At 45.6% G+C, this 60,948-nt stretch overlaps 1 protein-coding gene and 2 long non-coding RNA genes across 10 annotated transcripts; 2 read left to right on the forward strand and 1 right to left on the reverse strand.

Moving 5' to 3' along the window:
- Positions 1-12,093: 12,093 nt before the first annotated feature.
- On the reverse strand, positions 12,094-25,618 carry LOC308483055. 2 transcript variants are annotated; one of them, XR_013989568.1, is made up of 4 exons: positions 25,526-25,618; positions 22,169-22,220; positions 20,444-20,538; positions 12,094-13,338 (listed from the first exon to the last, which is right to left on the reverse strand). It is a non-coding gene; the product is annotated as an uncharacterized lncRNA (long non-coding RNA). The 2 variants fall into 2 exon arrangements; XR_013989569.1 differs by having other exon boundaries at positions 20,350-20,538.
- Positions 13,312-18,819, forward strand: LOC308483052. Its single transcript, XR_013989564.1, has 2 exons — positions 13,312-13,435; positions 18,474-18,819. It is a non-coding gene; the product is annotated as an uncharacterized lncRNA (long non-coding RNA).
- Positions 25,619-30,618: 5,000 nt separating the features above from the next.
- IRX5 (iroquois homeobox 5) lies at positions 30,619-59,752 on the forward strand. Of its 7 annotated transcripts, none has more exons than XR_013989557.1 (5): positions 30,619-31,784; positions 33,634-34,039; positions 34,368-35,144; positions 41,482-41,596; positions 44,233-44,697. XR_013989557.1 is itself a non-coding variant. In XM_081016594.1 (5 exons), the coding sequence occupies exons 1-4, from the start codon at positions 31,536-31,538 to the stop codon at positions 41,532-41,534; spliced, it is 1,485 nt and encodes a 494-aa protein (XP_080872720.1). In that variant the 5' UTR covers positions 30,619-31,535; the 3' UTR covers position 41,535; positions 44,233-44,697. The 7 variants fall into 7 exon arrangements, 6 of the variants coding, with proteins under 6 accessions (XP_080872720.1, XP_080872721.1, XP_080872723.1 ...); XM_081016594.1 differs by having other exon boundaries at positions 41,482-41,535; XM_081016595.1 differs by lacking the exons at positions 41,482-41,596; positions 44,233-44,697 and adding an exon at positions 59,222-59,752 and having other exon boundaries at positions 30,620-31,784.
- The last annotated feature ends 1,196 nt before the right edge of the window (positions 59,753-60,948 follow it).

A 60,948-nucleotide genomic window follows, 5' to 3' on the forward strand; every position in this document is an offset into this window, starting at 1 on the left:
TGGGAATATACAGTCCAACAACCTCTGGAGGATGGCAGGTTCTCCATTCCTGAGTTAGCTCAGTATTGTCTACACTGACTGACAGTGGCTTACAAGGAATTAAGGCAGTGCAGGGGACTCTTCCAGACCCACTTGGAAATGCTGGCAACAAAACATGGGACCCTCCGTTTGCAGAGCATGTGCTCTACCACTGAGCTAAAGGCCTTCTCTGGAATAAGATTGGTTTCCAAACGAGAAGCCATGCTGATTCATTATGTTCTGTAGGACCCAGAATCCAATGGCACCAGAGTTCATGGTGGCTAGAGGTTTTGTAGGCTTTGAACAGGGTGAAACTATGGCCCTCCAGATGTTGCTGGACTACACCTACCATCATCCCAGTCCCTTAGCCATGCTGATCAGAGTTGGGAGCCAACAACATCTGGAGAGCAACAGGTTAGCCACCTATGACCTTGAGTCTTCTTCATTATGTGGATGTAAGGTAAAGGTAAAGGTACGCCTGACCATTAGGTCCAGTCACGGACAACTCTGGGGTTGTGGCGCTCATCTCGCTCTATAGGCAGAGGAGCCGGCGTTTTTCTGCAGACAGCTTCTGGGTCATGTGGCCAGCATGACTAAACCGTTTCTGGTGAACCAGAGCTATGCACAGAAACGCTGTTTACCTTCCTGCCGGAGAGGTACCTATTTATCTCCTTGCACTTTGACATGCTTTCGAACTGCTAGGTTGGCAGGAGCAGGGGTGAAGATGTCTAAAGGAATCAATGTAAAACAGCAATAAACTATGTTAACATGGTATCTTCCAGATGTTGTGGACTACAGCTCCCATCAGGCCCAGTCAGCATAGCCATGGTCTGGGATGATGTGGAGTTGTAACACAAAACATCTGAATAGTATTAAGCTGGAGAAGAGTGCCTTTGAGCACACCTTCTAAAAACAGAAGGGCACCTTTGAACCAAGTATGTTTCTGGATGCACAGACTTATTCAATCAATATTTAGAGAAAAACTCTTTTCAGAGCTAGAGTGGAGCATCTCCTCTTAGTTACAAATCTTTTCAGCTTTCATTTCCCCTCATTGGCATTTCAGAAAAGAGCACTGACGGCTTTGATGAGTTCTTATCTAAATACTTTGTGTTGAAAAATAAAAATCAGACATGGAAGTGGATTCCATTGGATATTCTCCCCCTCTTCCCTTTACTCTCAAAAGTTGAATCAACTGGAAGAGGGTAATATAATACCCTTTGACAAGCTGAACAGTCGTAACAGATGGTTGTTTAAAGTCTCTACATGGCCTGTTAGGAATGAAAACGAGACACGGCTCTGAAATTGGGCTTTCAAACCCAGCTCAACCATCGCAGTGTGCTTTAACCAAGTCATTTTATCCCATTAATTTCATGAATGAATCCCTTCGGGTCTTTCTAACCATCACCAACTACAGCTCATTAAGAGCCCCCCCCCCCATCCAACTGTTCATGTTGTTTCACCAAAACTCCTTACGCTTAAAATGCAATTAAACTTTTTAGAAAAGAAACAAGACCTCTTCTTCTTCCATGGCTTCATCCATTTGCCCACACCCTTCTCCTTGGAAAATAAAAGAAACGAACTTTTTAAAAGGCTCGTTTGGGAAAACGTTTCAAGCGCTCCTGGTGCGACATTTGCCCAACTGTTCTCACGGCATGCAATTAGAAGTCTAAATACTCAGGGTAATGGGCATCTATTGGGATTTCAGCTCGCAGATCTTTTCCAAACAATAATGTGGAAAGACTCGCTGTCCAATGAGGTGTCTTATTGAAATATCCCAGACCGTTTCACATGCCAGAACTGTCAACTCCCCGATTTACACTTACACTGTTTTGCTTTCATTACAAAAATAGAAATTTGTGTCCTTAGTGCTGTAACATTACTAATGCTAAATATTTAATTCCCTGGGGTGCTAATTATGGTCGAGCAGTGGCAACACTGATTCTACTTTTTAATAACAACTGTAAAAGCAATTTGAGCATTTTTTTTTCAATTAATTAAATACATAGTCTACCAGTAACCTCTTGTCATTTTGCCCTCCAGGACCTGCGCTAATTTGTGTGGAATAAAAATGTTTTGAAAAATTAACGGATATGCTAGTCTGCCTCCCTGTTATTCTATTAAATTAAAAGGGCTGTCGAATCAACATGATCACCTAATAGTTACAGGCGCTGTACACTCAGCTATAGCTGGGAAAGCGGAGAAGTTCGACAAGTCGCGTTCAGACACCGCAAATGTTTACGAGAACCTAATTAGCAGAGAAGAGAGGCAAAGGGGGAGCATGCTCAAAGCAAGCACCAGCCCGAGGTGACATGCTAAAATGCTCTCAAAGACAGCATCTTGCAGATTAGAAGTCCACATTCAATAAAGACTTTGTGGCAGAGTGCAACAGCAGTAATCATTTGCCACCTGTGCTTTAGATGTTCTGCTTACTCTGAATCGGAGGTACCTAATGGTGAACAGCTAAAGGGGGGCCATTTATAAGGCACATCCAAATTATGGTTTTGGAAGCAAATGGAAGTGGACCGTCCTCTATCAATTCACCATCCACGCAAGCTCAAACCAATGGCATCCCACTCTGGTTGCTTCCCTGTCCATTCACACAATATGTCATGGCAGTTGAGGGACTGGTGTGGGCCAGTCTGCAAAGAAGGAGTAACCTATAAGGACATAAGAAGAGCCTCCTGGATCAGGCCATTAGCCTATCTAGTCCAGTGGCCAACTAGATGTCGATGGGAAATTACAGTTAAATATAAGCAACTTGCATAGCAGTACAGTGGTACCTCGCAAGACGAATGCCTCGCAAGACGAAAAACGCGCAAGACGAAAGAGTTTTCCGTTTTTTGAGTCGTTCCGCAAGACGAATTTCCCTATGGGCTTGCTTCGCAAGACGAAACGTCTTGCGAGTTCTTGCGAGTTTGTTTCCTTTTTCTTAAAGCCGCTAAGCCGTTAATAGCCGCTAAGCCGCTAATAGCCGTGCTTCGCAAGATGAAAAAACCGCAAGATGAAGAGACTCGCGGAACGGATTAATTTCGTCTTGCGAGGCACCACTGTAGTCAGTGCATGAAGGGGTTGCGGTCATAGATCTGTATTCCTAGACTTAGCTACGTCACACCCCTCACCTGGAAGGAAGTTAAGTTTTTTTCTTTGTTCATTCTCTTTCACCATGTCATCTCAATGAGATAGGACACACCAGATCTTGATCACTACAAGCTCAGACCATTTGCTTAGATCCATTTTACTATATTTTGTATTTCTACCTGTGTGCTTCTAGCTGCTGAAAGGAATAACACATGAATCTGACCTTTGGAAGTTGTGTAAGTAAAGCATTTAAACTTACTAGAGACCCAGCAAAATCAGAAAGCTGTTTCTTGGTTCTGCAGGAACTCTCAGCAGCTTTTGATACCATCAACTACGGTATCCTCCTTGATCATCTAGGAGGGTTAGGAGTTGGGAGCACAGGTACTTTTTTCTGGAGGTACTCAAGGGTACACAGTACTGGCACTGGGGGCACTGGTTATGCAGTGGTTCCACTCCTTTCTCATGGGCCATATCTGGAAAGGAGTGTTGGGGGATGTGTGTTCAGACCCCTGGGTGCTCAGTTGTGGGGTGCATGGGGCTCCATCCTCTCCCCATACTTTTTAACATATAAATGAAGCCACTGGGAGAGATCATCAGGTGAGTTGGGCTGGGTGCTCACCAATATGCAGATGATACCCAGCTCTAGCTCTCATTTAAATCAGAACCAGTGAAGGCGGTGAATGTCCTGTGTGAGTGTCTGAAGGTGGTTGGAGAATGGATGGTAGTCAACAGACTAGGGTTGAATCCCAACAAGACAGGGGGCAGACAGGTAGGGGAGGGACTCCCTGGTCCTGAATGAGGTAACTGTGCCCCTAAAGAATCAGGTGCACAGCCTTGGGGTCATTTTGGACTCACAGCTGTCCGTGGAGGTGCAGGTTAATTCTGCCTCTGTCGGTGGAGGTAGAACACAGGCATCATGGCTAGTAGGCACTGATAGCCTTATCCTCTGTGAATTTGTCCAATCCTCTTTTAAACCCATCCAAGTTGGTGACCGTTCCTGCTTCTTGTGGGAGCAAGTCCCACAATTTAACTCTGCACTGTGTGAAGTGCTTTCTTTTATCTGTCCTGAACCTTCCAAAATTCAATGTTTGGGTGTATGTTTTCATTGTTGGCCTCTTTGTTTTTGAACTTTAAGACACAATGCTTTCTAAATTAGTTCCCAGGCAAAGTGGGTAATTAAAGGATTGCATCACATTTATTGACGCTAGAACACAGTGGATGTGAGCAGAATACTTTTTTGACAGCCGGAACTGAAAAAGACTGAATATGGTTAAAACTGTTCTCAGAGAGCAAGCGTTCATTCCAGGTTCTGCCCTGTTATATAGCAGAACTCTATAAACATAGGAGGATCAGAGGCTGTCTGAAATGTTAAGGACATTCCTGCATGGCAATCTTGACTAAAGCTGGAATTACCATCCTGCAGTCTCCATTCATAGATGACTTCAGACTGGTCTTGTTTCTTGTTCAAAGTGCTAATTTTGACTTATAAAGCTTTGTTTGGCTCAGGACCCCAATACTTTGAGGACTGTCTTTCCCCGTATGAACCTACTTACACCCTAAGATCGGCAAAGCATTAAACATCTTTTGAACATTTTCATTATGTCCCACTGCTGACATCTAGCCCCAGAGAAAATCCACCCCGGCCTCTGGAACTATGACAATCTTTCAGCTACCCAAAAAGACTGCAAGAGAGTTTAATTAACTGTGTAGGCCAGAGCTTTGCTGCATCTTTCTTACTGAGTACGCCTGAGGGCACTTGCTAATGTTTGGGATGAATCAGCAAGAGAGCCTGCATTTTAGCTGAAGTGGGAACAAAACATGCAAGGATTAGCAGCCTATTTATATATTGCATTTATTGCATTTCAATCCCTCCTCTTTCTCCAAGGAGCTCAAGGTGGCGCACACAGTTCTTCCCCCTCATTTCATCCCTACAACTACTTGCTGAGCAGAGCCAACCCACCTCAAGTGGCAGAAGTATAAGAGGCAGTGCCCTGCCCACCCCACCAGAATGCCCCATCTCTCACTGGCAAGAGGGAGGCGTTCCAATGAATGGCAGTGCCTTGCGGAACACCCCAGCTCTCATCAAGTTTGGCGAGAGGGGAGGCATTCCACCAGCAGTGGAAATGATGGGGATGAGGTGCAGCAGTGGGGGGCAGGGAGAGGCAGCACACTCCCATTTTGCCTCGGGTGTTGAAATGGGACGGGCTGCCTCTGCCTGTTAGGTTAGTTACTGCCTCTCAGGTTAGGCTGAGAGATAGTGACTGGTCACTCAGTGAGGATTTGAACCCTGGTCTCTCCCAGGTATATTCAGTTGATGTGTGAGAATAAACCCTTCTCATTCTGTGCAGAGTTGTCTCATTGAAATGAATGGGCATGACTAACTTAGGTCCATTCGTTACAATTGGTTGACTTTGAGTAGAACATGGATGCAGACCACTGGGTCTCAGTATCGCCTACTTCACAGGGTTGCTGTTGCTGCCAATAAGAGCATTAGTTCCATTCCTTAGCCCAAGGTCCCAGGGTGAGTTACAGTATTAAAATCAGTTTAAAACTGTTGGGAATTCAGTGGCATCCAGTGGTCGCCCAGCCCTGGTGAAGGTCATGGGTTACTTCTTCTCATACTCTGAGGTCTATGAAAGCCTATTATTTAAGTTCTGTGCGCATGGCACTTTTGGAAACTGTGTGCATCGGTATTTTCTCAGTTTTGCATCACTATGGCATCAGTGCTTTTGTAGGTTCCTAACATATACTGTAATGTTTTTCTGTTCAGTGAGAGCAGAATTATCTTTAAATTTATTTGAATTGCAGACACCTTGGGACAGGGAGCTGCCTTCTTCTTATGCTTACACTGCAGTGTGTCGTGTACATAAATGGAGCTGTATCAATTAAAACAGTGTATTGTGCATTAAAAAAAAATGTTGTGGGGATAAAACAAGGACCTGGGGGAGCACCATGCATCATGCTTTGAGATCTTTGGGAGAAATGTATCAATGTAAAATAATTAATATGAATGACAATATGAAGGAGGACACATTCCAGACAGGCAAGATCACTCAGTGATGGGTGTTCCTTGTGGGGGCTGGATCGAGAGAGCCAGGGTGGGAGACACATTTGACCCACCCGCAAGCCTGAGGTTCCCCACCCCTGCCCTACTCTGAAAGGGAGGGATGATGCTGGATACTTAAAGGACTCACAGCATTAGGTCATGACACAAACATTTGCATCAAAGTTGTGGGTGCAAATTTAATATGCATAGATGCTTTCAGGAAATTAAGGTGGTAGGTGGCCCAGCCGCCCCATAATCAAAATAAAGACATTTTTAAAGCTGGGAAAAGTGGGGAAGGTTCACTGCAAAAGACTCCCCTGCTGTAACGTCAACAGTTTCCAGCTACATTATATCCACCTCTAGGAAGGTTGGTTAGGCAGATTGTTTCTCGGGAGCCTGGCAAGGCCTATTTTCTGAACTGTGAGCAACCTGTTTCCTTAACAGCTGGTTATTATTGGAACTTTCTAACTTTAATAATGTGGTGCCTGAATTTGCTTGCTTTTCTCTTCCCTCCTCATCCCTTTTCCCTTTTGTGTCATGTTCTTTTTATATTGCACACCTGAGGGCATGGGTGGTGCCCTTTCTACTGGCTTGCAAGCCACTCTGGCTGATCAACTGAATATAACCATTGGACATGCTGGCAAGGGCTGATGGGAACAGGAGTCCAACACTATCTGGAGGCCCAAAGGTCCCCACCCGTCTTAAGACTTAACAAAGAAGAACGGCCACATCAACATTCACAAGTGCATTACACTTTGTTCACTCCAACCTGAATTAGAAGAGTGCTGAAGTTGAATTTATAGTTCCTGGTTTTAAAAAGGTACTTTGTGGGTCCTGTCAAAACATACACAGTGTGTGTGTGTGTGTGTGTGTGTAGCAAAAATAGACAGTAAAGCAAGCAAGTCAAAAATGTTTGAGATCTAGAAATATTCACACAGAATACAGCAATCATTGTAGAGCCAGGAAGTCTGGGAGAAACCAACCTATTATTTGGAGTATTTATATATATATAAAATGGATTCTGTCTGCTCCAAGATTACATTTTGTTTTCTATCTTGAGTTGCTAAATAAACAGCATTGCAAACCTAGACGCTAATGCCGGGTCATTATGTGCACTCAGAGGTACGATTTTGAGTCTCTGACCTAATGCAGCCCTTTCCTATGCTATATATGAAACACACAAGTCTAGTGTTACGCAGGTTTAATTAGGGATAACTACATGGTACGTCCATTGAACCACACATGGAAGATTAAGCAGCAGCAGGAGCAAACCATTTCAAAGTTGTTTTCTGGAAGGGGATTTAAAATAGACCGTGTGTGGCAATTGAAGACTCTAGACTTCAGGCAAAGCTCAAATCTTAGGTTGATGGAAAGAGATGATCAGTCATGAATCCCAAGGCAGCATCTGCTATTAACTCCCGGCATTGCAGGATTCAGATTTGGAGCAAGGAAGTGCTAACACTTACCAGTACCTTCTTCCCATGGCTACCAATTAAGAAGTGGCTAAGGATAACTCATTGAATTTCACCATTTTTCATGGGGCAAAGCTGATTTACTGCTGTGCTGAAACTGGTCCTCCAATTTCTCAAAAATTTCCTTCCCACCCATGTTGCTACCTGCCCCACACAAGATTTAGGGATAGGCAAATGGGTCAATTTAAGCTTCTCTAAGTTTCTCCACATTTAGTTTTTTATCCACATTTTCAGTTTTTTAAAAGTCCCCATTAAAAACGTCAGATTTTAGTGCAAGTTCCCCCTAATTCATACATTTGTGTACACAATTTTGCCCAATATACATTTTTTGCAAAGCAATTTTCTCGACTATAATGCATTTTTGCACTTTATTTTCACCGATATGTGCCATTTTATGCATACTTTACCTTAGTATAGGAATTTTTGTACGCGACACGTGGCTGGAGAACTGCATTGCAAATTCCAGAGAAGTGCACATTTTTAAGAACGTCTGAGTTCTGGTTCACTTACTGTCTCATATCACTTTGGGACATTTTAGTTCAGATAAAAGGTATGACAGACAGATGTTTATAAAATTATGCAGGGGTGCCAACCTGAATAAAATATTGGGGGGAGGGGCAGGTAGGTAAATCCCGCCCCATTATAATCGATCACAAGAAGTGGCACACACACCATTTGAATGGCAATTCCCATCAACTTTGGCAGGACAGCCCCCTCAAATATTGGGGGGGGGGGGGGCTGAAGGGTCCTCGGCCCCTAGGAGTTGGCTCCTATGGCAGGGAGAAAGCGGACAGAGAAAAGGTATTCACCCTCTCTCATAACACCAGAACTCAGAAAGATCCTATGAAGCTGAGTGTTAGAAGACCTAGGACAGAAAATGTCCTTCTTTATGCAGCAAATAAAACAGTGGACCTCACCCCCACAGGAGGCCATCAACCAAGGTGGTTTTAAGAGAGGATTAGACAAATTCATGGAGGAGAGGGCTATTGATAGGTACTAGCCATGATGTCTATGCTCTGCCTCCACAGTTGGAAGGCAGCAATGCTTCTGAATATGGGTTGCTGGAAACCACAGGAGGTGAGAGTGCTCTTGTGGTCAAATCCTGCTTGAGAGTTTCCCACAGGGATGTGGTTGGCCACTATAAGAACAGGATGCTGTACTAGATGGGCCACTGATGTTATTTAAAAAAGGTAAAGGACCCCTGACAGTTAAGTCCAGTCACGAACGACTCTGGGGTTGTGGCGCTAATCTCACTTTACTGGCCAAGGGAGCCGACGTTTGTCCACAGACAGTTTTTCCGGGTCATGTGGCCAGCATGACTAAACTGCTTCTGGCAAACCAGAGCAGCACACAGAAACACCATTTACCTTCCCGCCAGAATGGTACCTATTTATCTACTTGCACTTTGATGTGCTTTTGAACTGCTAGGTTGGCAGGAGCTGGGACCGAGCAACGGGAGCTCACCCCGTCACGGGGATTCAAAGAGCTGACCTTCTGATTGGCAAGCTCAAGGGTTCTCGTAAAACACAGGATTTCCGTTACAACATCTGACTGGTGCTTTTAGAAGAAAGGAGATCAAGTTCAAAGGGGAGAAAGTCATCTGTAGAAAGTGGGGATATCTCCAGATATCATAACTTCTTTGTGCACATCCATCAGGATTTTAAGAGTTTGTTCTGCTCCTTCTTACTTTACAGGTTTTTTCAACTGCAAACACCCTAGTGCCTATGGTGCAGTGCAAAATGGATCTAACAGAGCTCCTTTCAAATACTGAGATCAGTACAAACCATAATTCTTCCTTAAGCTGTATCCCCATTTATTCCCTTGGGACTTTCCCATCTTGAATGCTTGGGCTTATGGCAGATGAGTCTGGGAGGGAACAACACAAATCCGTCGGGTGCATCTCCAGCAGTCCCACAACACCTACGCACAACCATTTAATGCTCAAGGGTTGAACCTGGGTGAATGGGTGCCCGTAGCCTTTTAGAGCTCCACACACTGAAGAGGAAAGCCTGGCAGCAATTTCTCAGGAATAATTTACTTCCCCTTTTCTACCACACAAGGTAACTAAGGGAAGTGGCATATGGTCCTTCTAAAGGACACCAAGATAAAATATGACAGGTCAAAGCAGCGATCAGATCAAATGAAGGCAAACGGAACCACACTGGAAATGAAATGTGTGCACTCAGAAAATAAAGCAGAGGAGAGGGGGAAATGCTTCCACTATTTTTGAATTATGTACGAAGTCTGTGGCACCAGCTGTTGTCACCAGCCCATAGATATAGGAGCCTTTCCTACATGACAAATAAAAAAAGAATTCATTTTGGAAGGAGAGAGAGAAGAAACTAGAGGCAGCTTATATTATTAAGGAATCTTTTTCTTTCTAATAACTGCTGGGCAGGAAGGGGAATATAACCATCAAAGGTTGATTTTTGAAAAATAAAATGCCAATGTTATGGAAGCAAAACTGGATTGGACACGTGATGAAAAAGGGGGGGACATCTTAAATGAGCAGCTGACAGATTATTTTTATGGACCAGTGTTTAATAAGCACCTGAGCGTACAATACAAAGCAGAAATCAATGGCACTTGATGCAGTATCTTTAGCAACGGAGGAAGCTGCCTTATGCTACATCAGGCCATCTTGACTGACATTGTCTGCATGGGCTGTCAGTGGCCCCAACAGGGATTCAGACAAAGGACATGTCCAACCTGACCGGAAGATGCAGGTGACTGAAACTGAGACTTCCTGCAAACTGAGGAAGGTTGCCTTGGTAAACCACCATGTGCCAGCCTCCAGCTTCCACCTGTATAATGGAGATAGCAATAATGACCTTCACAGGGTGGTGGTTGTTGTTGTTGTTGGGCAGGGATGGAGGATTCGTAGCCCTCCAGATGTTGGTGGATTGTACTGTTTCCATCACATTTGGCCATGCTGACTGAGGATGAGGGAGGACTGGAGTCCAGCACCATCCGCATGGCATATGCAGGGTTCTGATGGGCAGGGCAGGAGTAGTGGGGACAAAGTACTACAGCTACCTACCAGCACCTGCTGAGACTAGTTTATTGTTTTATTGTTTTATTAATTGCATTGCTCTCCAGCCTTTTTCTCCAAGGAGTAAAAGGTGACGTGCATGGTTCTCCCCCTTCCTCATTTTAATCCCCACAACCACCCTGTGAGGTAGGTTAGGCTGAGAGGCAGTAACTGCCCCAAGCTTCATGGCCAAGTAGGGATTCAAACTTGGTCTCCCAAGTCCTAGTCCAACACTTTAACCACAAAACAGGGCGGCAGGAGGAGAAAACGGCAACTTGGAGAAGCTGTTTTTTTTTTTTGACTTCTACACTTCCCTCTCTTTCCTGGACACACAGACTAAATTTTGCCCAAATATTCACCCTGAAGAACAGATCTTAATGAGTCCCTAGCATTTCAGGTTTTGTGCGGCGAATGCAATTTTGGTTGAAACTTCCATATGCAGAGCGTTGCTCTAAGACAGAGAACCGACTTCCGAGACTGTTCTTGCTATCTTAGAAATGCATTGCGCATACCAGCCTTTGGGGTCCAGAGTCTCCGTTTATTCCCTCTATTGTTTAACAGCCAGTGACTTGTTTATAACGCTGCATATTTTTCGACAGCTAGCCATAAAGAATGAAAAGCGTCATTGCTGTAAGCAAGGGAAAGAAAAAGGAGGGGGATAGCCTTCCCCCTTTGCCTACCCCTGAAGAGCTCATTTTCACATTACTCAGGCTTCATTATGCTGAATCAATATTCGTTTAGTCACTGAGGTTATTGACATATTTTAAAATAAAAGCATACCCTTCAGCTACTGAACTCATTACAGGTAATTTGTCTTGTCAGGGACCAGGGAATATTATCCCTCGTCTTTCAGAAGCCAACAGTCCATGGAAATACATCCCCATGGTTACAACTGTAAATAATTTTAAGGTAAAAATATTGAAAAATCAATGGCTGTTTCCTGCAATCTGTCACAAACAAATCAATCATCATCCGCGTAGCCGGCAAAGTAAAGATTTGAAAAGGAGATGAGAGAGCCGCGGTAATTCTGGGCCGAAATCTTCTCATTTCAAAAATCACTTCACATAATGGTGTCATCATTTAAACACTTAGCAGGCGCTTCTGCCTCTGCCGTCAACATCACTCACCGCTCCTAGTTGTACAGGAAGTCCGTCCCGCGTAAAACAAGCCTCCCGTCTTAAAAATGCTAACGGAGTTAAGTAAATTTTAGCCAATCGAAGAGTCGGCTCTTGGCTTCGTCCGCAAGCTCAGAACAAATCAATGGCTGTTCTTCCTCATAAAGATTCTCTATAAATTCACCTCTGAAGATGGATTGTGCTCTAAAGTGTAATCAAGGCGGCACTTTAGATGTAGACGCAGATAGGGAAAACAGCGGCTTCTGTGTTCTGCTTTCATTTGGAAGTTCCCCAAACAAACCTGGGCAGAAAAATCTAAGCCATTTTTCCTCCTCTCTAACGAGATCCAGTGTGGTGCTGTAATAGCTAGAGTGCTAGACTACGACCTGAGAGACCAGGGTTCGATTCCCCACTCGGCCATGAAGATTCATTGGGTCAAGGTCTCTGGGCCTAACCTACCTCCCGTGGTTGTTGTGGGGCACAAGATGGGGAGGAAGAGAATCATGCACACCACCTTAAGCTCCTCAGGGGAATGATGAGGTATCATTATAACTAATACATTAAAGACAGAATCAAAACCATAATTAAAGCCTTATATGGAGAGATCAGGCTTCTGCCCCCCTTAATTCTCACAGTGGCCTCCCAGATCCCTGTGGGGAAACTTTCATTATATCAGATATAATAAAGAATTTATTATTCTGGATACAGTGAAGAAGTTATTTTACTCTTGAGCTTCCAAATGCTGTTCTGTCACCTATAGGACATTTCTAGAAACAGCAAAACAACACAACACTAAGCTAGCTTATTTAATGAGAAAAGCTGATAATCATTCTTCATCTAGTGCTTTTCTCCTATGCCACCGTTCCCCAACCTGACATCCACCAGATGATTTGGACTACAATTCCCAACATCCTAATTATTATTATTTTTAATGCTTTATTGGTTTTAAAAACATAAAAAAACAAATACCAAACCAGACAATATATAGCAATCAACAAAAGCCAACATCCCTAATTATTATGTTGGCCAGGGCTGATGGGAGTTGTAGTCCAAAATGTAAGGACACCAACAGGTTGCAAAAGGAAAGTTGTCCTAAGCGTTATTCCATGGCAAAGGAGATAGATCAATCAATAGCTACATGGATCATTTTAGATTTATTTTTTTTAATGCTTTTGAGGTTTTTTAATATGTTTTTTCTTTTTGTTTAATCACTTTTGTGTTTACCGCTCTGGGCTACTTTGGGAGGAAGGGCAGGTTAAAAATATATAAATAAAGAAAAAGGAACTTCCAGTTTCAGAGGCAGTATATCTCAGTATTAGATGCTACAGACATCAACCAGACAGGACAATTCCCTTAATGTCCTGATTGCGGGCTTCCTAATGGTGGCAGTTGGGCTACTGTCGGAAGCAAGATGCTTTCACATTCTCTTCACTATAGCAACCAAGGAGTTTCCTAGATGGGGTGGCCAAGGATTCAGCTTTCTTTAAAAAAATGATGGTGGTGCCATGCCTCCATCCACTTCCGTTCATTTGGTGAGCAACTTCCATGTGTGCCTTAGGAAAGCCGTGCAAACTACACCTGAAAAACAGAAGAAGGAAAGAAAAGAAAGCTACATTTATAGGCCAAATGAGTGGACACAAGCAGACATTTTACAAAATGGTGGAAAGGGCAAAAGGTAGGGATGGGTGAATCTGTCAATCTCACTTCCTTTCCGATTCTCCTGTTTCTAATCTTAAATTCAGTTTGCCACATTCAACAACTATTTATTTATTTTTATTTTTAAGGCCCTCTTGAACTCTCTCACATTTTAACACAAATTTCGCCTGATTTGCACCTTTGCATCAGGAGACCTGAAAAAAAGAGGCAAAACAAAGGTGTGGGATATTACCAAAGCCACTTTATTCCCCTGCAACATTAAGAGTTTATGAACTGAATCGGGGGGGGGGGGGGAGAGAGAGATATCTGCAGGAAATATTCAAAACCTTCTATCAGGCTCCCAAGCCTGCCATGAACCAGCTAACCTGCCCTCTTTCCCCCTGCCACACCCATTAGCACAGTGGCTAATCATACGTTTGGAGAGGATTTTTTTTTTTTTTGCTCACAAAACATACCAGGCTGTTAATCAAAGGCATCCTAGAGCCAAGGGCAGGGAAGCTATGGTCCTCCAGATGCTGTTGAACTCCAACTCCCATCAGGCCCAGCACACATGGCCACTGCTCAGGGATGAAGGGAGCTGTGGTTCAGCAACATCTGGAGGGTCAAAGGTTCTCCGCTTTTGCTAGAGAGGGTTCATACTCATAGAAAAGCAAGATAATCAATACTGAATATGAAGACGGCACAAAATTCGCATGTGGCACAGGGCAGTCATTCCCAAAACTGTGAGAACAATGAGAAACAAATTCATTGTGGGGTTATTGTGCTTATTATTTACTGCATCTATACCTGACCTTTCCTGAAAGGATAGGGGTGTCCCATCCTGTCCCCCCATCCCCTGCAACTACCACGTTTATCCTCAGAACCATCTGAGGTAGGTCAGGCTGATGAAAATGTGAATGGAGCACAGCATTATGGAGTGGATCAAAAGAGACATGGGATAAAAATACGTGAGAACAAATAACTATCATTTTTTCCATCAGCACCCAGATGTGATAGTGGTTGGAATGTCAAGAGCAGGGAGAACTGGGTTCAAATCTCCACTCAGCCATGACGCAATCTCGGGACAGTCCCTGCTTCTCCACTTAACCTACCTTACAAGTTTGTCAAAACAGAATCACACACACACCACCCTGAGGTTCTTGCAGGAAGAGCAAGACACATGAGATTAGTATTAATGTAATTTTTTATTTTTAAAAAATCCTTTCATAATAATAATAATATCAGGGACAGCTGGGCCCCAGAGACTGGCAAGATAAGAGTATTTTTCATTGAACCAGGGCACCTCTTATCATGACCGATCTTACCTTGCATGGAGAAGACAAGATAACCAACAAGAACTTTCGATTTGATAGATTGTATTTCTATGCCACTCTGTATTCAAGGGAATTCCAAAGCAGTTTACAAACAACAGCAGCAACAGAATACGATAGTTACAGCACAAATGGCTGCTCTCAGAGTTTGGAGCTCCCTTCTTAGAGAAGCTAGACTGACGCCCACCTTGTTCTCCTGCTGCCAGCAGGTGAAGAACTTTTTATTCTGACAGGCCTTTGGGAGCTAACTGCTTTTTAAAGGAAATAGCTTTAATAATGCTGTCTGTTTTTCTTGTTTTCATCATCTGTATTTTAGTAGATTTGTGGGGGGAGTTGTTTTTAATTCTATCTGAGATTAATGATTTTTTTCTCTGTGTTTTTAGCTTTTTACCTATGTTGTCTTAATTTCCATGAGCTGCCTCGAGTCCCAGTCAGGTGAAAAGGTGGGATATAAATGAATATAATTAATAAATAACACCATTAGCAAATCATCAGTAGAACAATTATAAAAGAATTACATCCCATAAAATAATGCTAACAGAACAGCAGCTGAAAAGGAAGCTCCCTATTGTTGCATTTACCCCCTTCACACTCACACACACGCCAACATAAACACTTTCCGTAATCCTTCACTCTTCTCAGTTCATTTTTTTTCAAATTCTCCTAGGCGGCGCGATGGGTGTGCAAAATTCATGCAGAGTTGCAAAGGTAAAGGAGACACCAATGGGCATTTCCCATGAAATGCCAGCTTCTCAGAATCTAACCTGTACAACGGAGCTTCTGGGTTGCAGCCAACTAAGTTTTTGCAGAGTAGGCCAATCAGAATTTACAGGCCTACATCACCCATTTCAGTGGGTCTACTTGGAGGGTAACAAGCACCGGAGACAGCCCTTAGCAAACAAGGGCGTCAATTGAAACGAAGGGAGGCAGTCTTGGGCAAGGACTTTCTGCCTGTCGGAACAAACTGGTGGAACCGTTCCAACCTCCAGGACAAAGCTTAAGCACTTATCAAAGGCCAACGAAAACACTCCCAAGCGTAGAGAAAGCTGCAGAGGACGAAAAAAGTGTTCTGAGCTGTTACACCTGCTTCTCAGGGTAACATGCCTGATACACCAATCACTCAGCAACCGGCATATTGATTTAATTCAAAGCAGGACAGCCAGTTTTTGCTTTTCACCCAGCTTAAAAAAAATTCTGTGCTGCTTTCCAAGCAAGGGAAAAACCTCTCTCTTCTCTTGTCCAACCTGCTTCTATGTAAATGTCTTAACATTATTCTCTTTCTTCCTTTTGTAATGAAAGAAAGAACAAATAATTATGAGACTCCAAAATAAGTTGTATATAATTCACATAAGGACTGCCAAAAAGAAGTGGGGGAAATTCAGACAGAAGTGGGAATAGGAGACAGAAAAATATAAAGAGGCAAATACTTAAGGTACGGTAAATAGCCAGTGTGGTACCCTCCAGATGTTGTTGGACTACAAGTCCCATCAAAACCCAAAGAGACAAAAACAATCCATTTTGTCAGGACACCCTCTACTGTAATTCAGTTTGTTTTGGGATTTTACTGATTTTGTTAGGGGATTAAAAAAACACACAGAGAGAAAATAGTAATAGTAATAATAATTGAGAGCGTGCTCACTTATGGCTTATGTGTGTGGTACGGAAGCTGTACTTCCCAGGACAGGATGGGGCTGTGCAGGGTTGTTAAGGCAGCAGAGAGCATTGTTGGCTGCCCACTCTCTACCTTAGAGCAGATTTATGCCACAAGGTGCCATAGGAAGGCACTGGACATAGTAAAAGATCCATCGCATCCTGGTCACTGTCTCTTCGAGCTCTTGCCGTCGGGACGGAGATACAGGACGATGAAGACAAGAACAAGCCGTCTTAAGAACAGCTTCTTCTCCAGAGCGATCTCGGCCCTGAATGGGAAGCCCGGACTTTGAAAGTCATCTAATCTCCCTTGCTGTATTATACTGTATTGGTTAATTAGTGTTTTTATGGAGCAGTCAAGTAATTTCGTTGTCCCCGAAAGGGGCAATGACAATAAAGATATTATTATTATTATTATTATTATTATTATTATTATTATTATTTATACCCCGCCCTCCCCAGCCAAGGCCGGGCTCAGGGCGGCTAACAAGCAATAATAAAAACAAGTTGAATGATTAAAACTTAAAAACAAAATTAAAATACAAAAGGATTATATCCTTCCCTCTAATTCCAACATTTGGGCAATGAGTGCTGTCACTCACATAGCAAAACAGCACTACTCATGTACAACAGAGAGGCAGGCTTCAGAGAAGTTTGCAAAAGTTTTTTTAAAAAATGTGGTGGGGGGACAGCCCAATGAGGGCTGAGCATGCTCAGTGCCCATGGCATGCTGACTGTGTTTGCGGAAAGATGGAAACATAGAAAGCTGCCTGTACTTAGTAGGACCTTCATTCCATCCAACTCACTATTGTCTGCCCTGACTCTCCAAGTTTCAGGAAGTGCCAGGAATTGAACCTGGGATGTTCTGCATGCAAAGCAGACTCTCTTCCACTGAGCTATAGCCCTTCCACCTCTTTCAAACATAGAAAATGGGAAATTAAACAGTGTAGCTAGACTCCACACTACAGCCTTTTGTCGCAGCTCCCACTTGTTTTGAAACAGCCACCAGGTAAGCTTCCAAAAAGGGTGGTATAACTCAAATGCTATTTCAAGAGAAGTGTCCCATGCACAAGAAACTGGCATAAAGCAAACTGGTTTAAGTTCAGCTGGTGTACTGTTACACCAGCTCCAACCTTTATTCAGCAGCAGAGACGCTGCCTTTAAAATGGTGGCCTATGCCTGGTTGCCAGGTCACATGACCAAGTGAAGGATCTTGCTTAAGCCCTACCCACCACCCACCCTGGAACTCGCTGGTACCATACCTCCAGAACACCCCTTTTACTCTGGCCTCGGCTCAGCTAGCTTTGGCTCAGTCAGCTGAGCCATGATGAGCAAGTTATGTCGGTGTATCTTTAGCTGAGCCAGGGCTGGGGACTTAATGCCACCTGAGCCTGGAATCAGGTGTCTGAATCAGAGATCCACTCCATCCTGACCTGCTCATGTCTTTGCCAGGCTTAGGCCAGCTCAGCCAGCAGCGATTCCATTCCTGAATGGAGTTTGCATCTGATGTACTTTACACTGGCTTAACCTAGGCCAACTAGGTGCAAAACGATGACTCAGCCAGGCAGATGCAGTCTGAGAGTTACCGTACTGGGTACCTCTGAGCACATATTGACCCCAAGAAGCTGAGACTGGTACCTTTGCTAATTACTACAATACTCAAACTAAAACACAGGCATCTCTGAATCTTGCAATGGAGTTCTCCAGTCAAGTAATGTGTACAAAAATGCATATATTGAGGTAAAATATGCATTAAATGTATATATGTATGAGTCAAAACAACACGCAAAATTGCATTATGTTAGGAGAAACTGCTTTACAAAGATATGGATATTAGGGGATGAAATCACAAACATAAATGTGTATATTGGAATAAATTTGCACCAAAAAGGCTGGTAAATTTTCATGAGGACATTTTTAATTAATAGCCACAAACTGTTGTAGGAATATGGATAACTAAATTTATGATTGGTCAAATGAGAAACTGTCAGAAACTGAAACTATCTGAGATTTGCCCATACCTACCCTCAGTATCAGTTCAATGGAATATGTAGCTACTTTGTCATTTGGTCATCCTGGCCGCCATTTTGTTTCCAGGCTCATTGCAACGTGGTGCTGATAAGCCGCTGTCCTCCAGATATCTTCAGCTCTGATTCACATCTTCCCTGACCTACTGGCTGTGGTTGATGGAAGCTGGAGTCCAAGAATATCTAGACAGCGTGAGATTGGGGAAGGCTATCCTTAAACAGTTTGGAATTCCCAGAAGAGCCTGCTTGTCCTTACAGATCAGCTGAAGCAGCTCTTTTGAGGATCCCACCTTCCTCAGAAATACAGCTGATGGAACAAGAGAGAAAGCCTTCTCACCAGTTACACCCAAGGAAATCTGTCTGGAACTCTCTCAAATGGCTTTGTTCTTTGCTACTGATTAAAGACTTGTATATTCCAGGAGGCGTTTGTTAGTTTTGTCTGGCTGGCTGATTTCCTTAATATTGCAATAGGCACTGTCTGTCTCAAAACTATTTTTCAATTGGCTGTTTTTGACTGTTCTTTAATTTTCTTATAATGAGATTGCTTTTATACCTTTTGGTTCGCCACCTGAGGCATCTCTGGGTTAAAAAGTGAAGCATGCATTTACACTGAAACACTAAGGTCTTTGGACCATGTTCTTCCACAAGTAGCACTTTCATCACAGGCAACATCAACAAGGGAGGCAACTTTTTGGATAGTTATGCCCCAGCTGCAGAACATCCTGCCCAGGAATTCTAGAACACCCCATTGCCAACTTCATAGTCCTTTATCCAATGCTAGGCAAAGACCACAGCCTCTTAAAATTAATTTTAAATACTTCAAACTCTCTGATTATTGACTGTTACTTTATCTGCGTTGCTTTACATTGTTTATGCTCACCTGACCTGGTTTATATTTCTTTTTTTAATCTACGTTGAAATCACTGAGAGGAAGCAGTACATGGACACCAAAATGAATAAATAAAATAAAAAGCTTTTCTGTACAAAAATATTAGGGTTAGCAGCACTTAGAGATGGGGGAGAAATATGATTCAATTCACACTTCAAGAGCAAACTACCTAGGTTTGCATTTTTTAAACAAATAGTGAACAGAAACATTGGCAATCCTGTGAAATCCACCCTTCTAATTTTACAGTGCACAAGGGCAACGTGTCCAAGAAATGAATATAAATGTGAAAATAAAATACCAAAAAAAAGCATAATGTTAAGGGAAATTGCTTTGCAAAAATGTGCATTTTAGGGAACACTGCATATTAAAAGCCATGTAGCAGGAGACATTCTCAGTAGGATGCTAACAAATTTTCACGAGGACTCTTGAAAAAAAGTTTTGCAACAGATGTGGAACTGTGGAGAGTGGAAGTAAATTGAGGAACTAAGAAAAAACAAAACTGACAGGTTCACCCATCCCTATTATTGCATGTAGGGAACCTTTGGCCCTCCAGATGTTGATGAACTACAACTCCCATCATCCATGACCATTGACTAAGCTTCCTGGAGCTGATGGGTTTTGTAGTTCAGGAACATCTAGAAGGCCGAAAGGTTTGCCACACCTGCCATATACATTCAGGAGTATGTCCCATTTAATTCAGTGGCAGTTACTTCCAAGAGACGAGTACAGGACTGCAAGGTTAATATCATGGAAGAAGAGCCCTAGCATAGACTTCCCCCAACATCTAATACTCTATGTGTAAGGAATATTTTCAGCCTGGGGAGCATTCCAATCAAACGAGCCTCCGCGTGCAGCCGCACTGTCTAGACACACGCTTGGCACCCGGGGGTGGGGGAGCCTGGGTTTTTGCAGGGCAAACAGACCACCACTTCCCATAATGCAACTTCAGCATTTGTAGGCCTCCATACCTATCTGTAATATTCTATTTAAAAGGCTGAAATGTATATATGTGTATATGTATATAATAATACACACATATATACAGTACAGTACATACTTGTGTGTGTGTATGAACCTTCAAAAAATAAAGGAAGGGAAAACCCCTCTTATTCACATCTGCGAAATTAAAACAGCACGCCAAAATGGCTAACACAAATAGATGGCAGAAGGAGATAACTGGAGGGGTTGGTCCTGGTCCAGAAGATGTGGGTTCAACTTCATAACAGCCATTAACTCCCTGGGTGGCCTTTGGAAGGAGAAGAAAAAGAAAGAAAATTACTCCCTCTTCGCCTCGGTTTCCCCATGGGTAAAATGGGAAGCTTAAGTTCAAGAGGGGTTAGCCGTGTTAGTCTGTCACAGCAAAACTTGCAAAGAGTCTTATGGCACCTAAAAGGCTAAGAAATGCAAACGCTTCGGCTGTAATAAGTCTGTCGGCCTTTAAGGTGCCACCAGACTCTTTGTTGTTTTTTTGATGGGGATATTAAATCTGTAATTAGAGAGAGTTATACTAAGTCACTGCACAGACATTTGCACACGCCAATATTTTTATTAATAACGTGAAGCCTACAGATCTAGAAGTGTGTGCCTGTGCAGGGACTATGAACTCTTCCAGGATGGAAAACAAAAATATTTCAGATCTCTAGGTTTCCGAGTCAACCATATGCAGAGGAGAGGGGAAATATCACAACCTTAAGAGATTATCCAGTCTAACTGAAAGTGTGGGGGTTACTAGAGGGCTCATGAGAACCTTCTTATTCTGCCCCCAACCCCCAGTTGGGAGTAATGGAGGTATTCAGAAAGAGCCAGAATGGTGTTGCGGTCAGTGTATTGAACTAGGACCTGGGAGAGACCAGGGATCAAGTCCCAACTCACCCATGAAGATCCCTTAGTGACCTGAGGCCAGTCACACTCTCTCCCTCACCCTAATGTCCCTTACAGAGTTGTTGTGATAATATGGAGAGGGGGAAAGTCAAGAGCCATGCACATGTGTGGACGGTGGGGGACGGGGGTATGTGTGCTCAGGCTGACATGTGCTGAGGGGGGGGGCTGGAAATCTCATCACAGTTCTGGTCTCCTCACAGGGGAGCTGGGTCATCCTCTCCCATTTTTAGGCACTTGATAATGTTCTGCCCCTGCTTGCAAAGATGCAGCTACTACTGCAGTGGAAGCATTTGGCAGGTATGAGGTGCCCCCGGTGCGAAGAGATGCATGGATTCCAAATAAAGCCGTTCCAAACTGATCCATGCAAAGGGAAGCCAAACTTATCAAGCAGGATGTTACTGTTCCTTCTGCGTTTGCGAAACTATTTGCTAAAGCGACACACAGCAGAATGCAGGGAAGTGGGGAGAAATCTCCAGATCGAGCTCATATTTTCCTTTAATCAAAAGGAGTCCAACAGACCCCCTAAAAAGCAGATTAGATTTCAGCTCCTTCGTGTGTGTGTGTGTGTATCTGTTTCCAAACACAGTCATCTCCTAGCAAAGCCTCCCTCAGCCTGGTCATGCAGGATCTATCAATGTGCAGATAAAGCAGAAAATAGAGACATCCTTACGAAATGAATCTGCAATTGACACAAAGCAGAGGTGACAACCACGGCAGAGGAAGCCACGGCTAAATGTTTCAATACCTTGAAAAATTATCTACAGTCCTCTTAAAACTGCAGTGGCTAAGCAAGAGGAATGCTACGGCAAGGACAGCTCATGAAAGGCATTTACATCTGCAATGGAGCAGCACGTTCCTGGTCGGCATTTCATTCACCAAACATAGTCCAAAGCTTGCACATTAATAATAATAAATAATAATAATAATAGTTTTATCATTTTTAGCAGAATGTCAATCACCAAGAAAAGGTTATTATTACACAGCAGCCACCTTACCTTCTGCCTCTGAGTCACGGACTGGAGTAGAAAGCTTCCTTAAACAGCTCTGCTGCAATTGAGCGAGAAACAAATTGGGTTACTCATTTGACTACACACACACACACATATGCACAGACCATACGAACATTAAATACACTCAAAACTTTGCAAGATGATATCTTACTTGCTGAGTGCAATTGTTGGGAGATTATGACAGACAGTCTTGAGAGAGGCAAAGGGAAGAGAGAGATTTGAAGCACTAAAAATTAACTTGGGGACAAATAGCTGTGCCACAGACACGCTGAAAACTGATCAAAGTGCACACCTGTGTGGATTCAGCATGTAAGAATGCCTTGGAATTCATTTTACAGAAAGCCAGTATGTTTCCAAAAGGCAAAACACCATGCACTCTTAAAAAAAAATGTAGAATCTGATTCTTGATTCTTTAGGACAAATGAAATGTAAAAAGAAAAATCTCCTTAGAAAATATTCAAACTCACACAGAGAAATAATGTCTCCTTAGTAAGATGCCTGGGAGGTTCTAGCCGATCTACTTATTTTGACCAGAATTTAAATAGCCATTTTCATAAAGTCCTGAGCTATATGAAAGACAGCACAGAACTAAAAAAACTTCAATAAGCCACATGTGATCATACATATTTAGCCAAGGAAATCAAACTGCTACTCTGGGAATTAGAGAAGCATTGGGTTTATTTTAATGTTTTGCAGAATGCCCCCGTGTGGACCTCGGCTCTCCTGGACGCTGTCTCTGATCGTGCACTAGCTGCAGCAATTTGGAATAATTAATTACAAAAGAAGCAAATGCACATATTTCAAGTGAAGAAGGGGAGTGAAGTCTGCTAATTTAAGTGACCTCTGCGAAAGAAGACGACGGGTTGGAGAAACAGGAATATTTTACGATGAAGATACACCAAAGGCTGGGTATGTTGACAACGGGACTGAATGGGGGGGGGGACCTTTTTTACTTTCCTTCTATGTGATTTACAAGAACCCCTCCTCATTAGAATCATCGGTTGAACTGACCCAAGCAGGATGATTAAGGTGTGTGTGGAGATAAACTTTAACCAAAAGTATGCTTTATGGAGATCGAGAAGCAATAAGAGCTTTTGGAATGGCATAGCAATTAATTCGGAGTCGCCATCTTGCCAAAGGATTTATAGCCGAGAGAAGGAACGGACTTGTTTTCAGACTGCATTCCTGGTGAATCTCCTCAGAGGTTTTGAGAAAGGAGGCAGATTGGTGAAGATTAATGATGCTAAGACTGTTTTGATGTATGGAAGTGATGTTACATGGAAAACGTCTGGATATGGCTACTGGATAAAAAAAATATATATCCACGCAGGATTACAAACTGTCTAACCAGCTTGTGGAGATTATCAGAGGTCACAAAGAGAAAGGAAAAATATATGAAAATAACAACAAGAGATGTGGAAAAACAAGAAGAAAGGACTGGATAGTACTGTGAACATCATAAGGTTAGATTTGTGGACATTAAAACAGCAGTAAGAAGCAAGAAGTTGATTGGATCCCTTCAGAACTTGAAATATGGGTACCCCCAACAAAATTTTAAAATTCGGCTGTGTAATTTGGAATTTATGTAATTTGGTTTGATTTGATGTGATTGGTTGGTTAATAAAAAATTATTCTTAAAAAAATAAAAAATATTTTAACGTTTTGCAGTTTTCAGATACCAAGAATTTACATTTGTATTGCTAACCACAGGAATGCAACAGTTCTGTGTCACTGTTATTTTAACACAATATCTGTGCACTGATAGTTGCATATTAATTTGCAACGCTAAACTTTTCACTAAGGAGAATACAGCAATATTACTTACAACTGTCATTCACAATTTCTGTGCTGGCATTACTCTGAACCAAGAAAAGCTGGGGACCATGTTCTGGGTTTGTAGCAATTCAATTCACTTTAATATGACTAATACTGAGGAAGCAGATATGCACCCAGATCTAACCATGCTAAAGTGATTTCACAGCATTTACTCTCAAGTATATAGTGTGTAGGATTGCAGGTGAAGACTGCAATCCAATACACACATACTTGAGAAGAAATCCCCTTTTCAATTCATGGGACTTTTTTGCAGGTAAGCCTCAAGTTGCAAAACCTCACAGAGAATACATTTGATGAGGACCAACCAAAACCTTGAAGAAGTAAAATTGTAGCCATCTGGAGAATATGAGAAGAAGGAATGAGGTCCTTCAAGAAAAGACATGTAAACAGAACCTTACACAACTCAGCCTGCAGACAACCTTATCTGTCTTGCTTTCATTGATCATTTTAGTATCATGGTTCAATCAACTGCTTTTCAATTTTGTTTGTTTGGTTTGGGTTTAGTTTTGTTCCCCCACCCCACTCCATCTCACTCCACAGTGACTGTGGAAATGGAGATAGATAAGTTACTGCCTGGGGAACTGATAAGTGGGGTATGCCCCACCTCTTCAGGTACTTTGGGGGAGCATCTCCATAAGGGCAGACACACACACACACACACACACACACCAGGATAAATGCAAAATTAACCCCTGAAGAAGTGTTAAGAAACACACAGGCACATGAGTTCTCAACTCACAACCACTCCAAATGAGACTCTTTGTTCACCAGCCTACAAAACACACCCCCTTACTGTACCTGAGAACACACTTCTATTCCATTTTAATCAATCACTAAGAACTTTCAGAAACCACCAGCCACGAAAGGAAAACCCACCACGAAATATGCTCCAGGTGCCTGGGATGGTAATTAATCCGTATTAAGATACCTCTGTTATGTGCAATAGGGTTGCTCTGCTTCTCCCCCACCCACCTCGATGCACAAATTTGCTGAGCCCTTATTCTGCTGGGGAGGGGAAGGAGAGAGCAAGGAAGCCGGGGAAGAGAGAGAGAGAGAGAGAGACTGAACGGGTATCCCAAATACCTGATCCGGGAATCTTAGAAGAGAAAATATGACGACCTCGCTTTGAACACTGGGTTAATAATGATCTGTTTTATTTAAAACGTTGAGCACCACGGTTGTATTCTTTCAGTGCCGCCGCCCTCATGCAAAAAAATAAAATAAAAAAATGAATGAATGAATGGCTTTGCAATCGTTACATCAAAAGCAAGCTAAGCCCATCCTGCAGCGTGCTGCAAAACCAGGAGGAATTTAGCAAGGAACAAGAGCTAAGGCAGGTAGAGCTATCCTACCCCAAACCTTAATCAGCGGAGAGAAGGGGGGGGGTGTATCCCGAGCCACAGCATTGCAAAGGGGGGATGCACAGCTCTGCTCCTCCCCCTAGAGGATGTCTGCCTGTCTGCCTGCCTGCCTGCCTTCCAGTCCACCCGCCCAGCCCCTGCTCACCTTTCCACTCCGGATCCCTCCTTTGCAAGCGCCAGGAAAGAACCCGAGCAGGGCGCGAGGCTGCAGCTGTCCACTGGGGCCATAGCGCCTTCGCCCAGGTTTGACTCACGTCTCTGTAGCAACGCCGAGTGGCAGGCTCTTTCCGCCAATCGGGACGACGCGTCCGGCAGAACGCCAAAGGCCAACACCAATAAGCGGAGAGAGAGAGAGCGAGAGAGCGAGAGAGAGAGAGAGCGAGAGATAGGCGGGGCTTGCTGGAAGAAAGGCGCTTGGGTAATGTAGTCCCAAACGTTACCTGTGCTCTTAGCGGAAAATGAACGCTGCTTTGGCGGGGATTTTTTTTGCCGTTTCTCTTGATTTGCCCGCCGCCAGCTCCTCTCCTCTTCACCATTTCCGTCTTCATTTCCTGATGTTTCAGTCTCGCTGCTTCTTACTACACCCCCAGGATCCCTGATTAATAGGGTGGGGGATGTCACGGCACAATAACCCAGTTTAAAAATCGGTTTCGCCTCTGCTGCGGCGCTTATCAAGACCCAGATTCCCAAGGCGGAGGAAAAGCACCGCAGACCACGGGAGTTTGCAGTGCACTAAGGCTTTACAATTCAGGGACGGAGTAATTTGCCCACCCAGGTATTGCTAGACTACAACTCCCGTCTTCCCTGATCATTGGCCATACGGGAGGGGGGCTGATGGGTGTTGGAGTCCAGCTATATCTGGAGGGTCAGAGGTGCCCCGTTGAGCTCAATAGGGTTTGCATTTGTGGAGACTACGTGTCTGGGATTTACACTGTGCATAAAACCGAACTGACGGTTGCACCCAATTCTCATTGGAGTAGGAGGCAGCAAAAATAGAGAGAGAGAGAGAGATTTTCCTTCTTTCGGCCAATTGCTTAACACAATTCTTGTGGGTAGAGTCTCCCAACCAGGTTCCTTCCAACTCCAATTTATCTGCTAATATCTCAAGCAGTGGGAATGATCGAAACTTTGCAGGTGGTCTGGCTGAAAAATAAATAGAACTCCGAATTTGACAGTTATGTATTCTCTGAGAGGAAAACTGAAAACATACAAAACCCACGAAAAGCTGCCTTATACCAGGAATATTGGTCCATCCAACCTAGAATTGTCGACACTGACTGGCAGCGACTCTTGAGAATTCCAAGCAAAGATTTTCTCCCAGCCCTGCTTAGAGAGGTCGGGAACCGAACCTGGGACGTTTTGCATATAAATCATACCGCCCCTGCCCCAATGTAATGCTTTATAGTGTGCGGGGGGGGTACTTTTTACAAACACACACATACAAAACGCCACCAGCATAGTGCAGTTTTTAAAGGTACACAAGAACCCTGTGCGATCCGGTGGCTGAAGCACAGAGTCTAGCCCCCATCTGCCATTTCCTGGAAGGGCTTCAAGGAATCTCCAAAGAGGTGAGTCACGTGAGGAATAAAGTAAAATACAAAGCATAACCTATACACCTGTTTACTCAGGAGTATGTCCCACCGTGTCCAATAGGATTTGCTCCCATGGGACGTGTGAGCAAGCTTAGCAGCCCGAAATTTACTTCCGTAGGCTTGAATTGCCGCCCTATATGAGCTTACACGGTTTCCATTGAATTTAACGTAGCTTACTCCCGAGTAGACTAGCTGTTCTATATCGTAGCTATAAATAAAATGAACGAGTCCCAACCTTCTCTGGAGGATTTTCGTGTGTCCCCTAGAAATCCTCTTTCCAATTATAAGAAAATAAAGGAAAGGGAATTTTAGCACGAATTTATATTGAAGACCGTCTAATTACGGCGTAATCATACAACATATAAACACACACCAAAAGACGCGGCGCTCTTTTATTATATGATTGCTCTTATTGTTATTTAAAGCAGGCGTTTCCTCCAGTCAAGAATTCACCCTTCAAACGCATAAAAAGAATTAGCAGCAGCGATCAGAGAGAGAAATCGATAAATATGCAGGGGGAGAAACCCCAGGAGACTTGCTTGCTCTGAATCCGGATTTGCATGACAGGATCTTCCCCCGCTCCCCGCCTCCTTCGTCGTCCCCCTCCCTTTGTCCCGAAGAGTTAACAACTACTAGTCAAGGCACTGAGAGAAAGAAGTCCACCACCTCTTTCTCCGAGAGATTTCAACAGAATGGATGGGGGGAGGAATCCTCCCGCCCCCTGAAGTTTTGGCATTGCTTTGTCTTCCACGACAAAACAACATGTGCAGATAACTCTGTGCCAGAGAAGTCAATGGTTGGAAGACATTCGGCTCAACTGGGTTGCGGGTTGCCCCCTCATGGGCATAATTTGACCATTACGTGCAGGCAGTGAAGGGGCGGGGGGTGGAAATGAGGTGAGGAGAGGGGGGAGTAGATGGGGTGCAAGAAAAGCGCAGCGTGGTAATCCTGGAGAGACCCCATTGAATTCAACAGGACTTACTCCGGAGTAAGACAAGCTTAGGGCCTTGCTTGCAACGTGTGCGCGGAGCCGGAATTATTCCTGGGGAGCAGCACCTCAAACCTACGCACGTTTGCCTGAAAGCAAGCCTCATTTTGCTCCATGGGTCTTAGGTCCCAAGGCTTGCAGCCTGGGAGTCGCCCCCCTTTCCTCTCCGTAATTACACAGTTAAAATAAAATAAAAATCACTGGTCTGTGGACTGCAGAGCAACTCTTTCCAGGGTGAGTTTAAATAATCAGCAAGCTTATTAACTTACACGTCTTTCTTTCTTTCTTTCTTTCTTTCTTTCTTTTCTAAAAACCCTTCCGAAAAGACACATAACAGTACTTGATAAGAAGATGGTTCTGGCAGATTTCAATGGAACTTGCTCGCGAGTGAATCTGGGGGTCAGAAATTTAGAACATTCCTAGATCCTTCAGTTTCAGAAGGAAAGAGCCGGTTAGTTGACAGATGGGTACCCACTGTTCAGAGCCAGTCTGCAGAAATTGGGTTTTCTCAGCTAAGCCGCCTCCCCGACCCGCTCCAATCTATCCCCTCTCTAGGTTTTGCCATTTTTTCCCTTTAAACCCAGTGTCTCCCGCGTCTCCAGTGTGTAAAAGAAGCAAGCAAGCAAGCTACAAGAGGCGCCGAATTCAGCCTTACGCTTCTCTGCTGCTTTTACCAAAGTTCTCCCCGCTTCGGAGTTTTCAAGACCAAAAGCGGAGGGCGAGCATCGCTCCTCTGGCGGCGGCTGCTGCCGTGGCTTTGAAACTGACACTCTGCTTGTGTATTTCATCTAAGTAAGTGGCTGAAAGCGCGACCGCAATCTGGCAAGAACGACCTCCGCGGAAAGGAGGACACACGCAATGGGCACCAGACCAGAGCTATAGGAAAGAAACCCCATTCCAGACCCACCCCCCTGCGCACCCTTAAAAAAAATTAATCAGCAAGCCGGGCAGGAATTTCGCCAAGAGGGGGGCTGAGATTATGTGCTGTATGGATAGATGCAGGCATGCTAACGTGTTTGTACTGTGGCTGGCTCTGTGTGTGTGTCATTGTCTGTGGATCCCGAGAGGAAACTTCGAAAGCTCAGCAGCCGGCGTCGATATGGATACAGAGTGTACTTGGAAGACAGAAACACCCACAAGGTGATGCGGAGGCACCTCACAGAAGCGAAGCCCCATCTCCGCCTCCCCCCCCCCCCCGCCAAAAAAGAGGTGGAGAGAGGCTATCTTCCTACAAGCGAAGGTATCTTCCTGCTGGGCTATATATCTGCTGGAATCAAAGGCGATTACATCCTACGATCGCTGTGGATTTTCCCCTGGCCCATATGGTTTTAATCTGCTTTCTCTTCTATCCTTTTATGAGTTTTAAATGGGGCGTGTAGTAAAGATACCTGGCTTATTCTTTTAGATGTTCTGCACAAACCTCTTTCAGCAGGCAGGTCTCTCCCATCACACCCCACCCCACTTTTCTCCTTATCAACCACCCCCCCTCCGCGCATTTTTCTCCATCCCAAGGAGGCTGATGGCGGGAGGTAAGAAATTGCCCCTATTATCACAACAGTTTTAAAACGCCCACCTTGGATTCTTTGTGCGTATAAACACACACATTTACAAACATCTCCCCAGCATCTGAGGAGGCGTTTGTCCTGTGCCCCTTGGTTCCGCATGTAACAACAGGTATGCTACAATTCCACCAAATAACAGCCCGCTAAGATGACCAGGGAGGCAATGGAGCGACGCGACGTCGATCGCTTGGTTGGGCACCTTTTAGTTGTTCCATTGGCCTTCATCGACCTTTACGCACGAGCTCGCGGCTGTGCGTTCGCTTCCTATACTTCTCTTATTAATGTCGAGCGGAATGAATCCGTGATACTTATCCACAGTAAACCAGTTGGGACACACAGGGAGAGTGCGGTATTCCTCACAGCAACCCGGCGAGGTAGGCTGGGAGAAAAGACTAGGACACGTCCTTCCGCCACCACTCCCCCGAAAAGAAATATTTAGTTGAGTTTTCATCCCGCCTCCCGTCCCCCGTTCAGTCCAAAATCCTGCTCCCAAACTCGACTTCGGGCTGCCAAAACGCAAAACTAATTGGCAAAATATGGCTCGCTCGTGTATGTCGCCGCGATCCCCAAAGCGCGTGAGCTGGCCTGCCAGTCCGCGCGCCTCCAGGCTTTTGGCGCCGCCCTGAGCCAAGCAGGCCGAACGGTGCGATCCGCGCGGCACCCACGCAGGCTTCCCAACCCCCAGCCATCCCCAAAACGTTTCAAGCTCCAGCACGCTGCTTTAAGCAGGCTGCGGAGGACTCGTTAAGCCCCCTCGCTAAGTGTCAAGCGGCTGGCCCAATCCGTTTAACCCGCAGTTGCTGCTGTCGAAAGGGGAGGGGGCGGTGCTGAGTGAGCGGTGGAAGGAGAGGAAATCCACAGCTGGATTCCTCGTGAGTAAAGGGCCATGTGGATCACCAACATCCAGTAGTAATATGTGCTACAACAACAATAATAATAAGAGCGACAAGAGAAGCACGATCGCGAAGCAACTGTGTGGAACAGAAGTTATCTTCTTGCATCTCTTCTCTGCAGATAGTTTAAGAAACAAAAACAAAACCCTCACATTAACTGCTCTTTTTTCAAATGTTTACTCGGGAAGCATCGATTCATGATTTTATTTCCCCCGTGTGTGTGTGTTTTAATGGCTACTAAATCTTGTTATGAAATCTATTTCATCAACTGAGTGCCTTTTGCATTCCAGCGCAGGGAGCCAGAGAGAGAGAGCGAGAGAGAGAGCGCGCAAAAGCTCCTCGCTATAAATCAAAAGAGAAATTGCGCTGATGGTGTATTTAGCAAATGAAGAAAGTTGGAGGTGATCTTCGCTAAACAGCTTGGCTGTTGATTGCCAACCAGAGGCCGGCGCAGTTGAGCTAGAGAGAGGGAGAGGGGCTGGGAAAAAGAGAGGTTTTCTGGCTGGTTGGCTTTGGTTGTGGCAAGCCCAGCAGGAGCCAACCTCCTCCTCCTCTCTCTCTCGTTTCCCTCCCCCTCTTCTTTTCTCTCCCCCCCCACTCCCCCCCCCCCTTTTTGCTTTGCCAACACCCGCGGAAGGTGGAGCTTCGGCCGCGCTGCGTCGCAGGCGTCAGAATCCTCGATTTCCAACTTCGCGTCTTGGCCGGACCTTTTGGCGGAGCGCGCAAAGGAAAGTGGGGTGGGAGAGAGAGAGAGAGAGAGAGAGAGAGAGCCCTTCTCCGTCCAAAGGAGGGAGGTTGAGAGATAAGGCGAAGGAGTAGGAGAAGAGGGGGAGGAGGAAGAGGAGGGGAGAAAAGAAGAAGGGAGCCATTCGCCGGAGTGCGTCCAAGCTCAGCTCGGCTGCACTGGAGAGGCGGCGAAGGAGGGCGCGCTCGTCGAGCCCGCTAGCCCCGGCTTCCAGAAGCACCCTCGAAGGCAGACCTCGACGACGCTCGCCGTAGAGAGAAACGCACAGGGCGCCCGGCAGAGAGGGAGGCAGGGAGGGAGGACGGACGCAGTTCCTGGCGACGGCGGTGGTGGCTGTGCGCTCGCTGCCTGGCGGGTATATGCCTGCCTCTGGCCATGTCGTATCCTCAGGGTTATTTGTACCAGCCGTCGGCTTCCTTGGCGCTCTACTCCTGCCCGGCGTACAGCACCAGCGTGATCTCCGGCCCCAGGACGGATGAGCTGGGCAGATCGTCGTCCGGCTCGGCTTTCTCTCCTTACGCCGGCTCCACCGCCTTCAGCGCGCCCTCGCCGGGTTACAACTCACACCTTCAGTACGGCGCTGATCCGGCGGCCGCGGCCGCGGCCGCTTTCTCCTCATACGTGGTAAGGGAAGCGCTCGGGTCGCCCTCTTCCTCCTCCTCTACGCCGGCCGCTTGTGGGAAAAGGAGGAGACCGAGAGAGGGATGGAACCAGAGTTCAGGGACGAAGACTTGGTGGGGCGGGTGTTATTGGGGAGTTGTGGAGATAACCCAGGGGGCTGGAGCTTGGAGGGTTTGGAGGCTGTAACCATAGACGAAAGCGGCAGGTAAAGTGGGGAAAGATGAAGTGCAGAGGGAGGGGTGCAGGAAAGAAAAGCTGCCCGTGGATTTTGGCACCTTCCATGGCCGCAGTTCTTCAGTGGATGGTTAGCATACCGCATTTTCTTAAAAAGAAATCGGTTGCAGGACGAAGGATTCCTGCGCGGAGATTAATGGGACATTTCTCTCGCAAGAAAGCCTGCAGCCGGCCAGCGTCTTTCTCCTTGCTGGTTTAACTCTGGACCCCCTGCCCCCCCGGGACAGGGGGGTCTGCAGCGCGATCTGGTTTTACTCCATAGTAAGCTCCACTTTTGCTCCCAAGGAAGCCGGGCAGCGCCACGATCCTCGGCGGCTGTTTTACGCTCGAGTAAAAGTACGCCAGGTCGCAACGCAGCAGCAGAGCACGGCGATCCTAAGCGTGTTTGCTCGGAAGTCAACCCCGCAAAGTGACTCCGGGTCAGTGTGTGATTAGGGACGCAGCTTTGATCTTGAAGGGGCTAAGAAGAGCAAGGCTTTCCGTTTCTGCCTTTTCATTTTAATTTAGAAAAACGTATGAGAGTTAGAGTCTCAGTGAAGGTGCGTGTCTATACATACATATACACTCTCCAATACGATTTTCAGATGTTTTAATTCAAGTCAAATCCGGCAGTTTAGATGCCCAAAAGAAAAGCTGAATAAGGGGGTGACCCTTCTGCCCCTTGCCATTTCCCTGCCGACTTAATCGGGCTCCCCAAATATTGCAGAGTTATAATTTCATCTCAGGATGCCGACTGACAGTCTGATGATGATGATGATACAAAAAGATTTTTTTTTGAAGTTTCAGTATCTCTCTTTTTTTTTAAAAAAAAAATGTACCTACCCCTTCCACAATAATCTCAGGCAGTATGGAATACATCTGGAAACATCTGTCCAGAAGTTATGTGAAAGAAACGCTTTCAGTAGCTCAATAAATCTACAAAGAGAAAGCGAATAAAGTGGTTATTCCCTCCTGAAACTAAACAAAGCCAAAACTAAAGGGCTTCCTCTTCCATGCTTGAACTACTTCTTCTAGTTACATTTCCAATCTAAATAACGCAGCTTCTTAAAAAAGAATGCGAGTTAGGCCTCTTGGAAACACTTGGACTGGAATAGAGTTGAATCCGAATATTTCGGTTTAAGGCTTATTGTCGGGAAAATTCCCCCTCGGGAGTGGGGGGTGGGTCATGGAGGCAGAGCTTGCTATCTGTCTAGACACTGTCATGCTTCCAAGTGAAAGGGGGGGAAGGGTGTGTGTGGGTTTGTGTAAAAGGTTGCGTTCAATTAGAAGGGGAGGAGGCTGAGGTGTAATTTGTTACTGTTTATAGCTTGGTAATTTGGCAGAGATGGAAGTGGGTGGGTGAGATACACTTTCTGGTCGCATTCAGACACCGGTGGGCAACTCGTGTTTAGCTTAGGAAAGACTTATTTTGACTCCCACCCCCAGGTATGGTGACACTCCAACTTTTAGGCCGAGTCTGTTATGGAGATGGGGGTACAACCACGTATTGTGGAGAGGACCCTTTCAAACGGGAGGGAGATGGTTTGATTTCTCAGAGATACGGATTTCAAGAATGATTATTAGGAGGTCTCCTTCTCACCTCAGGCGACGCTTCTGCCTCTCCTTCTCCTTCCTCCAGGGCTCGCCCTACGACCACACCCCCGGCATGGCCGGCTCTTTGGGGTACCACCCTTACGCGGCTCCCTTGGGATCCTACCCCTACGGCGACCCGGCCTACCGGAAAAACGCCACCCGGGACGCCACGGCCACCCTCAAGGCCTGGCTGAACGAGCACCGGAAAAACCCTTACCCCACCAAAGGCGAGAAGATCATGCTGGCCATCATCACCAAGATGACCCTCACGCAGGTCTCCACCTGGTTCGCCAACGCCCGGCGGCGCCTCAAAAAGGAGAATAAAATGACCTGGACTCCCCGGAACCGGAGCGAAGACGAGGAGGAAGAGGAGAACATCGACTTGGAGAAGAACGACGAGGAGGAGCCACAGAAGCTGGAGGAGAAGGGCGATCTGGAGGCGATCGAGATAGGTAAGCAGCCGGTGGAGATGAGAGGAGACGGATTTGGGGAGGTGAACTGGGTTGTACGCTTTTTGGCAAGGGGGTCTGTCTGGGGCGAGGGAGGAGCAGGGGATCGCTAGACTTAATGGGGCTGAAACGGCCATGAGGGGGAAATAGGAACTGTCTGGATTCGTCCCCAGAAAACCTTGGTTCCAGAGTAGTTTATAAGGCGCGCTTTGGGAAGGTGGGTTTTTTTTCCCCTTCCTGGGACTCGACGAGGTGGGTGGGAAGGCCGAGGATCGGGCTCCAGAGAGGCCTCAAGGACTGTGTGTCGCCCTCCCTCTGCCCTTGTCCTCAGGTGCTGGAGACCCGAAGGGAGGCGCGGCAGGCAAAGAAGCCGACGGCGCGTTGAGCGACTCGGATTGTAAAGAAGCCCCCGACGAGGCGCTGTCTAAAGGAGGCCCCGGGGCCTCGCCGCCTTTGGCCCATTGTTTGCCGCCGGCAGCGGCTGCTGCTGCTGCGGGCCGCCTCCTCCTCCAAGCGCACCAGCAGCTGCACCCGGCCGGAGGAGAGGACCCGCAGCCGGCCCACCCGCTGCCCTCCCAGTACAGACCCCCTTCGACGGACCTGCACCCCCTCCTGCCTTCCAGCAACGGGACGTCGGTGATCCACTCGCCCCAGGCGGCTCCGCAGACGGCAGCGGCGGCGGGAGCCGGGGCCCTTTCCAAGCCTAAACTGTGGTCTTTGGCGGAGATCGCCACCTCAGCGGACAAATCGAAGGAGGGCAGCGGCGAGGCGGCCCCGCAGGCTCCGAGTTTAGCCGGAGCCGGCTCGGCGCAATCCCCGACGGCGCGGTCGCCTTCCTCCACGCACTGCCCTTTCCCCAATGGCGCCTCGGTCCTCTCGCGGCCCCTCTATTACACCACCAGCCCCTTTTACCCGGGTTACACGAACTACAGCTCTTTCGGACACCTCTCCGGCAACGCGGCGACGGCGGGGAACCCCAGCCCCCATTTTAACGGATTAAACCAGACTATTTTGAACAGAGCGGAAGCCTTGGCTAAAGAAACTAAAATCCTCAGAAGCCAGTCCCAGTTTGATCTTAGTAAAGACTCGCCTTACGAACTGAAGAAAGGTATGTCGCATATTTAATCTTGAGTTTATTCCCAGATTAAACCCTCTTCGTCATCCACGACCGGACTATCCCCTCTCCCTTGATTTTTCTTTTCTTTTTAATTTTTTATGTCATCTATTTCTTTCTGCTTTTTTATTGTTGTTGGTTTTAATTTATTTACGACCAATTCAGACTTGATTTTGGCAGAGGTTTCTTTTTTAATTAAAAAAAGAGAGAACTAAGTGCGGAAGGAGGAAAGCAAGAAAAAGAGGGGGGGGGGAGAGAAACCCAGACCACTCCAATTTCCAAAATCAGTGGTATAATTTATTTGAGAAAGCAGAAAGTAAGCAGCTCTTGGGAGGAGAAATAATAATAATTATAATAATAATGTCTTAAGGTAAAAAGTGCAGGAAGTGCGGGAAGAGGGAAGAAATACCCACATGGGGAGGGCGGGGGAAGGCAGAAACAATTTGTATGAAATGTTATTCTGTATATTTAATGTAGCTTTTTTGTATTTAAATCGGTAACACTATCTTTGAAGTAAATTATGAAATCCAACCGCCTGTACAGCCATCAATGTTGGTTTTTTTGGTAATATAAAATATAAATATATATATATAAATATATATATATATATACATTTCTGTGTCTTTTCCCAAATTGTTTCATAGTTTAAAAATCTATCTATATATATATATACAAGTTTAAATTAAATTTTTATGCCTATTGAATTACGATTAGTAGTATTATATTATTACTCAATGTGAAGAACTTTTTTTTTTTTTTTAAATTAGGGGAAGCGGGAGAAGCCGGTCAACCCACGGGATTAAGTATAAAAATGCAGATGCCCCTTTGTCAAATATCGGTATTTAATCAAAGCATGTAGCTGTTTTTTTTTTAAAAAAAATACAAATCATTTCATTTATTCATTTTGATGGCAAAGTGGAGCCGACAGAAGGAAATGTGGGTTGGGGCGGAGACCCATAACAAAAGACATATTTAGAGTACATTCCTTCCACCACCACTTTTAAAAGGGGAAAGGGGGGAGGGGAAGCGGAAATCTGCACTCTAAGAATTTAACTGAAAGTAACTTTTCCAAGTGAGGGACGGATGTTTCCTGAACGCAGGCGATTTGGGCAAAGCCTCTACATTTGGCATAAGTTCCACCTGATGGATTTGGTGACAGGTGGGACCGGGAAGAAAGGCGAAAGTATACAGGGGTGAGCGGGGGAGGGAGGATGCAGTGAAATATGTACAGGTGATTGACTTGTGAAAGGAAGCGCCGGTGACGTCCCGGATCTAATGAGGGCCTGTCAGGGGAGTTAATTCAGTCTGAAAATCTGTGGGTTTGATCCCCGCGTAGGATGAGTGGCCTTCTAATTCTGCCTCGTTAAGCGCGCAGAAGGTCCCAGGGTTCCGTCTCTTTGCATCTTCTTCTTCTTTTTTAAGGGTTTCGGGCAGAAAAGCTGGGAAAGATCTCTGCCAGAGAGACCTTGGACTCTCCCTGAGCTAGCTGGGACCCATGAACGGATTCAGCAAAAGCAGCAACCCCCCCCCCAAACAAACAAACAAACCCCGCAGCCGAATATGTCAGCTTGCTGTCTTAAGGCTCCCCCCGGTTTCCCTTGCCCCACCGCCCCCCTAGGGACCCAGTCCCGTGGATGCTAGCGGGCGCCTCTGAACGTCTATCGCTTGTAGCTTGCTGCTTGTCGAGCTGGGTGGATGGATGGATGGATACAGGGATACAGGAGGAGAGGATGGAGATTTCCTGTGGAAGTGCACTCAAAAGCCCAGGATGGCAACAGCGGACCGTCTCTTAACCTAATTACTTTTAATCAGTGTCGGGCTTTATGCAAAGCAGTCAGCTCGTGAACTTTGCTAATGAGTTCGATTTTATGCCAGATTTATCCCTTATTACTATTTCAAAGGTCTGCAGAGTTTTTACGGAGAGGGATAGGGGGAATACATATTAAAAGAGAATACACTGGGGAAACAGATGGATAAATAGCTCTGTTTGTGCATATACTGTGTGCATCTCTTTCTCTCTGTGTGTATACGGACAGACATTTCAGTTGTGCGTGTATAATACACACACACACAGAGAGAGAGAGAGAGAGAGAGAGGAAATATCTCCCTGCATTGCTAGCCTCAAGTTTAGCATTAAAATTATTCCCCCTATTGGCGGCTCCATTCTGCAAAAGCACTTGATGGTTTGGCGGGGTGTGCGTGCTGCCTGTACGGAGATTAGCACATACAAATGGAAGGTTGAGGAGGGTCGCCTTTGGATTGCTTCCCAAATTCACAGGTAGGTGTCACACTTGTACCGAATTTCAAACATAGCGCTCATCTTTTGAAAGTTGGGCGAGTTTAAAGAGGGAGCGACAAGAAGCGCTTAAAAAAGAAATCTAGCACATCCACGGGAAACATGAGTGGGGTGAAAGGAAGGCTCCGAAGAAAGATGGATTTCCGATTTGCTAATCATTTTGAGCTCAGGAAACTTAACCACCTAGGGTCGTGATCTGATGCGAGGGTCTCACTCCTACACATACTGCCGGTTCTTTGGGGGACTCAGATTTATTTCCAGGTCTCAGGGTTATGGGCTTTTAAATAGAGGAGAAAGAAAAATTAAAAGTACCCCCCCCCCTCAAAGATCTCTTCCATTAATGGGAAAGGAGCATTGAATATTTAGGAAAACTGTGCCCTTAAAATATAAAAAGAATTAAAAACAAAAGAAAACCCACAACTCAGAAGTAAAATAAGATAGCTTTCTTTTTCTATTTTTCACCCCTGCTTGGAAATTGGTTGGCAACCCAGCCTTGAACCCACGTTATCGAAAGGAAATTAAGTTGGTTCTTACCCGCTTGCCTTGATTGTTTCCTTAACACAGGGAGCCTAAAAAGATTTTCTCGGGAATAAACGCCATTGATTTGAACGGGATGGCAATGAATTTTCGTGGATTTTAGAAAGGCGGCAACTTGTATTCGTTTGCTTAATCTTTCAACTCGGAGTACATTTCCAGCATTTAAAAATTATTAAATACCTCCCTGCAAAAAGAGAGAGAGAAGATCCCCCCCCCTCCACGAATTACTTTGGAATTTCTACGGATGTCAGTTCCTAGTCACTTATCCGTGACTTTCGTCACTGCCTCGGAAAATAGGAAAAACTGTCTCCCTATATTTGTAAAAATCTTTTGCGAGCTTTTCGGAACTGGACCCGCATAATTAATTAGCTGCTAATTGGTTTAGCTACATACAGTTAAACGATTTGCGAGTGGGGGTAATCTTTTTCCTTTCACCCTCACAGCGACCGAGATGTGATTTGATTTCCCCCAAGAAACCACGGAGTATATACAAATACTCTTTTAGACTGGCCGATAAATCTAAATAAAGAAGTCAAAGCTGTTTAAACGTGTAAACAATCACATATTAGGGCCATAAGAATACTGTAAATAATGATTTCAAAGAAAGCACCGATTCAATACCCAGGTCAAATCGTTCATCTGAACTGTGATGCGGGGAGGGGGAGTGATGGCGGGGAGGGGGGAACTCTCCACAAATCAACCTGTTGAACTTACTTCCATCATTTAAGGGAAAAGAAAGTTGCGAATGATTCATTGACCTCAGTTGAGTTCAGGGGAAACTGTTGGCCTGTTAGAAATGGCCATCCGATCTTTCAGTTCTGAAAGGCACCTTTTAAATATAAATATAATGTTTAGCTTCCCGACATTCTAAAATAAAATAAAGAAGGTCGTGTTATGCTTGGTATGGTTTTTTTTTTAAAAAAAAACAGTTACGACCATTTTCAGCACGCACGTATATGACAGCCTCGAGAATGTTGCTGATGTTATTTATAATTTTAATAACCACGATTCTTTCAGTCTTTGAATTGGGGGGGGGGGAACACCACACAAATTCAGAATATAAGGCTAGTAACTTAAACATAAATATTGTCAACCTTGGTTCCTTCTATATAATAATGATCATATTGAATAGGCGCGCCAGCAGTCTCCATAAGGTTTTCTTTTGATGTATTAAATTCCTAAGGGAATTAATCAATTTCCTTTAAGATACAACTAACCGGCCTGCTGTCCTTGATTCTAGTTAAGGCTGAACTAGGATTATGACTAGATAATAAATCCAATAAAAATTAAGTGTACTCTCTTCTCCAGGTGAAATTTTAAATACATGTGTAACTAACATGCATTTGTCTCGTATACCCTTAGCAAAACATGTCTTCGGGTTGTTGTTGTTTTTATAGCAGCAAAAATAATGTTATGGTAATTAGCGTTTACAATGACATCCGAAACAAATTTACATTTTTATTTTAAACAGGGGGGTTTTTGTTTTTGTTTTTATGTCTAAAGATCTAAAAAAATCTGGAGCTTAGAGTTGTGTCCAATGTTTATTCTACTCAGAGTAGACGCACTGAAGTTCGTGGAGAAGAGACACTTAAGTCCATTAATATGAACGTGTCTCCTCTAAGTAAAACTTGGCTGGGTGCAACCGTTGAATATATTTCCCACCAACTGGATTTTCGGAAGGAAGTTACATACAAAACAGTCATTTCATCCCAAATAGTGTTTATGTATGCTGTTTTCGGGGAGGGGGGAAAAATTTCCTGAGCATCCAAAATGAGACACCACGTGAATCTGGTAGGAGGCTGATATGCCGTGGTGCTAAATAGACCCCCCCCCCCAACACACACCAATACTTGAAAAGAAGATCTATGCGTTCCAGTGGAATTTCCTTCGTATTAGGAGTAATCAGGCGTATTAGATATCGAAAGGAAAGTCATTCCCATTGATTTCAGTTAAATTTACTTCGGAATCGCAACGTGCAAAGTAGCTGGAGTCAAACCAGTTTCGATCCACTTGCGTTAGTGAAAGGAACCGCTTTTCGTCGTCTAAATATAACAAGTGGTCTCTGCATGGCGTTAGAAGCAAAACATAAGGCGGTTCATAATGGGTAGGTGTGCGCTAGCCAACTCACCCCCCGTGAAGTTTATGGATGTGGGGAGGTGGGAGAACAAGGCTTGTCAGTTTCAGTCTAGGGTTCCAGCTTTCTGAGACGTTTCGAACGTTCGGTGGGGAAGAGAGAGAAAACCCGTGTAAAGGTGTAACGTGTGGATCTCTGACTAATTTATTAAACCTGCAGCGAGTGTGAATCCATCCTGGGGTGTGTGTGGGGGGGGCAGCCGGGCAGCTATCTTCCTCATTCACACAAAGGGAGAAAACAGCTGGACTTGAAAACAAAGTTTGGGGTAATAGAAGTATTCTCGCAAATGGGGAGGGGGAGGCAAATCCGAATTAATGGCTGGGACTTGGGATCCATTATTTTGAAAGCGGGGTGGTACTGGAAGTGTGTGTGGAGGGGGATGGAAAAGGTACTGGCCAGGCCAGGGAGACAAGTGGCGTCGAAATCCGTGAATTTAGATAGGGCAACAGGCTGGGGGCGTCCAAATGCGTCAATGCCACAAAGTAGACTGACTTCCAGGTCATAACATTTCTGAAGCCCTCGGTGTGGCGTTAAGCTACGTTCCGCCTCCGAAGGGAATCCTGCTGAGGACCATGGGGCTTTCAAGCAAACCTGCTTCGGATTAAGTAAGCATGCAAACGCGTTCCTGGAAAAAAGCCTTCACTGCTTTCGAAGTCCCTTCGCGTAGGATCACAATCCTGATGCCCCGCTTAAGAGTGCGAGACGTCTTCCTCTGCAAGCACACATGCCCTGGATAGCGTTTGAAAGGCGCCGAGTTGACGCTCGTTTGGAGATCGAGGTTTCCTTCTAAAGCTCAGGGCTGTGCATGTTGCAGGTTTAGATAGGGGCTGCGAGGACTGATTGGCCTCGTGTTCCAGCCAGATCTCTGTTCTGCAAATCGAAAACCGCGACGCGCAGATCAAACCGCAGCGAGGTGAGGTCAACCTTCCCCTCCGTCCACACACACAAACGCCTGCAAACCGTTTGCCAGCGCCCCGGAATAGTCTGGGGGAAAGTAGTTCCTCTGATTTTTTTTTTTTTTTTAATGAAAACATAATGAAGCTGTAATTTCAAACCCGGAATCTTTCTGTCTCTGATCCCTCTCCAAACATTGCTTCATTCCTCCACGCTGCAGACTTATAACTTTTAGATCTCACTTTCAGGGGGTGGGGAGAAGACAAGGCAACCCCGCTTCCCCGGCCTTAACCTCCTAAAAACAGAAAAAGAAAATCCCTCTTAGGTTACGGTTGGAGTAAACAGCACTTCAGAGAGCAGTCATCAGAGGCTGTTACAAACTCGGTGGTAATTAACTAATGATCGGCTCGTTTGGGTTTCAGACGCACGCCGATTAAAAGCCGATTATTCACCCCTCCTTTCCCTTTCAGGGGCGCAGCTTTACCTTCAAATCAAAGTGATGGGAGCCGGGAAGTCGTCCTGAGGTACAAGTCCCAGAAAGTTCACACTCCACTTTTGCCTGAGTTTGGAAGCGCTTCCTAGCAAGTGGGTTGCATATAAATCGAAGTCAAAGGCACTCCGTTTACAAGTCGGGTTTCCTGCTTGGAGCGCAAGGGCTTCCAGGGACCTGTAAACTGAGTGCAGGCGTTTTGTCTAGCGCGAAGGTCCGGTTGATCCTCAAACCGGTTGATCTGCGAAGAGCAGTCACTGAAAGGAGCTAAACAGGTGCAGGTGGATTCTCTAGGCAGGTCGGCGTCGCTCCCACCGCGTTAAGTGGGGTTTTCTCCCGAGTAAGCGCCCACAGGATCTGTCTCAACTGGAAAAACAACAACATGGGAAAACAATCGTTTCGAAATGTGAACATCTCTTAGGGCGGCTGAAATACCGAAATCACCTCCTTGGGGGTAACAAAGATCCACTAGGGCGTTTAGCTGGAGCCCATGCATGTTTACTCGGATATAAGTTTTGTTCAGTGGGTCTCACACTTCTCTTGAGAGGGTTATAGTTGCGGGGGAGACACGTGGGTTTGGGCGTGCAGTCCTCTAAATGTTTACACGGGAGTAAATCCCATTCTCTTCCACAGGGCTTATTCCTTAGTCTGCGTGTTTAGTGAACGCCGAGCTGTAAGCTTAATAGGCGAAGTGTGCGTGTGTGGAGGAAAGTCCCATAAAAAGCATGGAAATGACTAGATTCAATTCAAGTTGAGAGAGGGAGAGAAATCACCAGTGTTGCAAAAACCATTTTCCTTTTCACCTCTACTCGTTTGGGATTCCGGTCAAAAGGCTCCTGGCTGCTATTTGACTGAGGCCTTCAAAACAGGGGTTGATCATTTCCAAAGAGAGAGAGATGAAACTCACCATCAAAAGCCTGTTTCCAAACCCACCCTCCATCCCAGATGCGGGCTTTCCCCCCCCCCCAGCAGAAGGAAAGAACCCTTTGCACATGCTCAGGGACACCATGCCTCCCAGGACCGAGTCAGTACTGAAAGGAAGGTTCCCACCAGGACATGATTTCAGTGTCTGCATAAACTTCCACAAAGATGAGCTTGGAACAAGGGGTGGTAGACGCATGTGCCCCTTCCTCATATCCTCCCTCCTCCAATTCCCATCAGCCTCAGCCAACCGGTCCAAAGGTCAGGGATGACCGGAACTGTAGTCTAACAATATCTAGAGGGTCATACTCCCAGCAAACCAGTTTAACCGAAATATTTCTACGTGTGTCTGACCCCGTGTATGTTTGCATGGACGTGAATTGCAGATTAACGAGTGCTTCCTTCCTGAATGGGAGAAGCGGGAGGTGGGTTGGCCCTAAGAACGTATTCGGAAGCGGTTTCCAAACTGTTAAAAATAAAATATAAAACAACTATTTCAAGGAAACGCGCAGAAGGCAGAGGAGCACACTACCATGTAAATGCAACTGCTCTGCTTTAGGTGACCCTCTCTGGGACTCCTGAGGGGCTCGTTTAAAGAGGTGCTGCCCAAGAAGAGCAGATTTACTCTATAAAGACTAACCTAACCCTCCGGATTCAAAGGGAGTGGAGGCTTAATTGGTGATGAAAAGGTAAAAATAGGAAAGTGGTTCTCTCCCCCACCTGCCGCGCCCCATCTTTTAAAGGGAGGAAGAAACTTCCCTACCAAGAATAGGGCTCTATTGTCTGACATTCCCTCGGAGTTTATGATCATTTAAACCACCTGCAACGAACAGAGTCGTAACAAGGAAAACTAATCCAAAGGGATTTTTAAACTCCTCTTGATGTCAGATTCAGTTTGCGCTTTGCAAAACGCCCTTAACAATGCAATCCTTTGCGTGTCGGCTCAGAAGTAAGTCCCACCAAGTTCAAATGGACCCGTGCCTAGGGAAGTCTGCCCGGGATTGCAGTCCAGACCTTCAGTCCTTTGTGTACTTTACCTTGGAGTAAACCCCATTGGACTCGGTGGGATATATTTCCGAGTAAAATGCAGATAGGATTGGGCAGTACAAACCGATTTTTTTTAGGGCCCTCGAATACTTATTATTATATATAAAACATAAGTAAATAACGCGATTGTTACTATTTTTTAAAGGCTGCGATCCTGTGTACACTTATTCAGAAAGATACCTCCTTTAAAGCGGTAGGAAAACCTGGACAGGGTAGAGTTGCGTAAAGATGCAATTCTAGGCAGTATTTATTATTTAATAATTAATAAAAGAATCCCGCAGAGTCCGTCTCCCTCCCTCTCCGCATTTTATCTTCACTATAGCCCTGCAAGGTAAGTTAGAGAAGGAGACTCGAAATAGGGTCAAGTGAGCTTCACAGGTATGAGACGAGAATTGACCCATACCTAAGTCCCCTTCCACACCCCAAACTTTCTTTGTCCACTTCGCCACACCCTAGTTAGGCACAAGTCCAACTGCTCTCAGTAAGACTTTTTTTACGAGTAAACACCCACAAGAACCATCTCCACAGATCTGCGGTGACAGAGTGAGAGCTCTCTTCTCCAAGCCCTTACGCTTTCAAACCTTGCCTAAACCTATTGATTTGCTTCGAATGGTCTGCGAATATGGGGAATTGGATGTTCTGACTGAAGTGGTATTATAAAAGAGATTTTGGGGAAGGGGAAAGGGAGCTTGGGCATATACACATGCGCACACGTGTCAGGGGATGAGGGTCCCCCTTTACCCCTTAAATCTTCTCCACTCAGATGCTGACTCCGGCTTGAGTTCCGAAAGGTGAACATCGAGTTCCCACGCACACCCGGTTCCAGAGCTGGACCCGAATTTAAAATGATCACCAGAGAGCGCTCCCCGCTTTTAGTGATTCCGTATTACTGTCCTTCCGGAGGCTTCCCCCGATGTTTCATTGTGACTACATTGATTCGAATTCTACTTCGCTTTACTTTGGAGTGTGTGTGGTGACGAATATGGGATCTAGTTTTCCTTTGCGTGCAGTCCTTGAAACACTATGGTGAAAACGAAGGGTCATTCGGATTCGGAGGATTCGGATTGAAACCGATTTCACGCCAGTTTCTAGGCACACTTTCCCAATGAGGATAAAGGATGCTGCTGGCTTCGAAGATCATCCGCTCTCTGGCTCCGGTGGCCCGAGGGCTGGTGGGAATATATTTTCCACTTGTTTAAAGGCAGTATGAATAAAAGATGGTTCCGTAGCCTCCAAATTGTTTTATTCACACGCTGCTTTCAGGGTTGAGGGGAAAACAGGGAGAGTTTGTCATGCTCGTGCAAGAAAGGGGGAAAGAGGAGAGAAATCCCTGCTCCAAAAAAGAGAGTATATATTAGCTTTTGTGCAACCAGCTCCCAAAACAGCTGTTCCCCCAATGCCAAAGATATCCACAAAGACTGAGTTGGGGGGGGTGGAGGGAGATATTCTAGGGGGCTTGGGTAACTAAACTCAAATCGGTTTCTTTTGCATTTAAATCACACGGATTGCAACGGGATTTCTTCTGAGTGAAGCTCAGGAGACTTTCTGATTCCCTCCTACGGACTGACACCGGTTTTAATCCAGCAAGGAGCCAGGCAACATACAGGAGTTAGTGGATATTTACTTCGCTTTAGCTCCCCTGAAGTTTGATTAGACTAATCCGAACTGGTTTCGGAGGAAGACGGCTGTTGAACTCGTGAAACCTATGCGGTAGGGGAAAAACTTGGGCATCTCCAAAGCAAAAAACCCAAGAGATTTCTCGCTAATAAACTGCAAGGCTTAAGCGACAAAGGCAAAGGGGAATCTTTACACCTAAATTGGGCTGTGGTGACCTTGATCTTGCCTGTTTCTTCCAAACAGGCAACAGGAGTGATAGTTTGTGGACTTAGCTCTGGGAGCGACATCCTGTGGCCTTGGCCAATGTGTTGTGCTCTCACATTCATAATCTTCATGAGTGGCCTACCTCACAGGGCTGTTGTGAGGACAAGCACAATAAAGACAGCAAAGTCCTTTGCGAGGTGAACATCTTTTGAGAGTGGCAGATGCCTAGCAAATAAAGTAGGCCAATAGGCTCCAAGTGAGCTGCGGTGTAACTAGTGTTCCGTTAGTAGAAACCGCGTCAAGGATTGGGTTGTCTATGCAGGAGTGAAGAAGGGCTGCCACAAATACAGATTCGTGTATCTTCTCCATCCTGCAACGGTGGTCTACATTTAGCAAAGTAGAAAACTTTGGTCATGAGGACTAGAAACGCTGGTTTAGGGCGCGGGGAGCAGGAAGGCAGGAAAAAATCGCAACACAGCACTGCATGGATTTTATGAAAAGCCAGGATGCCCATTGGGCAGGGAAATTATTTCAACTGTTTGGTTCTAATGGCGTTTATTGATTTCTCCCAATTTAAAGAAACCAGTGCGCACTCGCTTCTCGCGCAGCAGCAGACAGACGTCCGTCCTGCTAGTTCCGGTCCTGCGCTGTTGGTAGCTTTTTTGGTATCTAAAAAGGTAACGGGACCCCTGACTGTTAGGTCCAGTCGCAGACAGCTCTGGGGTTGTGGCGCTCATCTCACTTTACTGGCCGAGGGAGCGGTGTTCAGCTTCCGGGTCATGTGGCTAGCATGATAAGCCACTTCTGGCGAACCAGAGCAGCGCACAGAAATGCCTTTTACCTTCCCGCCGGAGTGGTACCTAATTATCTACTTGCATTGGTGTGCTTTCGAACTGCTAGGTGGGCAGGAGCAGGGACGAACAACTGGAGCTCACCCCTTCGCAGGGATTCGAACCGCTGACCTTCTGATGGGCAAGCCCTTGCCACCAATTATCTCTTGCCCTCTTTGGCACATCTTATGCTCAAACACTCCTCCGACTTGGTCCTCTTCTGGGGAAAAAAAGGAAGAAGTGGGGAGGTGGAATACCACATGTACTAAGGATATATAATACTCATATAATAAATTAAACTAACCAGGTTTACGGGGAAAACTTCTCTCTTCCAGCCTCCAAAAAGGAGGACGATTTTTGTTCACTTATTATTAATAATAATCATCATCATCTTGATCACAAGAAAGCAGCGAACTCGAATAAAGTCACACACACCCCGCCCAGGAATCAACAATGTAAAAGAGCACGATCCAGCCAGCCTGGAACCCTTTTTGTAGCCTAGATCCGATGTGTGTTTACTCAGAACTAACCTAAGGATTGTAAACTAGCACTTTGGAGTTTACTACTCCTACCAGGTAAGTGGGTATAGGCTTGAACAACCCTTTAAGTGGGAGCCAGCAGAGATCTGAGAGAAGGGGAGCGGTGGGGAACGTGCCAGGTAATCTTATGCAGCTTTATTCAGAAGTAAATCCGTCTGGGTTCAACGGGCTTGCTCCCAAGGAGGGTGCCAATCCAACCTCGACTCCAGTTGGAACAGTTTTCAGATCCATTACTTGGCCTGAGAAATCCTAAAGGAGGAACCGATAGCTAGCTAGCTAGATAGACCTGGTGCAGAGAGAATTAAGGAGAGCATTGGAGCTGAGCGGACCCCGAAATCTGTTTCATTCGCTGAACCGGCCTGGGCTCATTGATTGGAAGGTGCTGAAATTAAAAGCGTCCACTTTGAACCCGATCCACAGACAATTCGGCTAATCCAAAGCCCAGGTATTTGGACTCAAACCGGATTCCCCACTCGCCACTTCCCAGAGAATCCCGGGAACATTGTAGTTTCTTAGAGAGTAGATAGGCGACTCTTAGCAGACCACAGTTCCCAAGATTCTTTGTGGGGGCAGCATGTCTCTTAAAGTGGTATATAATTATTCTTTGAGTGTATGGTGTGGATGTGACATACTAATACAAAACGTCTTCTAGACCAGGCTTCCTCAACCTCGGCCCTCCAGATGTTTTGAGACTACAATTCCCAGCATCCCTGACCACTGGTCCTGCTAGCTAGGGATCTTGGGAGTTGTAGGCCAAAAACATCTGGAGGGCCGAGGTTGAGGAAGCATGTTCTAGATGATTGAAAGAGATATTAAATATCCAACTGCGTCAAAAGAGGGAGATGATTTTAAGAACTTGTGGTAAGACAGCCATGGGCGTAGCCAGGGTTTTTTCGTAGGGGGCAGAACCTCAGTTTGCTATGTATTTTTATTGATTTAGGGGGGGCAGCTGTCTCTCCCTGCCCCTCTTGGCTACACCCATGAAGACAGCCACCCAGAAACGCCCCCCCTCAACAGGCAACCCAAAGACTTGAGTCGATGCATATGAAATATGGCTCAGGCGATTTCCGGGGGACAAATGAACCGCACCTATTTTTAAAGGCGTTTTCTTTCTTCAAATCCCCGTGTTTGGCAAAAGGATCCTTTCCCCATTGCATGACTCTGGGTGGAAGGACTGTCCTAATGCCTCTCTTGTTAGTGGTGGTCATTCCAGGTGAACATATCCGAAATAAAATGCTCTGGTCTTTATTAGTGGATTATCCTTGCAATCAGCGAGTTTAACCTGCGTTAAGATATCCGTAGCGTGAATGCGCGTTAAATATTCTTGCTTGTAGACTGGTAGGTTCGGATTCACTGAAAGGGGTTCTGACACTGTCTTTATTTGCACTGAAGTCAAACGCTCCTGGGCGTAGGGAGAGAAGAAATTAAATAATCTGGGACGCAGCTTTCCATCCTCGGAAGTCGCTGGGCAACTAAAGCGAGTCCCCTGCCCCCCCCCCCAAAGTCCCCCTTGTGTTAAACGAGGTAGAGTTTCTATTCCACCCGGAGCCTTCTAGGCTGTGAGACGCTTCAAAAACTCGGGAAAGTCCTCTTCTCGCTTGAGACGGGGCCTGCAAACTGAAATCGCTGGAGAGGGAGCAAAGTTTTGTTTGCTTTTAAAGAAATTAACAAAACAAGTGGGCGTTGTTGTTAATTGTGGTTTTTGTTGCACAGGCTGCAGCCAGACGTTCTTTTGCTTCGAATTAACTAACCGCGAGAGAAACTCCCCCACCCCCCGCGCAGCCTTACTCTCGCCCGTCAAAACCTGGGGTCCCTAGAGCCGAATCGAATTCGGCTCACGACGTGTAAAGCGATAGCCATGACCTCCCCTAACCAACCACTTCTCTCCCCCTCCTCCCCGCTCCTTTTTTTGACGTGACCTGCTTAGAGTATTAGGCCATCTGGACTTGGCAAGGCGCTAGACCGTCTCACACACAGACCCCTCCGCCTCCCCCCCCCAAAAAAAAACCCCCCAAACCAGCTGCTTTTCCAAACGACCAATACGTTAATTCTTGACAGCACTTGCAATCCCCCCACCGCCACTTTCTAGTTCCTCATCACGATCATTTTGAAAAGGGAGAGGGAGCGTCCCTCCCTCCCCGAACCTTGCAAACAAGTGGCAATTTTGAATTAGTGTGAGCATTAGAGACAATCTGGAAACACCCTCCCCTCTTCGCTCGTGGGGAGGGGAAGAGGCCGGTCCGTCCTATCTAGGGACATATATCTCCCCCCAGTTAAAAAAAAAAAAAGAGAGAGAGAGAGAGAGAGAGAGAGAGAGAGAAAGTGAAGTGGATCATTGCAGCCACAGAGGAGAATATGAGAGTCTGGGTTTTTATTGAATCATCAAATCCCCACGAACGGAGCTCTTAATTAATTTTGGGTGCGAGCAATGCAGCCCAGCTGTTTCCTTTGGAGTGGAGTTGTTCGGAGACAGACCCGCAGGAAGAAGGGAAAGTCTGCGGGCAGGCTGCTGCTTTCCCCTCCTCCATTCTCTCCCCCCCCCCACCCGCCCCCCATCGCCACGAAAGCGTATCCTAGCGTTCGGCCCTCTCCTCACGACCAAAAAAAGAAAAAGCCACTTGTAACTGACAGATGGCTGATTGTAGACTCGCATTCCTGCAGCCTCCTTACCTCTACAAGATGCGGGGAGGGGGAGATTGGTGAAAACCAAAGAATGATCGGTTTGGAAAGAAAAAAGAAAGAAAGAAAGAAAGAAAGAAAGAAAGCTTGTAGCAGTGTAGGGAGACTTCGTATGTTAACCACACATACATTTTCACACAGAGACATATATATGGACAATTATATCGAGTTAATATGATTTATTTTAACATGCCTTCCCCCCGCGCGTCTCTCTCTCTCTCTCTCTCTCTCTCTCTCTCTCTGTGTGTGTGTGTGTGTGTGTGTGTGCGCGCGCGCGCATATATGGGATGTTAAAATAAGTCAAATTAACCAGATAGAATTTCCTCTCCTGCCCTTAATAATTATGGGCACCGTGCATAACAAGTAAGTGAAGTGCTATCACAGGTTGATAAAACACAGGTATTTCAGTTGCAGAGTGGTACTTAAGCCTCTCCCCACGCCCCTCGGGAAAATGAATGAGATTGAACTGGATCGGGTCCCTGACAAGAAGGCCAGTCTTTCTGATGGGAAAGAAACGGACTTTTAGTGCGTAGCTGCTCTCAAGAGAAAGCCGCGGCCTTACTCAGAGAGAAAGAAGGGGAGCTGGCCGGGAAACAGCTGGGTTGTCATTTGTAAAACAACCATCTATAGGGGTCGTAGATTACCAAGAATTGCCATTGAGCTCTTAAGGCTGCAACCTTAAACGCACTCCTTTGCGGGAACCTACAGCAAACGAATTCAAAACCTTGAGTTGTGGAACAACTTTCTCGCTAAGCTAACGCATGGACACAAAAGAAGTCGCAAGTTTCCGCCATCTGCAGGAGGTTACTCTTTTGAGACATTTTGTGTAACATCTTGCCTAGCGATGATACTTGGAGAACGCGGAAACTTGCCACAATTTTGTGACTCTTTTATTGGTCTTAATAAGGTTTTGGCCAACCGTGGATTTGGGAGATTTCTTTTGCTAGCTATCTATACGGTATCTTTGAGTTCTAGATGCTTGCTCTAGCAGGCGCTCTGGGTTGGTGGACACAGCTGAAAGAGAGCTGTATAGCCCTATCCACAAAGCAGTTGTAGCGATTTACTGAGCCTAAGCGTGTATTTTGATGAGAAAAATAATATTTAGGACACGATCCAGCCAAAGCCAAACTTTCCTTTAGCTCTCTCTATTTATAGCGACTTGCAAATGAATCCTGTATAGGTCTCGGGAGTGAATGCCGCTGTATTCAATGGACCTCCCTCCCAAGTAGATGTGTGTTATGTATATATAGGATTGTAGCTATGGGGTGCTTCAGAACATTCTGCATAGGTGTTCTCCGCAGCCCTTGCGACAACCCTGCAAGGAAGGCCAATCACTGTAAAGGAGAGGAGAGACTGAGAAAATTATAAACTTGCCAAGATGGCAATTCTGTTTTCCAATATAAGCCTGATGTCTCTCTGGCAATATACTGATAGCTAAAAGAGAAAAGGATCCCTAGAAAGGCGATAGCCACCAGGATGCCAAATTAGGGCTCCTTCTCCTTCTGTCGAGCAACTCCTCTCCCTGGTAACATATCAGTGCACGGGATGCTTCGCGACAAATAAGCAGCAGGTCCCTGTCCGCACGGAGCTTACAGTCTATAAGCAGCTGTCGTGAAAAGTGCAGCGAGGGCAGTTTGAGACCTCCAAGTTTGGTTCATTGGGAAGTGAGCCGAAGTCATTCCTCTGGAAACCAGAGGCCACGTTTCCCTATTAAATAAGACCCTCTTGATTTCAGCCTTAGAGTGGAGAACAAACTTAAGGCTGAGATCCTGTGCAAACTTTCCTGGAATTAAGTCCCGTTAAACAGACTGGGGCGAACGTCTGAGTAAATAAGGCTAGGGTCCCCCCCCCCCCCAGATAGTTCAGATCACAGGGTTGCACTCCTAAGACAAACTTACCCACGTGTCCAAGGGCACGGCATCAAAAATGCCCCCTCCTCTCTTTTGACAGCGCCATAGATAGCGAGCGGAGTAAAATAGGTGGTCAATTATAGCCTTTCCTTAAATAACTCCAGTAGCTAAGCTTTTAAATAAACCAAGAAACCCACATGCCCCTCAGAGCAAACTCTTGGGACAGAAGAATCGGCATATGATTCCTGCAGCTGTTGGGCAACTGGAGGCGGGGCAGAGAGGTTTGAGGGGGGAGAGACACACCGCACCGTGGTGATACAATCTTCACCTCCAGCCAGATACCGTCTATTAATAAGTTTTGCATTTGACAGTCTAACACAGGGTTCTGAAAGAGGCGACACGCGGTTCTCCCTCCACCCCAACTCTGTGATTTAAAAGTATTTACAATCAACAAGGTTTCCTTTAAGACTCCTTTAAAATAACTAGCAGCGTTTGACTCATCCTTGTGCTTTCGAGCGCCCCAAGATTGTCTCTTTGTTGTTCATGCAGAGAAGCAACAGGAACGCGCGCCTTGAGGGCAGATCCTCCCCATGCTTCTCTGCAACCAGGGACACTGAACACCCCGACCCCAGGCCCTGCAGAGATACCACAGAAATACAGTACCCACCCACTCCGCCCGCTAAAGCTGATTGAAAAGAGGAGAGCGCAGAACAAGGCATCATGAAGTGAAACGGCGGAGAGCCCACTTTCTCAATGATCATTATTTTGCTATTTCTTTCTTTCCCTGAATGCATTCCCTCGCCTCGGCACAGAACTGGGAAATTAGACAAGCTAACTAATTCAAGATCAGACAAACAATGTTGGTGATTTTTATTATTATTACTGTGTGTGTGTGTCTAAGAAGTCAAGAGCTAGACCTAAGCAGAGGACCCCCAATTTACTGTACTTCAATTTCTGAGAGGTTTACCTTCAATGCAAAGTCTACATTGTGGCAATAAGGAGGGCTGTACACTTTGATTAAATACTTTAAAGATCCTCTATTATTTTGGCTTTTTAAAACAATTTAATTCGACGAATTAACTTATTCTGTGTCTAACATGTCCAACATTGCATCACTGCAACACAATTATCATTGAAGCATGCGCGTAGCCAAGGGGGGGGGGGGGGCAGGGGGCCGATTTACCATACCAGGTAAATCAATAAAAATGCTTAACCTACTGAGGATCTCCTCCTCTAACAGAAAGCCTTTCCCCCTAACATGAAGCCTGCCCCCCACAACATAAATCCTGGCCACGCCCATGCACTGAGGATTGGTGAAAAGTCCTCTCCCCCAGCATAAACCCACAGTTTAGACAACCAGACGCCTCTGTCTGATTTAAAAGCCCTTGTTAAAAATCCAAGTACTGCCATTTCCCCTGGTTTATATAGGACGGATTGTGAAAGCACCCCCCCCCCCACAGTGACATCACACCTCCCTACGAATGTTAATTCGGAAGTAGGTCTCACCTAGCTCAATAGGACGGGCTCCCGGGTGCCACTCACGCACGCCATATCAACAGAAAATATACAGTATTCCATATGATTAAATCACTTTATCGTAAGCCACCCCAGGAACTTGTTTAATAGTGAAGGGCGTCGTACGCATCCCTAAAATAAAATCACAAAAGCGAGGATGTCATAATATCCTCTCGGTTTCTGTGAAGACAAGCCCCACCCAACTAGAAACCGCAGGCTTCTTACATACACCCAGGCACCAGCTCCGACGACATCAGTCGACCTCGCTTCAAAGCAAGTGCATTTTGAGGAGGTTAAGTATCAGTCTCGGCGCTCCTGGCAGCCCTCCATAAATACTGAGGAAGGGGAAATGGGTGGAAGAATATGGTGGCTTCCTGCTTGTACACCTGTTGCTTATTTCAGATTCTGCTTTTTATTATAATAAAAAACACACTATTATTTATTTATATCAAAACTACAATATTTCAGTTCCAGCTCTAATATTAGGCAGAGTGAGGCATCTGTCTCCGGCAGCTGATATTGAGTGTCATGAAAGGGCAAGCAGTTAGTTAATTATTTAATTTATTATTGTTGTTTCATTAAACATATCTTTTTTTTAACTCCCAAGGAAACGTCGAAAGCCCTGTATGGTTTTCTGCAGGCCTTATTTAAGTTAGTGTAGCTTCATTTTCATTGCCAATGAAACGTAGGATCCCCACCCCACCCCTCGCGAGTATTAAGCAGGGTGAATTGTATATAAGCTACACTCACTGAAATGAATGGACCTAAGTTGGTCGTGACCATTATTTTCAATGGGTACGCGCTGAGTATAATTTTGTTGGATATAATGCTCAGCCCCTTGGTGGGTGGTGGATGTGCATGTGTGCGTGCGCGCGCGCACGCATGCTTGGAGAGGGGTCATTTGTTGTTCCGCGTCAGCCCGGCCCTGAATCCAATACCCACTTTCGTGAAAGTAAGCCTCTCTCACCTCCATGGAACTTGAAGCCGAGTCTGAAGTGCCTGGCCGCCCTAGCTATGCGGGTTCATCACGCCAGCTATTACAGTATTTAAGAACAGGATCGCGCTCTTCTTCTTTACTGCTGAGATCCCGCCTGAATTCACGGAAGAAAAAGGGATATACACCCGGTAGATCGTTTCACGCATGGTTCTAACGCCTCCCCCCAACCCCGCCCCCCACATGCCACTCAATATACTCAAATCGTAACTTTATTCATTGTGGGTTGAATAAAGGCCCGCAGTTGTCGTTCCTGTGTGCTCACCTACAGTATGGAATGTGGCGACTTTCTGGTTCTGGGACGATGGTCGAAACCTCTTTTTACAGTCTATGGGACCGCAATGGTTCTGAGCAAGGGATCTGAAGAACCTGAACAATGATTAAACTCAAGTTAAGGAAGGGGGAGCCGAGCAGTGCCCTCCACGAACACCCCAAAAGAACGATGCATGTCTTTTTCTGCTGTTTGCAAAGCTGTTCTTGAACTGTGACTAACCCCGGTGCTAAAGCGCAGCCCTCCTCTAATAAAAGTGGTACTTGTAACAGAAACGCCTCCCCGTTCCAGCCACCCACTTACTCAACTGTTATAATTAGTTTCGTGTTCCAGCTTGTATTCAGAAGCTGGGATCCGGGACTCAGACGTGGGCTGCTAAGGAAGGCATTCTCGGCTGTTGATTTATTCGCTTGCAAAGAGTTTTGATATTTCGTGCCCCATAACACCTCCCCCCCCCCCAAAAAAAGAAAACACACCCATATATTGCAAACCAAAAACTTTTTTAGGTAGGTCTTTTGTCCCCCAACCGCCCTGACTTTCTTGGTAGATCCACCGAGTAAAAGAGAAACAGAACCGAGCAGGGTTATTAGAAGTTATGGGGCTATTTATTTTTCCTTTTTTTGGCCAGGGACATTTGTTTGCACAAACACCCTAGCGCCGCTGCCGCCGCCTTTCCCCTTCTTCGTTCTTGTCTTGATGGATACAAATTTAAATGTGCACTTATTTAATTGGATCAGGTCCCGTGATAAAATAGATAAACGGCTCCCCGTTTGCCAAGTTATTTCCAGAAGCACGCAGTCATGCGAGGAAGGAAAATTAACCGAGAGAAGAGGAGGCGCACCGTACTTAAATTACACCTCGGGTCTAGACTGCTGCAGAGAAAGCAGTCCCCTGGCCAATTTTAATCTCTCTCTCTCGTCCCTGTTTATTAGAACGAGCGGATTTCAGAGATAGAGAACCGGGGAACCCCATTTCTAAGGCTGCCATCCTAAACAGAGTAAGGGAGTCCGTCTGGCTGAGCACAGCGGGCCTTTCTTCCCAGTAAACCTGCACGTAGAGCGATTTTACTTTCTCTCCCCGAACGTTCCACTTAGACGTTCTGCCGAGCGTTCCATCCGATCCAAATTCTTGGGTTAATCTTCCTTGAATGCCCCATTGGAGGCGGCGGGGGGGGGGAGGGAGAAATCGCAGAAGCTCTTGAAGCATGCATTGGCTAGCTCCCTACCTAAATACATTTTCTCATAAATCCCCTTTGACATCAGCCGGTGGGACTGTCTAGGAAGCGAAAATGAGCACACTGCAGCTTTATTTCGTAAAGAATTCAAGCTCTGGGCACTTAATGTATACCTTTTTAGAGGTTTCCACCCCCCTAAAACAGGTAATTAATACTCTCTCTCTCTTCTCTCCCCCTTCCCAGTTCTCTCCCTTTCCGTCTTTTTGCCTTGTTCCTTTCTGTGTTGTACATACTTATGCAGGAAAAGCTAACAGATGGTTATTGATACAAACATGGTTTCTGTTGCTAAAGGCCTCTCCAAAACAAATTTTGCCGGCTGAATGCCAATGTATGCATGTTGGCTGGTGACAGCTGATTAGTACAGTGATTTACGGCCAAGTTTCTTCTATTCCACCCCCCCCACCCCCCAAAAGGGATGATACTGTCAAAGGCAGCAATTTAGGGGGGAAAAGATAAGACAGCACACCCCAGAGGCTTTCTGTAAAACCACCCAACAAATCTAAACCTACACTACAAATACCTGAAACACTGGAGCAATCAATTGGTCACAGATTAAATACAGTCTCTATTACGACTTTCCCTGGCAATCCGTTACTTCTGACAATAGCAGCCTCTAGATTTATGTAACTGCCCCTCACCTGTCCACCCGGCTAACAGTGTGTATATTTCAAAGTGCTGCGGCAAAGAGAGATTGGTTGCATTGCCATCCCTTCCTCCTTTGCTGCTGAGCCCCTGGAATGAGATGAAGGCTGCAATTCAGAAAGCACAGATCACTGATGAGTAGTTCCCAGTGATTTCAAGTGGTAGTGGTGGGGATGGGGGGAGGCAAGGAAGTGGCACACGCCTAAGTGTGTAGGCCTAGCAAAGAGCCAGAGTGGAAGGGCAGAACAGCAGCAGCGCCATCCTGGGACAGAGCACTGGCCTATGGATTCCTGGCATTGACCAGCTGGTAGAGACAAGGTGCTTTTTTCACAGACAGAGCATCTTTTTAAAGAGGACATAGGAAAAACTCATCCTCCTGTATTTCTGGTTACATGTGACCCATCCCTCCCAACAGTCATTATGCGGCATGTAAAATTAATTGCAATGAACGTTCTTAAAAGACACTGCTTTGGGGCAATTTAATACTAGGCTAATACAGATCAACCTTATGTAACCTAGAAACAAACTGTGGTTAGGTACACATTGGCAGCTTGAAATGTTGTGAGGTCTCTCTCTCTCTCTCTCTCTCTCTCTCTCTCTCTCTCTCCCTCTCCCCCCCCCTTGCCTGCCCGTTTTCAAGTCACATTTTTACATGGCTGTTCTCCCATCCCTGCAACATTCCCTCCAAACTCCTCTTCAATGCAGCTCTCATCTGCACATGCTCAATGGATGTTTCAGACATGCACACCTCAACTTGCATTTTCAAACTGAATGGTAACTGCTTTGAGGGGATGCACATTCAAAAGTAAGCTTTCTCAAGAAACTGCAGGATACCTATGGATTGTGGCTAGTGTTGGCAGCTTCAGATATCAGCAGAAGGAGTGCACTGGAGCAGCCCTGCAAACACATAGGATAAAACTGAGGTGTGCCATGCACACTGCAAATGAACCTGGTCGCAGGCTACATGCTAAGATATATCCACACAGGTTGTACATGTCCAAGCTTTTTATAACCTGCAATCTCCAGTTAGGAGAATCAGATAGGAGGCAGTAAGAAAGATCTCTGTCTGAGTTTGTGTACACACAACACATTTAAAGCATATCGCCCACTAAAGAATCCTGGGGACTGTAGTTTGTTAAGGGTCTGATAATTGTAGCTCTGTGAGGGGTAAACTTCAGTTCCCATGATTATTTTTTTTTTGGGGGGGGTGTGCTTTAAATGTATGGTGCTTACCTAGACACAGAAAAAGATCTAAGACTCTAGAGAGCTACTGTTCTTTACTAAGCTGGGTGGACTAATGGCAGCCTGATCTGGAATAAGGTAGCTCTCTGTGTTTCTGTTCCTGGAACTGGTCCTTATTATATATGGTCCAGTGTCATCATTACCACTTGAAATGTCTCTCTCTTCCATCAGTGACGCTCAATAAAAAAATAAAAATGAATTTTCCCAACCCTCCTTAACCCTCAGCCTCCCTTTACATTTTTACCCCCTTTTCTTCACAAATAAAGCTTTTGCTTGGCAATAAAGCCTAATGTCTCTGGTCTTCAGATCATCCTCTTTGGCTCTTTCCAGCAAAAAAACAGCGGCAAAAACTATGTGAAGTCATTGTTTGCAGGAAGGTTCCAAAAGGCCTGATTTATTAGCTTGTCAAGGGGAGCATTGTTGAGGAAGGCAATCAGAAAGCACTTACCTAGCAAAACTAAAATTACTGCCTTTTCACCCGCTAATTTGTATAACTCCCATGGAGGAACTTGGGAAGTGTTTGATGAGGCATAAAATGATGATTAATGAATTTATTGGCCCGTTGCTCATCAAATAGGGGTAGTATATCTTTCCTCTATTGGGCGGTTGGTTCCAGCAGCGATGTGGCTGCAGAGAGCTAGGCCGAAGTGGATCTCCTTTCCTGGAGTCTCTCTCCCCCCCTTTTTAACCTGCCTGACCTGAAGAATACCTTGCATGTAACAGAGGCAACGACAGGGAATGGCAATCCACAAAAGGCCCGTTTGATTGGGTGGTAAATGAGAAATGTGAAGACAAGTGGCTGCGGGGAAGGGTGGTCTGCTCAGTTTTCAATCACTTTGACTACTGAAGAAGTGAAGAATGCAGAAACCAGATAAGGTGTGAGAAGCAAGAGGGGAAGGGGGGTGGGTGGAGAAAAAGAGAGAGGAATGGACAAACCAATTTTAAACTTTCATAAAGGAACCGGCCAAAGTGCTCGATTGTTGCTATAATGAAAGAGGCAAAGGTAGAAATGGAATTCTTTTGGCAAGACTGCCATTTTCACAAAGCGGTCTTCTTAGATGTCACAAAATCCTGGGCACCTCTGCCCTAAATATTGGGTTGATGAGGGCTGGGCCCTAGACGGGAAGGCGCCCCTGGATGAGGCCCTGGCTGCATGCCTCCTCTCTGGGTTCACCCCCTGGCATGGATCAGTGCCCCTCCCTCCCTCTTCCTCTTTTACTCTTTGACGCAGGCCTGAAGGCAGATGTAACAAAGCACCAAGGGATAGGAGTATGTGACCAAAATCCTGTTTTCCCAATGAGTATTTCATATCAGCCAACAAGGCTACACTAGGTTGCAGCCCCAACCCTTGCTTTTCGTGTGCTACCTATTCACTTAGCCACACCACATCACACCCAGTCACTTACCCAATTCACACCGTTGCCTGGAAGTAGAGGGAGCAGTGCAGTGGTGCCTGATGTTTGTTGGAACTGGTAGGGCATAAGGCAGGAGGCCAACAGTAGGTGGAGCCAGAGTCAAGACCAGAAGAGCCAACTAATTCTAATTTTGTTCTTGTTCTCCTCTCTGTGGAGTTCTGCAAGGACAACACAGAGACTGAGGAGGAGAAATCTGACAACCAGAGCCACCCTCTGGACTGGTTGTATATAAGAAGAGAGAAACGCGAGGGCTGGATGAGGGCAGACTGAGATTACTACGGAGCAGTGTCCCATCCCCCCTAGGGAACCAGCCTTCCCTGGGACGGTGAGCAGAAATTGCTGCTCCATTCTTCTTTTTCCTGAAACCGTTTATTCTCTTGTTGAGGAAGAAGGAATCAGGAATGACAGCAGGGATGAAGAGTTACAACTCAGGGTGGGGTGAGGTTGGGGACAGTGCTCCCTTTAGGTTTGGCAGCTACCTGGCAACATTGACCCCTGATGTTGACCCTGGCATAAAGGAGAACAATGGGATTGGAAGCCTACTCTCCAAGGGGAGGAAGTCTCTAAGGACATGGGAGAATGGCTGGAGATGATTGGTAGATCCAATCTTTCTGAGGTCCATTGTCATAACGCCTCAGGCGATACTGTCATGGGATGCCCTTTCCATTATCTCCAGGAAACTTTGCTTCATTAATTTGTCAAAGAATGTCCCTTTTTTAGGTGGACACCCAGCTGCACAAGGCACTGAGCACTGAACCAGCAAGTGGTTGGCCGGAATCCCTCACTCCCAAGTCATCTTTTTAAAGGTAGTGTGACCAACTGGAGACAGAGTCAGTCTCCTCTCTTCTCATACACTCCTCTCATACACTGATCTGGAGAAGAAGAAGTGAGCCCTTCTGTGGTTGTAAGTATTTTAATCCTGGCGTTGAACCATTGCAAAACTTGGAGGAAGAGCTTGGTCTGTCAAGTTGGCATGTCTGAAAGTTTTGAAAGGTCTTCATTCCAGTACAGCAAAAAATGCTGACAATAAACTCCAAGGTGATGCTTGCAAAACAAAAACAAGAAAACACACACACACACACCATCCTCCTCCTTTGACTAGATGAATCAGCTGCCCACCTTATGCTGAAGACTAGAAAACCTCCAGAAACCTCTGGCAAGAATCGGTGGTGAATTCAGGAGTGTATAGCTGAACAGAGACGCTCACCATAAACCATATGCTTTAAAAGTACAATAAAATATATAACCTTTTGAGTTGGTCTGTGCTTTCTCTTTGGTTTTGGAATATTACATACTATTAAAATTAAACTGCCTGCATCAGTAAACAAGAGACTGTTTTGAATTTGCAGTACTGGCTGTAGCAATGATGAGGAACCTGTGGCCCTCTAGATGTTGTTGGACTTCAGCTCCCATCAGCCTCAGCCAGCATGGGCAGTGTTCATGGATGATGGGTGATAGTCCAGCATGATCTGGAGGACCACAGACTCCCCATCCTGGGGCTAAAACAACGTAATGTGTTTTACCGACACATTGATATGAGTCCTTATCAATTTGTGGTAATCATAAATCACTCTTGTTTTGGGCTGCCTTAACCAACACATTTCCTTCAGCCCACATTCGGTGGCCAAATCCTTGAGTTAGTTACATATGTTCCTTAAGAATTTGCCCTGCTTCTCACGAGGTTGTCAATCCATGGGGCCTACCACTTCAGACTGCAACAATATTATCCACATAGAAAACCAGAGAATGTTTTAGATCAAGTGTGGCAAAACTTTTGGCCCTCCAGATGTTGCTGAAGTACAACTCCCATCACCTGTGGTTATTGGTGATGCTTGTTGAGTCTGATGGGTGTTGTAGTGCAGCAACACCTGGAGGGCCGAAGGTCCCTCACATCTGTTTCAGACCACCATTTATTTGGTTCCAGGAGATTTCCTCCATTTCACCAGGACATTGTTCCACATCACGTCTACATGTGTTATGCTCAGAACAAAGAGGCAAAGATTGTTTATAGGCTGTATTGTGTACATGCATCAAACATGCATTTTCCAGCCACAAACATTACATACAACCTGAATAAGATCTGCAGACTAACTGAAGCAACTGATGAAATGAAACAAGAACTTCGACTACAAGCTACTTACCTCTCTCCCCCACCAAAATTAGCTTCTGCTAATAAAGAAAAGCCCAGACTACACAGTTATTCTGTATATGTTGGGAGTGGCAATATTCTAGACCTGATCTGAACTACCAAATGAGGTATTTGTTTCAGGGTGTTTTTGCGTCCCCAATGTATCTGTGTCCCTACCTGCTCTTTCATGCCTCCTCCCTCCCCATGATCAGTGTTTTTAAATGCTCACTTTCCATGTGAAAGAAATCACGGTCCAATTTGCATAGTCCTAGCAATATTTTAGGCATTTAGTGCTACAACCTTGGTGGGCTGACTTACG

Source organism: Podarcis pityusensis (genome assembly GCF_964106645.2).
Source record: "Podarcis pityusensis genome assembly, chromosome: 8".
In the NCBI taxonomy this organism is placed as follows: Eukaryota; Metazoa; Chordata; class Lepidosauria; order Squamata; family Lacertidae; genus Podarcis; species Podarcis pityusensis.

Bases quoted from the DNA above. Each gene is read 5' to 3' on its own strand.
- IRX5 (XM_081016594.1), top strand. From the start codon at position 31,536: ATGTCGTATCCTCAGGGTTATTTGTACCAGCCGTCGGCTTCCTTGGCG. The intron at 31,785-33,633 runs GTAAGGGAAGCG...TCCTTCCTCCAG, and splicing joins CCGCTTTCTCCTCATACGTG to GGCTCGCCCTACGACCACAC. The intron at 34,040-34,367 runs GTAAGCAGCCGG...CCTTGTCCTCAG, and splicing joins TCTGGAGGCGATCGAGATAG to GTGCTGGAGACCCGAAGGGA.